Source organism: Oculina patagonica, chromosome 13, assembly GCF_052425735.1.
Source record: "Oculina patagonica isolate OP01 chromosome 13, crgOcupat, whole genome shotgun sequence".
Lineage (NCBI taxonomy): Eukaryota > Metazoa > Cnidaria > Anthozoa > Scleractinia > Oculinidae > Oculina > Oculina patagonica.
Genome location: NC_135770.1, coordinates 6,278,704 through 6,347,785, shown reverse-complemented (window position 1 = coordinate 6,347,785; position 69,082 = coordinate 6,278,704). Strand labels below are relative to the sequence as shown.

General features: G+C 40.3%; 8 protein-coding genes across 10 annotated transcripts; 4 read left to right on the top strand and 4 right to left on the bottom strand.

Moving 5' to 3' along the window:
• Nucleotides 1–633: 633 nt before the first annotated feature.
• On the top strand, nt 634–3,497 carry LOC144635011 (programmed cell death protein 2-like). Its single transcript, XM_078494072.1, has 4 exons — nt 634–1,265; nt 2,115–2,383; nt 2,767–2,880; nt 3,315–3,497. Exons 1-4 carry the CDS (start codon nt 674–676, stop codon nt 3,495–3,497), a joined length of 1,158 nt encoding a protein of 385 aa, XP_078350198.1. The 5' UTR covers nt 634–673.
• An 85-nt stretch (nt 3,498–3,582) lies between these two features.
• On the bottom strand, nt 3,583–9,443 carry LOC144635074 (tRNA 2'-phosphotransferase 1-like). The gene is made up of 8 exons (XM_078494152.1): nt 9,244–9,443; nt 8,631–8,715; nt 7,883–8,049; nt 7,199–7,297; nt 6,985–7,057; nt 5,744–5,800; nt 5,347–5,454; nt 3,583–4,076 (listed from the first exon to the last, which is right to left on the bottom strand). Exons 1-8 carry the CDS (start codon nt 9,292–9,294, stop codon nt 4,048–4,050), a joined length of 669 nt encoding a protein of 222 aa, XP_078350278.1. The 5' UTR covers nt 9,295–9,443; the 3' UTR covers nt 3,583–4,047.
• A 3,526-nt stretch (nt 9,444–12,969) lies between these two features.
• Nucleotides 12,970–33,313, bottom strand: LOC144634916 (pyruvate carboxylase, mitochondrial-like). Its single transcript, XM_078493970.1, has 17 exons — nt 33,202–33,313; nt 32,965–33,022; nt 30,972–31,396; nt 29,367–29,763; nt 28,363–28,666; nt 27,658–27,820; nt 26,642–26,824; nt 25,353–25,577; nt 24,277–24,532; nt 22,984–23,219; nt 21,803–21,964; nt 20,690–20,939; nt 19,714–19,958; nt 19,424–19,603; nt 15,341–15,437; nt 14,527–14,822; nt 12,970–13,999 (listed from the first exon to the last, which is right to left on the bottom strand). Exons 3-17 carry the CDS (start codon nt 31,326–31,328, stop codon nt 13,742–13,744), a joined length of 3,609 nt encoding a protein of 1,202 aa, XP_078350096.1. The 5' UTR covers nt 31,329–31,396; nt 32,965–33,022; nt 33,202–33,313; the 3' UTR covers nt 12,970–13,741.
• Nucleotides 16,479–17,863, top strand: LOC144635394 (octopamine receptor beta-2R-like). The gene has a single exon (XM_078494504.1). The coding sequence runs from the start codon at nt 16,720–16,722 to the stop codon at nt 17,590–17,592; it is 873 nt and encodes a 290-aa protein (XP_078350630.1). The 5' UTR covers nt 16,479–16,719; the 3' UTR covers nt 17,593–17,863.
• Nucleotides 33,314–33,593: 280 nt separating the features above from the next.
• Nucleotides 33,594–44,025, top strand: LOC144634949 (TAF6-like RNA polymerase II p300/CBP-associated factor-associated factor 65 kDa subunit 6L). The gene is made up of 12 exons (XM_078494000.1): nt 33,594–33,860; nt 33,953–34,039; nt 34,572–34,728; nt 36,102–36,161; nt 36,344–36,396; nt 36,769–36,834; nt 37,112–37,189; nt 38,216–38,311; nt 39,734–39,858; nt 40,375–40,507; nt 41,058–41,186; nt 42,294–44,025. The coding sequence occupies exons 1-12, from the start codon at nt 33,717–33,719 to the stop codon at nt 43,086–43,088; spliced, it is 1,923 nt and encodes a 640-aa protein (XP_078350126.1). The 5' UTR covers nt 33,594–33,716; the 3' UTR covers nt 43,089–44,025.
• A 2,006-nt stretch (nt 44,026–46,031) lies between these two features.
• Nucleotides 46,032–50,310, top strand: LOC144635025 (uncharacterized protein y4fB-like). Of its 2 annotated transcripts, XR_013567295.1 has the most exons (4): nt 46,032–46,384; nt 47,126–47,165; nt 47,883–49,679; nt 49,960–50,310. XR_013567295.1 is itself a non-coding variant. In XM_078494093.1 (3 exons), exons 1-3 carry the CDS (start codon nt 46,348–46,350, stop codon nt 48,832–48,834), a joined length of 1,029 nt encoding a protein of 342 aa, XP_078350219.1. In that variant the 5' UTR covers nt 46,032–46,347; the 3' UTR covers nt 48,835–49,743. The 2 variants fall into 2 exon arrangements, 1 of the variants encoding a protein (XP_078350219.1); XM_078494093.1 differs by lacking the exon at nt 49,960–50,310 and having other exon boundaries at nt 47,883–49,743.
• Nucleotides 50,311–50,553: 243 nt separating this feature from the next.
• LOC144635020 (acidic fibroblast growth factor intracellular-binding protein-like) lies at nt 50,554–62,812 on the bottom strand. 2 transcript variants are annotated; one of them, XR_013567294.1, is made up of 12 exons: nt 62,600–62,812; nt 60,136–60,334; nt 59,543–59,669; nt 58,574–58,677; nt 56,574–56,630; nt 55,981–56,069; nt 54,109–54,217; nt 53,862–53,931; nt 53,414–53,500; nt 52,594–52,694; nt 51,882–52,097; nt 50,554–51,464 (listed from the first exon to the last, which is right to left on the bottom strand). XR_013567294.1 is itself a non-coding variant. In XM_078494089.1 (11 exons), exons 1-11 carry the CDS (start codon nt 62,679–62,681, stop codon nt 52,013–52,015), a joined length of 1,110 nt encoding a protein of 369 aa, XP_078350215.1. In that variant the 5' UTR covers nt 62,682–62,812; the 3' UTR covers nt 50,554–52,012. The 2 variants fall into 2 exon arrangements, 1 of the variants encoding a protein (XP_078350215.1); XM_078494089.1 differs by having other exon boundaries at nt 50,554–52,097.
• Nucleotides 62,813–65,175: 2,363 nt separating this feature from the next.
• Nucleotides 65,176–67,686, bottom strand: LOC144635359 (beta-1 adrenergic receptor-like). Its single transcript, XM_078494466.1, has one exon. The coding sequence runs from the start codon at nt 67,448–67,450 to the stop codon at nt 66,266–66,268; it is 1,185 nt and encodes a 394-aa protein (XP_078350592.1). The 5' UTR covers nt 67,451–67,686; the 3' UTR covers nt 65,176–66,265.
• Between the last annotated feature and the right edge of the window lie 1,396 nt (nt 67,687–69,082).

Genomic DNA, 69,082 nt, shown 5'->3' with positions numbered 1-69,082 from the left:
TCTTAAAATCTTGTTTTTAATGTACAAGTTGAGAGCTGAGAATCTTGTTGGATTGAACAATTTCCATTATTTCACTGAAAGAGTAAGTATATTGCCTTTGGAATTCCAGGGGGTCGTTACCATCGGAACTTTACGGTAAAATATCAACATATCCACAAGTGTAAACGTCTACGCCATGTAAACCAAAAAAAAAAACGCTGTATATCAGTGCAAAATTAGTTTAAATTCGTAATCGCTCCCAGATATTTGTTTTTATGCATTATGCCACGCAGTTTATAGCGGCCATACTTTTGGCTCTGATTGCTTTGGTGTGGTAGGATAACTGGGGGGGATGTGCCGAGATTTGAAACGGAATTTCCAGCCTGCCTACAGACGTCTCCTATTAATTTTTCCGCGTGAAGCAAAAAGCAGGAGACGTCTAGTCTGCACACACGGCGGGCTTACAAAATTCATCTTATAACCTGAACCCAAACTTGATATAAACTCCTGTTTCTCCGATCACGTTTCACGAAAAAATAAAATGGCCATTTCATGTTTCACGAAAAACCCCTTTACCACCCTCTTATCGCTTATAGCGATTACTTCCACAATATAGAGTAACCCTGGGAACAAGGTTTCCTTACTGAAATGAGCCTGTAGTTTCTTATCCCAGCGGTAGAGTTCGTGAACCAACATGGCGGCCAAAGAAGTAGAATTAGGTTTTGCTGAAGAAATCGGCGATGATGCAGTCCGAAAACTACAAATGACGAGCGCCTTCTTTCCGAGTAAAATCGGTGGAAAACCAGCGTGGTTAAACTTACAAGATCTGCCTGATTCCAACCGCATGCTCTGCAAGAACTGCCAAAAACCAATGGTGTTTCTGTTGCAAGTGTATGCGCCGTTGTCAGACGATCGAAGTTTTCATCGCACGATTTTCGTACTTTGCTGCAAAGATGGGAAATGCCACTCCGAAAATCGTAGCGATTGCTTTCTCGTCCTAAGAAATCAGTTAACACGCGATAATAAGTTCTACAGTTATCATCCGCCGCCTGATTTGGACGAGATCAACGAGCTTTCGATGGAATCCGTGGCGGAGGAGTTTAAACCCAAAGCTTGGGTGAGCTTGTGTGATGTGTGCGGTTGCAAAGGAGACAAGAAGTGTTCAAAATGCCACGTGGCTCAGTATTGTTGTCGTGAACATCAAACAGTGGATTGGAAGTCTGGACATAAAAACTTGTGTTCTAAATTAGCGTGTGCTGAAGGCGGTCAAGATCAGCCGTTGGAAGGTGATTTGAGAGATTACTTTTTAGAAGTATCAAGGTTATCCTGACCTTACAGTCGTTTACATTTATCTCAAAATTAATCACAAGAAAATAAGCTAGTTAGGTCCAGTCAACTCACAAGGGGCATTCATTTGTGATCCGAACCCCCCCTCCCCCAACTTATTTCTAAGAGTCCTACTCTCTTGTTGTAACCCTTTGAAATTACTTCCCTCTCCACTATAATTATTTTTGTTGGATGTTGTGAAAAAAATATTCCATTGATCCTATCAGATGTGAGTCATAAAGGGGGCGGGGGCATGGAATGGATCAAGGAACAGGGAGAGGTCCCCTGTTGTCAGGGACTTTCCCTGTTCCCTAGGACTTCGCACTTCTCCCAACAAAGGAACTTTGCTTGTAACACTCTGCTTTGTAGAGGCACAAAGGGAGAAAGGCAAAATCCACTGAACAACCAGCTCCATGACTGTCCACTTTTAGCTAGACTGAAAAGAGTTAGTATCACAGGCAGACAATCCTCTGTTTTTGAGGCTGTGTGATGTAAGCGTCACGGTATGTGCTATTTGATCTCATACCTTCACTGAAACGATTGACCTTGGCTTGAGTCAACTGATGTGAGAAATGCTCCATAAAATACTGAATTTTGCATCTTTCGATTGCAAACTTTGATCTACTGTAAGCCAGATAAATAAAGTTTACTGGTACTTAACGTTTATCGTTTGGTGCTCTTTTATGATTTTATGGGGTTTTGAGGCCGTTAATTCCCCGTCTGATGTTACGTTTACCACCAAACAGGTTGAAGATTTTTTAAACAAAAATTTAATGTTACATGTAAATATCGTTGTTTTTATTTCTCAGGTCATTCTTCATGCAAGAACAATAGCAAAGTTCTGTTTCCAGAATACGAGCTAGTGATTGAGACAGAGCCAGATGAGAGTGCTGTGCATGACAAGAGTGAAAAAGAAAGATTAGATGAATACAAACAGTTTGTGAAATCAAATGAGCTTCTCAGTGATGCAGATAGTGACAGAGAACTTGAATCTCTGACTACTCTGGGAAAAGAAGCTTTACTAGCTGACAAACAGTTTAGAAAATTCAAGAAGAGAGTTGCAAGAGAACCAAAACAGGTTTGTGAAACAGTCAAACAATGTGAGAACACAACATTAATTATTTTTCCCCACCTCCAGTAATCAAGTAGCCGACAGAACTCCAGATGGCAGTTGCCCTCTGGTTTCCCCCCCCCCCCCCTTTTTCTTCCTTTTGTTTGTATATTTAATTATTATCTCTAAATATTGATAATAATAAAAAAAATGTCAAAAGATAAAAACATTCCCACACCTGTAGAGAGTTTTAAAATACCCAAAAAGATAATAAAAATAGTTTTGAGAACTGTGTTTTCCTATGAGTTACTTGACTTTTAAAATTCCTTATCCCTATTCTTTAATGGGCCAGTAACCAAAATGTTATTAATAATTTTATGCAACATTAAATTTGTTTTACATTTTGGCAGGTGTTACGCTATCACCAAAATGGAGAGCCTCTGTGGGTTTCTGATGAAGGCAAACCTAATGATGGAGATATTCCACAATGTGAATGTGGGTCTGACAGGGTGTTTGAATTTCAGGTAATGAAAAAAAAAGTACAAATACAAACTCAAAATTGATAATGTGCTGCAATATTACAATCTTTTTAAACCTGAGTTTGGTTTGTTGAGATAGTTTGATCATAAACCGTTGTGAGCTGCATTGCGGCACTAATATGTAAGGCCAAATGAATGGTGAATTGAGATAATTTACCCTTCTTCAGTCTGTGCTTCTAACAACATTTTTTACAGCATTAACATCATGGCTGTGTTTTGCTCAGCCTGTACAAATTGTACGGACAAAATTGTCAGCAATGAATAAAAATGTTTGCCAAAACAATAAGTGCGAACCATCTAATTATTAATAAGTGACTTTTGTTAGCAATAACTTAATTTATTTTTTCTTAAATTTATGATTAATTTTTTTACTCCATGAAGCAGTCAGATAATAATTATATAACTTTTCTCTGGCTTAGGTTATGCCACAGCTGCTTAATCACTTACAAGTGGACAGCCTTGAGGACAGTATCGACTGGGGAACATTAGTTGTTTACACTTGTTCACAGAATTGTGGTGACGGTACTTCATATCTAACTGAGTTTCTTTGGAAACAAAACTTTGCTGACACTGGGATCCCAAGTACTGCCCTGGCAACTTAAGGATTTCAAATTGTATTGACTGTTCTTTTAATTTTGTTGTACTGTTTTGTACTACATAGTATTTAATTTGTCCTATATTTGTCATAATTATGCAAAATGTCTAATAGAGTGCTAAAGATAATTATTTTTCACTCATGAGGATATTATTTTTTGGCAAAAACCAGCCCAAGTGAATTACACTCAAGCAGTAGCCAGAGCTCTACTGAAAGATGCTTGCAATAGAATAAAAAGAAAACAATTGAAAATAATTTTTTATGGCTGCTGTTTCATTGTCAGCTTTGACTGGAGGCACAGTGTTGATCGAAGCACAGTGTGTGTAACAGATGTCCAGTTGGTACCATATCATCAATATTTGGCTTCCATAATATAAATTATTTTAAAGTACTTGCAATAAAATTATTACTAATTACAAGTTTTATTTTATATTGTGGACAAGTGTACCTCTCACTTTTAAATATGTTATAAAAAATCTTAAAATATTATTATTTTAATGAACAATGAAAAAACAACAACAAAATAATTTGGCCACTTGTCACTTCAGTAATTAACATCAGGTGGCAGGAAAAATCAATTCTTTCCCTGAAAATAACAATAAAGAAGTCTTATTGGCTACATTTAGCTTTCGGAATAATTAAAATGTGTTGATTGACGGAATGTGCACAGCAAGGCTGTAGGGTGAAGTAGCATAGCAGAAGTGACATGCGGTAGTTCAGCAGTTCTTGTAGGCTTGTAATTCTACTGGTTCTCTAGTGTAGCTCATGGGAGGCGCTGTGGCCTAATGGTTAGTGCACCAGACTCCGGATTGAGCGGTCCGAGTTCGAGCCCCGGCCAGGGTCGCTTGTGTTGTGTTCTTGGGCAAGACACTTTACTCTCATAGTGCCTCTCTCCACCCAGGTGTATAAATGGGTACCGGCGACATAATGCTGGGGTGGAACCCTGCAATGGACTAGCATCCCATTCAGGGGGGAGTAGAAAATAATACCGTATTTTCTCGATTAAACGCCGGACCCCGATTAAACGCCGGCTTCAAATAAACGCCGGGTTTCTGAGGCCAAGTTTTAAATAAACGCCCCCGGCGATTATTCGGGGTCCCGGCGTTTAATCGAGGTCCCGGCGTTTATTTGAGTCGATCCAATAAGTGAAGATATTCACTAGAAAGGCACTGATATGACACGTACTATATGGTATACGGCTTTTGTTATTTTAATAAATGCTTAACGAATAAGTCTGGCGTAACATTAACTGCGGTTTATGACGTACAACAACACAAAATTGAAAATATAGTAATGTTAGTCAATGTTCCGGCATGCTCTTTTTGTTATGACTGACGCACTCTATTTCTTTTGTTGTAGTGCTCCCTGTCGCTAAAATCGCGAGGATCCCTCCAGCGTTTGTTTATCAGTTGTTTTAGCCTTGTCAAAAATTGTGCTTTCTGGGTGGAAATCGCGCTTCATAAATAAACGCCGGACCCCGATTTAACGCCGGCTTCAAATAAACGCCGGGTCTCTGAGGCCGAGTTTTAAATAAACGCCCCCGGCGTTTATTTGAGAAAATACGGTATTCCTAGCCGCTTAATGCTACGGAAACTGGGATAAGCTCCGGCAGTGTGGGCCGCTTGGCTCATGGCTTCTCCTCTAGTGTAGCTCAGTTGCTACTGCTTTAGGGGCTTAAAGGGACATTGTTGCTGTTTGTTCTATTGTTGTTGACTGCAGTACGCACTCCATTACATGTACAGTATCTACACAGATTACACTGCTAAGCGAGATACAGAAAATGAGTGCTATAATAGTCACATGCAATTAATTAGTTTTTGTAATTAAATATGTCTGTAAGTTGTTGTTATAATTACTGGGTCTTGTCTGTACAACTCTTTCAAAATATTCAGGTGGAAGAAATCCTTGTTCATTTCCAGGACAAAGAATCACATTGTTGGATGATCTGTAAAACTTGAAGCCATCTGTTGTGAAAAGAAAAAGCCAAATAGTTGAAGGACTTAATTCATTTTATAGATTCTACGATTACCTGCATTTTTATAATTCATTACACGTACAGTCACTTTCTTTTGACCAACCAAAAAGTTCACAAACACAAAGCCATATTTTTATTCATTAATAAGAGTTTACCCCTTTAACATGGCCACGCACTGCACGAGAGGTGGATTTTATCTGACAAGTTAAATACAGTTATTGGAGAAAAATTACGCTCTTGTGAATTCATAATATAAATTTAATTTTTAACTGACTTACCACCTAGTGCCTTTCTGAGATTAATAAACACCAGAATTTCACAGCTGGATCTCATGCCTGAATGGAAAACAAAATTAAAGAAATAACATAAACGTTTGCTACAAACATTTGAGAGATTATCGTTTTTATTGGAAATTATCTTCAGTTGTTTTTGCGACACAGTAATTTAATGTGGGAAAAAATGGTGGCCTAGAGTAGTCAGTGCACTGAACTCATGCCTGACTGGGATAACTGCATTGTGTTTATGCATTAGCACAGGTTTGACTATGAATAGCCGCCTCTCTTTTTTCCTTAGTCTACTGAGATTGAAGCAAAATGAAATAAAATAATTTTAAAAGTAAAATAATGATAAGAGGTAGCCAAACAGGCTCCCAAGTGGGGCCGGGTGAAAAAAGAAATCTGCAAGCAAAGCGAGCCAAGTGTGGCCTGGGGGGAAAGGAGCGCCTGCGCAGGAAAGGCCATGCATGGCTTGCTTCGCTATAGTCTCTACAAAACAGACAAATGGGATCAGCTCAGCTCTCACAGTGCCTCTCTTCACCCAGGACTATAAAAAATAATTATTTAATGTGTACCATTGAAATGATGGGGGCAACTGGACAAAATTCTGGTAAACCTGTAATGAACCAGCATCCCAACTAGTCTAGGGGAGTTCTTAGAAACAGTAACCTTATATATTCAATTTATGTCCCGGGGGGGCACTCCCATACATGAGCTATATAGGTATGTGCCGCTGTGAAGGGTATGGTTTTCAAGCAGTTTAGTCTGGGATAGGGTATAGAAATCAGAGAGTTTTGGTCTAGAAAAGGGTAGCATTTGCCGGGAAACCGATCGACGGTATGACAAATATAGTCCAGAAACTCGGAAGAGAGAGAGGCTTTCCTAAACGTAAATAAAATCATCGCGGTATTGTTGTTCACAGATGGTTTTCCATTAAAACACTGATAATGATACAGTTCTAACAAAATGCAAGTCTGGGATAGGGTAGGGATTTTCAGTGTCTAGTCTAGTATAGGGTTGCAAAAATCAGCTGAACATGGTCTGGTATAGGGTAAGGGCTTCCAATTCCCAGTGGCACACCCCCACCCAAAAATATACCGGGTGCCCCCCCCCCCCCCCCCTACCGGGCTCCATGTTACAGAAACTTGAGCACTGGCTCTGATGAGCATGGCACCTTTGATCCCTTGATTTGTAATGGAGGTCTCTGTTCATTTAGTACGTTATTTTTACCAGACAAAACTAACCACTGATGACGCCTTCTTCTCCTGGTTCTCCAGGTGCAAAATGGATGTGGTTTCTGCTCATTCTTGACAAGCCCTGGTGACATGAGCAATTAAGGCATTGTACACTTAAAAAAAATAGCCAGATCTCAGTATTAATTATTTTAAGTTGCATACTTTTTACTATTGAACTGAGTTAGCTTAATCAATATTTAATTATTTTGCTACAAGTACCCACCTGGATTTTTATTGGTTGCCAACAGTCACGATAAGTGCCGTGCACGACAGTGGGTGCTTCAGAGTGGTCTCTAATGGGTTCCAGATCAAGATCGTCTACCTAGTAAATGATTACGAGTAAGAATGTTTTAATGATAATCTTAAGCTATAAGACAGTATCAAATTTTTCAGGTCAAATCTAAAATGGGGTATCTGGTCAGGATTACCCCCAGCATTAAATTTGCCAGTACCTACTAGTTAATTTTAAATACACCTGGGAGGAGAGGTATAGTGGTACAGTGAGTTGCTTGCTCAAGAACACAATCAATGCAATGATCCCTCAACAGGGATCAAACTTAGACAACTTTAGAGTCCCACAAAATGGGCGAGGGGTGCAAGGCAAGGCAGCGCGACATTTGAGGTGAGGCATGAAAGGCATGAATCCTTACTCCAAATGAAAAGGCTAACCACAAGCTAGCTAATTAAGCTTACTGCTAGGCTACCTGGCGTGCTATTCACGCTAACCAGAGTGCCATTTAGGCTAACCAAAGTGCTTAAGGCTAACCAGAATGGATCACACAACTCGCTGCCTGGCACTTTGTGACTGTGACGACCCCCACTTTATCCAGGTCCACCATGCCACCCAAACAACATTTCACATGTGCATGATTTAGTCATGCCCAGTACCATTCACAAGTATACCAACCTCTATCGTGTGACCTTGATTGGCTCTGATTTGCAGTCTGTCTGTTGCTGGATCATTTCTCAGAGCAAACCTTTTCTTATCATTATCAGCTACGACTCTTTTGATGTCATCCTCTGAATATCTTTGAAACTGTCGTAGTTTTAAAAGATCCTCCACAAAGATAAAACCTACGATGAGAACAAGCATGTAGGTCTGTCAACTTATATTACCCATGTCCCAGGGGGGGGGGGGTACTCAGACTTGTAAATGACTGGGATGATCGAAGGATTTTTTGGGGTTTGAAATTTTCGATTCCGGGATTTTTTTGGGTTGGAAAATTTGGCAAGTATTTTTTTGGGTGACTTGATTCAAATAGGGGATTTTTATTAGGTATTAAGAACGAACTAAGGTGCCTTGGCGTATTTATAATATGATGAATAATCAAACTCGAGCGTTTTTGCCCCTCCTGGCAATTTAGGGGTAATTTGACAAGGGATTTTTTTCAGGGTTATTTTTGGTCCAGGGATTTTTTTGGGTAATGTCGGAAGACTTAGGGATTTTTTTGGGTCCTGAGTTTTGCCTCCATTCGATCATCCCCGTCATTTACAAGCCGGAGTACCCCCGTGGGACCTATGTATATATCATGGTAAAATATTTTGGATTTTTGTTTTGCAGCAAAATTATAACACACTTTATAACTGATCCTGCAGCTTAAGTGAAACAGGAAATAAATAAATAAATTTATTTGTTCTTTCCATAACAGTACTACCTTGTGACATCTGCAGTCCCTCTTTAGCTGCACCATGTCGTAGAATATAAGAAAGAGCTTTGGACAGTTGAATATTGTGATTCCTCTAGAAAAAAATTATTACAACTAGTAAATTAGCTCCAGGTGCATCACTCTTACCCCACCCATGCACCCATGCATGTCCCCCCACACCTACAACCCAGTCATCATTTGCACCACCATCACTTGGGTGTCAAAGTGATGATGGGTCCTAATGTAGGACGGGGGGGGGGGCAGGGGGGGGAGGGTGCAAAGATGAAGTTGGTCCCTTTCTTGCTGCAGTAAAAAGAAGGGGCAAGGGGAATTTTTACTTTTCGGCCTTTTTTTCACCAAAGTGGGAGAGTGGGATCTACCAGCAACCTTTCTACTAGCTGTGTAGCTTTGATCAGCAGTGAACTTCCATCGGTCAGTGTCTGACAAGTCCCCGGGTGTCAAGTGCATGACAAATACTACATTTTATAGATCAAGTCAGACTTAATTGAATTTTTCTCTCCACAATGGGCAAATGTGGCTAATGAAGTGTCTAGATGTCCGGCAACCGGACAGGGGTAATAAAATCTAGAAAAAGTGTAAATTAGGAAATTTGTGAGCTTACCTTCGGGTTTCGCGCGCTAGCGCCATCTTGCTGACTTCTTCTATCGCCCATTTCAATTAGAAGAGTATTTAATTTAGAAAACTGAGCTTTATAACAACTAGCCAGCAATGATCGCTGCACTGCTTCCAATTAATGAAAAGATTCAGATAGTACTGATTCTATTGCACCATCAACACGCAACGATCACCGCCGCCATTATATTCGAAGATGAAAACTTGGTACCAGACTCCCAGCTCATTTTATTCGTCACGCAACACCGCGATGCGTTACACTGGCCATAGTTAATTTATTAGATTATCATTGTCAAAAAAGGAAAGAAAAATGATAATAGTTCCAGCCAATCAGGAACAGGCAAAATAAATATTGACTTTGTTTACGCGCATATCAATTTCCATGTTTTGGCTCTGTGCTCTGATGGACTGATGGGCTCGTTGCACGATCTGTTTTTGCTGTGATTGGCCACTTTTGGTTTGAAACTGGTTGAACAGTACTCGTTATAAAACGGCTGTAATCTTCTTAATCTTCTCCTACTAACTATAATGGGGTCTGCACTTCTTCTTCTTCTTCGTAATTGAAAATGGTATTTCTGGCAGCAATGTAGCATCGCGAAACGTTATCCCATCATGTACCAGAGGTCTGAGTGCGCGCCGAGGGGATTATGGGTACCTTCCTACGAATTGAATGTGGAGTCCAGGTCAGCACTTGCTCGCTAGCTACTTAGGTAGAGTTTCAGTAAACAAATTTAGTTCCCTTTCGGACCAAGTAAACTTTCCGTAATAGGAAGTTGTGCGTAATATTGGTGTCACTAAGGAGAGGTTCGTCTGTATTTACTTTAACTAGTTTCCGCGTTTCTCTCTCTCCCGAGTTAAGGCACCGCAGCGACACCGCAGCTAATTTCAGCAGATGGGGGTACAAGTTCCCTTTTTTCACAAGAGGTTTTGGGTTTTCATATCCGGCGGTGTCGTACTTAGTTACTTAAACGAAGTTCGATCTTTTGTATTATAAAGTTTTTTAATAAGCGTACACTTGTAAGTTGATGGCAGTTTTGCCTTCAGGCCCCTGTGAGTGTCTTTCTGGGTATTATAGGAAAAATCAGCTGAATGATATAAGGCGATGTAACCTGAAATCATACCCTACCTCCCTACTACTGCTGCGGGGGAAGGAGGGCATGATACATTTGCTTGTCTAAAGTCATGTAAAAAAACCAGATTCTGGTTTTTTGTCTGATTGGTCGAGAAACAATACTCAATTGAGCGGTGTGGACTGATTGGTTGTCGTATTTCAACGAGACTTCCGGTCGGAAGCTGGTAATGGCAAAGACGAGTCACGTTTACTGCGAGGACGAGTTCTTTTCTACGTTAGCTGAAGCCCTAACAGATTTCAAGTGTAACTCTCTGAAGGCAGAACAAATAGAGTGAGCGACAATGCGTAATAATTTTGGTTCCGTGAAGATGTTTTTGTTGTTCTTCGAAAACAATATTCCAGAGATGTTGGAACGTTTACAAAAGCGACCGATCCTATCTGCCGTAAAATTAAACAGCTCTTTAGGCTCTTGTCGGTGAATTCCTTTTTTTGTGTGTGTAAGCTGAAATAAAGGGACGGCATCCAGTACAACTGATAAATATATGTTCGCAAGCGCCATTTTACCTTGCTACTAAAAGCATTTTTATCTCAACACGGCGAAGTTTAAATACAGGCTGTACATATGTACAATTTTTCTCCAGACGTTTTTCACGCCTTGTGGAAATCCGAGTCTCGAATTTGCCGCCAACTAGAAAGAGTGGTTTGACAGTTCGACGACACATTAGTTTATTTAAATTAGGGGGCGGCTGGCGGCCGGTTAAATAAATGTATCAGGCGTTCTTTTTTCCCTCTCGCTTTCGTAAAAAGAAAAAAGAATGCCTGATCGCAGGTTAAAGGCGATGCAAATATGTGACCCTATTTGGGAAAACCAGGCTTAATGGAAATATCGTTGTACCGTTTTTTCAGTTTAATGCATTTTCTAACATTGAGAATGCATTTGATAACATTTTCATTGCGTTTTCAAACGTTGGCAATGTTTTCCAACAGAAACGAAAAACGTTGAAGACCATTTGAAAATCGTTGAGAAACATTTGCAACGCATTTTCAATCATTGACAACGCATTTCAATGAAACCGCCCAGCAGTGAAAGCATTCAATGAAACGTTGCTATCAGTTCCGATAATCTGTTGAAATGTTAGATCTAGGACAACATAAACCTGTGGAGCTTTTAAATACAGAAGGGAGAGAATCAGTAAGCGAGATGTATGTTTGTGTATACATTAAGTTGTTCGACCATTGAACTGCATTTGGAGGCTCATCTTCCGAATTATCGGGCACAGTTTCTTCATCGCTACTTTCGTCGCCGTCTTCTTCTTCTTCTTTAGCATATAGCTCAACATCGGAATCCGCAATCGCCTCCCCTTTCTTGTGGTTGATTATGAAGGTCGAAAAATTCTTCGATCTGGTCGTCCATGTCGCGAAGCAAATGTTGTTCTTGACGTCTTTGACGATCTTGTCGGATTTGGCCGATTTCTTCAATAGTAAAACCAGCAAAGAGATCTTCATCTTCACCAGATGAAACGGCACTATCGTCAATTATTGAAAACGTTCAGAAGCCATGTCTAAAACTAAGATGTTTATTGAAAAATTCGTGAAAAATCGTACAGTAAACGTAGAAACGCGAGTTTCGTCTCAAATGAAAGCTTAATTTATGCATGTCACGTTTCACTGCATTTCTATGCCCAGGGGAATTTTGTTTCTAAGCTACAGCCAATTAAAACGAGCCATTTCTGACAGGGCGCATGTGGGCGCATTGGAATTTCAGAGGGGTTTTGTTTCCCGGCGCATGAGGGCGCATCGGATGTCAATGGGTTAATTTCAATTCGTCATGGCCCGACCAGAGATCTTGGAGACAATGCAACAGCCAAAGATTTCTTCAATGTTTTCACGAAATCGTGCGATGTACCGTTGCGTATGCTCGCTCAAACGGAGATCGAAACTTGACAACAACTCGAGCGGAATAATATATAAATATAGATCTGTGTCAGTTAGAAATTGTTCAGGCGACTACGAACAGAACTAAAAGAACGTGATGTGTTTAGGCCGTACATAATATATCGGCATTTGTTCCCTGGCTACTGAATGAAGCTCGAAATGTTTCTCCCATTCAAAAACTCAGTTCGCGAAAAACCTGGTTATCGACAGCCCACGTCACAGTACTTCAAGCAAAACATCATGTACAAGAAAGTACGCTAAAACTTTAACTTGCTAAACAGCACATTATCTTTTGCAATGCTGCAGGAATGAAAAATGTAAATACTTTCAAAGTAAAAATAATGTAGATGGCGATGTATAACGTTACATTTGTATGCGCAACAACAACGTAGACACAACAGTTGATCAATGATATTAATTTTTGTAATCTAAATCACGAGTGCCATTGCGTTGAGCTAATATGAAAGCATTTTCTATAATGTTTCATCGAAGCGTTGTGAAAAGTTGCCACACATTGAAAAGCATTACTAAAGCATTCTGGAACATTTTAGATCGTTGTTTGCGTCTAAAGCATTCGTCAAGAAACGTTGAAAATGCGTTGAGGATCATTTGCCAAGCGTTACAATGCATTGACAATGCATTCAATCTTCGTTGAAATGCAACACCACGCTATTTTCGTTAAGCCTGGTTTTCCCAAATAGGGTCACATATTGTGAATATGTTATTTATAAGTAACCAGAGACGTTTCATTACAAATTTTACAACATGTTTACCTCTAAAAAATAAATGATCTTACATTGATATATGTTCTAACAGTATTTGTTAGCTATTCGTTGCTATTTCTACAACTACAACTTTTAAGTGGAAGTTATTTTTTTCAGCAAAGATAACGTAAATATAAGCCCTATAAACTATTTGTTATTTATCGCATTTCTTAACTACTATGCCCCAAAGTTCTTTATTTTAATAAACTATGCGTATTTTAACTCTACTTTGCCTTTTGGCGCGAGATATTCTCCTACGAAACAAACAGCTTTGCATTCTTATCAGAGAGAAGAATTTTAAAATAAAATTGAAGTCGACTTGTGTTTATTTCACGAGTACAGGTTTTGGCAGTACGCACTTAAATAATAATTTATTGTTAACCCAGATTGTTAATCTACTGAATTGTAAATCTACTTTAACAATTGAAATCTCATACTTTTAAGTGAAAACACAAAGAACTTAATACATTTTAAAGTAATTTTTCTCGGTGGCCGACAGGTACTACTCCTTTCTACCAGCTAATTAAAAAACTTCTTCAAGCTCTCTAAATAAATTTCCCTACTCTTTAAATACTACCACGTGAACCTAGTATAAGACTATAATGAATTGAACCGGAGAACGCCGACCTCTCATTCCGACACTACAAACTTCCGAAGATCTCCGAAGATGAGCCGAACAATACCGATCAGCCTGAACGAAGCGATACACCTTGGAATTAACTGAGAGGTTCGATATCCACCAACAGATCTCCTGCTTCTAAGGTCTGGTTAAGTTTGACGGAGATTTTACTGACAGTGCCGTCGATAGGAGCGCTCACGTTGGTCTCCATCTTCATGGCGCTGAGCACGACCAGGGGGGATCCCTTCTTCACGACCTCCTTCTCTTTTACTCGGACGCCGACAACCTTGCCCGGCATGGGAGCTCCCACGGAGCCTTTGATCGACTTGTCGGCTTTGGGATGTCGTACAAGTTTCTGAGGAAAAAAAGAGAGCAAGTTATTGAGGAAATTTGTAACACATGCCGTGCGAGAGAGTAATCCAAAGCCTTAATACCGATACACTTCCGTTCTAGAGCGTTGCCAACGCTTTCGAGATATGTCTTTGTTTTGACCCGAAAAAACGCGGTGGTCTAATGGTTAGTGCCATGGACTCCAGATCGAGCGGTATGGGTTTGAGCACTGGTCGGAGTTACTGCGTTGTGTCTTTTGGCGAGACACTTTACTCTCATAGTGCCTCTCTTCACTTTGGTGTATAAATGGACACCAGCGAAATTAATGCCGGGGGGTAACCCTGCGATGGACTAGCATCTCATCTAGGGTGGAGTAGAAATACTTCTAGTCACTTAATGCTATAGAAACCGCGAGCTCCGACCTAATGGGACACAAGGCTCGAACGCAGACTTACTTTACCTACGAGTCGCGTACGGGTCATACAGTGCCATGAACAGGGTGGACAAAACTTGAAGGGACGTTCGTAAAGAAAATGAACTGGGGAAAAGTACCTTAGTTACAGACTTGTCCTCGACCATAACAGTCCGCAACTGTCCGTTCATCTCACAGAAAACTTCTCTCTGTCCGTTAGGATGCAAGTTGCTGATTGCCAAGATCTTAATGTTCAACACTTTCCCAGGCTCGATCGCCACTTGGAACTCCTCTCCGATCTCGGGGCCAGTGAAGAAGAGTCTAGTCGGTAGCCCATCAACTGGACCGAACTCGTCCCGGAACAGCATGTAATCATTGAACACTTTGGGGTACAAAGCGGCACTTAGGACATCTTCATCTCGGATGGCATTCTCGCCTGTCAATCAAAATAAAGATTAAAGGTTACCGCAACTGTCTGCCGGAAATCTAATTACTCAGTGTTCTTGAGCCATTTGATATACATGTTAAGGTAATAAGTTGGGGGAGGGGTGAGTGCGGCGAACTACCTTTCTATCTATGGGACGGTAGGAGAGGCAATTCTCATTTTAACGGGGTTAGTTTCACGGTTTGAGTGACCGTCTTTTTAGATTAAGGTGATTATGTTATATAAGAACTAGTAATGTCAACTGATAATACAGAGAAAAGGTTGATAGCTGGTTTTTGAAATTTGGTTAAAGCCACCTTTAGATTTTCTTACAAAAACAAGATGAACGGACTCAATCAAATTTCGAAAACAGGACGTAATTCATTTGCAAATTTAGAAGTTTACTACAACTCCCAATTCAAAGCAAAAGGAAAACTACCGGTACATCAAGTCTAGAAGATTGTCCAGTTATGGTCGGAACCAGGTCAAAACACAATGACAAATGTTAAAATAGAAGTTCCCAGTCTTACCAAAATCCTCTTGTAGTTTCGATTTCAGTGCGTCAAAGTCAAGTGGTTCCAAAGACTCTCCTGGTCTGCCATCGATAGTGGGACGACCCTTTAAAATCTGACAGAGAAAAGCACAATAAACACGAATAAAATCCACAGACTCAAGCTTACTTAGTCGCTTTAGAGGTGTTGTGGTATTATTACACTATTCTAAAGACTATGTACAAATTAATTCACATCTTAGGAAATTTTGCGAGGTCTGATAGATAGACTGTGCTTTGAAACCGTCCGTTCGTTCGTTCGTTTGTTTGTTCCCTCGCTCGCTCTTCCGTTCGTGCGTGCGTTTATTCGTTCGTTCGTCCCTTCGTTCGCTCGCTCGATTGCTCGTTCATCTGCAAAGCATGGTTAAACCCCTATAGTCAGAATTTTCCCTATTCAAAGCTCTCGCAAAATCTTAGCTTTTCGCTCGTCGACATCTGATGATAAACATCGGCTTCGAGTGGTCTAATCTTTACGAGGTTAAAAACTTGGGAGAACGGGACGATCCGCGGTACGCGTTCTGGAAAAATAAAATAAAATAAAATATTAGGTTTAAATGACCATCATAGCGGAGAACTGCTGTAATTGTTGTTGACAAAATAACTCGCTGAGTCTGTAAGCACAGCAAACTGGGATAATTTTTCTTGAAAAATACAAAAAAAAAAAAAACTCCTAAGGGTGGTCATTGGAAAATATAATTTCTTTAGTGGCACTTCACATTGCCCGCCAGACGAAAATCAAAATGATTTTAATCAAAAGATATTACTCATTCGACAAACCCTAGTGTCGCAGTGTTTATGAAAAAATAAACTTCATTGCGGCGTTTACTTTTTAACTGCGAAAAGAAGAATTCTTAATGGATGAAATGCCAGCTCCGACACAATTAAAAGCAGGTGGGGCCACGTTCTGGAACAAACTTCTCGCGCTTGTGTAAACAAATTGACATCATGCTCAAAGAGAACAAGTGATCGCGAGTACGAACGAATAAAAAATGTCAGAAGATTGAATGACAGTTGCTTAAAACTCAAGTGGTTGCCGATGTTCAAATCTCTCACAAATCGACATATACTTCGAAATTATTTAAAGTCGAAACGTCGAGAAGAAAGTACTACTATTTTTCCTTTAACAAGACTGGCCAGGGAAACGTCGAGTTTCAAGAAAATTTAAAAACAGGTGTTTCGTGGGATAGAGAAAAATAATACACTGTTATTCAGTAAACGTAAGTGTGCTCGAGGAATTCTTGTCTAAATGCACAAGTTACAAATAACGGAGAATTAGCATTGTCGCTCTGAGGTCATTTAAACTTATTCTTTTAGCCAAGTCAACCGACCGAGAGCAAGGTTAACAGTATAATACACAAAATGCACAAATGGTTTTGGATAATCGGCTGGTTTCCAACTGCATTAGCAGTGGCAGGAAATGCGATTGTGATCTGGCTCATAACTACAAGAAGACGGCTTCGAACCACGGCGAATTGGTTTGTAATGTCGCTTGCCGTAGCCGATCTCTGTATCGGCTTGTTCTTATTTCCAACAATGTTCACGTGTAAAAGTCGGTGGTATTCATGTACAGTTCACCACGAACACATTATTTCGACTTGTCTGAGTTTCTTTCTGCACGCTTCGGTGGCGAATTTATGCGCCATGACAACGGATCGTTACATCGCCATTGCGTTGCCTCTCAAGTATATCACCTACATGACACCGAGGCGATGTACTCAGTTGATCACCGCAGCGTGGATTTTTCCAGCGGTTGTGTGGATCCTATATACCGCTCTAATCGTTCATTTCGCTGCTTCGACCACCGTTGTAGCAGTAAATATCATTATCAAATGCACGCTTCAAATTATACCCGGAGTCTTTTTGACTATAGCCACTCTTCACATGTTGATGATTGTTCGAAGGCATAAGAAAGAGATCTCGACCCTTCTCGCGGACTTACGATATAATCGGCACACTTCCGAAGCCAGCCCGAGCGTGGTCCGACGGAGCCCCGAGACTTCTTCGGCGACGGTAATTGGAGTTGTTGTGTTTGCGTTTGTGCTTTGCTATTGCGTCGAAAACTATTTCGCTTTCTGTCATATCTGTCCGTTGGTTTTGGTAGACGTTGTTTTGCTGTTCCTGTTGATAAATGCCGCCGCTAATCCTCTCGCGTACGCATTTTTAAAGAAAGACATAAGAAGGGAAGTGAAAAGATTAATAAGGTGTAATACTATAATGCAAGCAAACAGCTGATAACAAGTGAGGACTTGCAACTGATGGCGTTCATCATGAAATATACTGTGATGGGTTTCATGAAGAGAACATTATGTACCGATTTCTTAAACCAATACCCACACTTATTCAAGTCTTGACGTGGTCTGGGCGAACTGCGTGCCAATCACGTTATAACATAGTTAATAATTATGGTTGTAATAAATACGATTTAGCCTCGACCTGTTGAACAATTTAAATATTAGCTTCAGATTTCTATTTTAACAATAGAGTGTTTCTGTCGAGGAACTATCGGCTGTTAGCATAACCACACTGAACTACTATTAGTAATCGAGCAATCTGATTGGCTACACAGGTGCCTACTATCGATCCGTAGAAGGCTCTCGGAGCGCGCGCGTAGTCTTCGCTGAATTTTATCAATCAAAACCTTCAATAAATCAATTCTAGCGATATTCTGAGTTTAATAGATCGGTCAGTGGGTTATGCTAACACAATTAGACGGCTCGCTCTCGGTTTCTACCGGCTTTTGATAGTTGGCGAGGGGCGAAGCCTCGAGCTTGCCGTCTAATTGTTAAATAGTTGCCCCGCGGAAATTTGATGTTCTTAAAACAAATATTAGCCCGAGAAGCGAAGCTTCTAGGGCAAATATGCTAGTTTTAAGAACATCAAATTTCCAAGGGGCAACTATCAGACCGATAGTTCCGAGACAGAAACACTCTATTGTCTTTATTGTTCACCACTAAATTTTCTTCCGCGCGCACCTACAAAAACAAGCATTGTGAATTATTTTTACTTTTGGCGATAAAAAACTCAATTGAAAGCCGAAATTTGACAAACGAAACAAAACCAGACGAGAAACCCACTAAATGCAGTGAATTTGGTTGGGTTTTTTGTCTGCAGGCACGCTTGTTTACAAAAAAAAAAGTCACGGGCGGGCACTATCGATCCGGGCATTTTTCTCGGGAGGGCACTATGGGCTGATAGTGCCCTCCGGCGGACGGGCACTATCGCGTCACGTGTTCAATTTAAACCAATCAGAATCGGATAAAATTTAGTGGTGAACTATAATTTAACAATAGTGTTTCTGTCGAGGAACTATCGGCTGATAGTTGCCCCGCGGAAATTTGATGTTCATAAAACAAATGCTAGTTTTAAGAACATCAAATTTCCAAGGGGCAACTATCAGACCGATAGTTCCGAGACAGAAACACTCTATTGTCTTTATTGTTCACCACTAAATTTTCTTCCGCGCGCACATACAAAAACAAGCATCGTGAATTATTTTAATTTTGAGGATAAAAAAACTCAATTGAAAGCCGAAATTTGACAAACGAAACAAAACCAGACGAGAAACCCACTAAATGCCGTGAATTTGGTTGGGTTTTTTCTCTGCAGGCAGCTTGTTTACAAAAAACAGTCACGGGCGGGCACTATCGATCCGGGCATTTTTTTTCACGGGAGGGCACTATGGGCTGATAGTGCCCTCCGACGGACGGGCACTATCGCGTCACGTGTTCAATTTAAACCAATCAGAATCGGAGAAAATTTAGTGGTGAACTATAACGGTAGATAGTATACGATTAGCTCAGCCAATCGGATTGTCGCATTTGCATTAGTATACTAGTAGAACTCTACTAATTGTTGTTAAAGCGTTAAAACTTCTATCTCTGAGCAGTTTTTAATTGACTATCGAAATATATTTTTCGCCCGATTGTTTCGGCTTCACTCTTGACGAGCGCTGCAGTAATCGGTCATAAGTAAATAAAAATAAAAATGGAAAACCTTACACAACATGTCTCTAACTTTGATTCCCCCAAATAATTTTACTCTACGTCCGATTTACTTTACTGACCTTAGTTCTAAGTGGCTCTGGGAAGCCGCCGTGGGGTTGTCCCAAATAACCTTGCATGAACTCTACGACAGAGGAAGGGAAGTCGAGTTCCTCGGCTTTTGCAAGCACATCACGATCATCCAACTTGTTCTGTACCATAAACTGCGCCAAGTCACCTACCACCTTAGAGGTTGGCGTCACCTGACAAATGAACAGAGACTTTGTAAGTTCCTGAATACGGGTCATATGTCATATGGGGAGGGGAGGGGAGAGAACGGAGGGCGTGGAGGGATGGGAGGGTACATTCTTACCTTAACTACATCACCCAGTAGTTCATTGGCCATAGCATACTTCTTCTTGACCTCAGAAAACTGATCAGCCAGCCCAAGCGAGTAGGCTTGGAAGTGCAGGTTGGTATACTGTCCGCCTGGGATCTCGTTGTCGTATACGTCTGCATTTCCTGTCTTCATTGTCACTGTGCTCTCGAATGGAGCGTACAGCTGCCTGGCTCGTTCCCAGTACTCGCTGTACTCATGGACGCGTTCGATTGGAATTCCTAAACGAAAACAAAAGTTTTTCAAACATTGATCACGTGATTAAGAGTTTTTTGGCTTCCTTTCTTGTAGCCTGCGTAGCTGGCGGGATTCACGACCGAGTACGAGTGCTTTGTTTATGGCAAACGGAAGGGACGGAACCGCGGAGCCGCGAAGGAATTGGAGCGGCGCCTGCGTTTTTTCTCGCCCAGCGCGTTCATCTCATCCCGCGCTAATCCCGCAGCTACGCAGGCTAGGTGAATAGGGGTACGCAAATTTGCCGATCCGTGCTATTTTTTTGGCCAAGTAAATTATCCGCCACTATTTCGTTCAAATCCGAATCCACAGAACTTGAAAACTTTGTGTAGTAGTTTTACTGCAACGGGCAGTAGATGTTGATTATAATGCTAACTTTTTAAGAAGTTTCGTTTTATTGCTTGTTTTTGGGACAATTTCGCCAACACACCGATGAAGACGGACCGAAGTGATCCAAACTTCGTTTTAGTATCCACGATCAGAGCTTCCTGACATGAAGAGTTCGGAATTCGCGCCAAAATTCTCAGCTAAACCGCGATCTGCTGTATATATATGTTTTAAGTCGGAGAATCCCTAGATGTATCGAGGGCGCGTTTTAAGGTCAAATCCATCGATCCACGAACCTATTCATCACCCCCCCCCCCCCCCCCTCTCTCTCTCTTTCTTGTGAATTTATTGACACCTGATCGCTTCCAAAATAATAATTTTTTTCTCAAACCTGTTTCTTTCTCGTAGTTTTGCAGAGCTGCCACAACAGCTCCCATACTGGGCTGTGAAGTCATGCCAGACAGCGAGTCGACAGCAACGTCCACCACGTCTGCCCCAGCCTCCGCCGCGGCCAGCATAGAGGCTACACCTGCTCCAGCGGTATCATGGGTATGCACGTGAATGGGCAGCTTGGGGAACTGGGCTCGAAGAGAACCAATCAACAGTGAAGCGGCACTGGGTTTCAGCACACCAGCCATGTCCTGTAAAAAGTCAAGACGAGTGAAGGTTATTATTCTTAACTCTTTATCCAAAGTCTGCGTCGGACCAAGTGTTCCAAACCACCAGAGTTTATCCCGGTTAGCAACTAAGAGTACTTTTATTCCCCCACCCAGGATAGGACGCTAGTTCATCGCAGGGTTACCTCCAAGAATTAAGTTTGTATAGAGCGGTTTTCACTTGAGTGTCGAAAGTAAATTGCGTTTGCTTTGGTTTTGCATTACTACGCTTAGTGATTGGCTAAAAAATTTCGCGCCACTTTCTTAGCCAATCAGGAGTAAAACCAAAACCAATCGTGACTTGCTCGCGCACGTTTTCCCGCGCTTCGTGCCAGCTACATGTATTTGCTTCGAGTTTTGATTGGTTCACTGAATTGTCTGTGTCCTTTGTGATTAGCCAGGGTAATTACTTTGGTTTGGGTTTTACGACACTCAATTGAAAACTGCTCTAACTGAGTGGAGAGAGGCACTGTGAGAGCCCAAGAACACAACACAATGACCCCGGCCAGGGCTCGAACCCAGTTCGCTCGTACCGGAGTCCGGTACAATAAATTTACCATTTAATAGGCCCTCTCCTCCCCTATAACAAAAAAAAACTGCAAGCGCATTGCTGGGTAAACCTAGGTCAAACTGTGATGTACTGGCATTCCATCCAGGGGAAATCCAGGGGGGGGGGGGAGTGTCGGGGGAAGTAGCAATACTTCTAGTCGCTTCATGCTACTGAAACATGGAGTAATTTTTTAATGTACATTCCAAGAGTTTTCGTTTCACCACATCTCTCGCGAGTTGCATGATACAATACAAGCGACTCTACTCATTGCCATAAATACATCATTTTCTTGACTTACCTTGATACAGAGCACGTGAATGCCGGCCCTCGCTAGTTCTGATGCAAGATTCATGTAGTAATCAATGTTGTATTTGGTCTTGTATGGATTAGACACGTCACCAGTGTAGGAAATGGCGGCTTCGACAACTCCACCAGCTTGGCCAGCGGCTTCAATACCCAGCTAACGACATGAAACAAGAAGGCGGTTAGAACTTGTCAGGCGCGGAACCTTTCGATGATATATTTTAACTAAAATTAGCGATATGGTTGTGCCAAAGTTGCGAATCAATGTTAAAAGGGTTCCGTACTCTTTGGAGCTTTTGAAATTCTAGGACTTTTCATAGCCTTTTCCATGACTTTTCAAAGTTTTCCATGACCTAAATTTAACCATTTTTCTTGTAAACTTTCAAAAATTATCTTAATTTTGGGTATGTTTTTACCCTTTTCTTCACTAACAATAACCTGCGTAATTCATTTTGCATGACTTTCCATGACCCACACTTAAATCCCATGACTTTCAAGGCCTTGACGACGAAATTCTAAAATTCCATGGCTTTCCAGGTTTTCCATGACCCGTACAAACCCTGGTTTAGATAATAGATTTTTTGACCGAATTACTAGGTGATCTCGACTGACGTTGCTGAGTTCGGTAAATTAAGTTATCGCTGAAAATATGAAGTTTTGCGTTCGTTTGACAAGAGACCTTTCCGTGGTAAAATCCGCCATATCATGATGGAAAATGTGGCAAATATAGCGCGAAATAGAAAGTTTGAAGGGAACTTCACAGCTGTCACTGAATAACTTTCACAAAATAAAATTTTTGCATAATTTGCGAGCTATAAACTTAAGATGTCAGGTAAAAGATTCAACCACTGAGAGACGTAACCACGATGGGAGACCTGTGATTGCATTTTTAGTTTTCATACATTCGTCTGCAATACGGTGCCGGCGCCTATTCCAAGGGGAAAATTTACAGACAAATGTATGAAAGATATGAAATCCCCACTTTACATTCCGCAGCACGGTCATTCCTTAAATTTCATCTGTAAAATCATTTACAATGCAGAAATTCAATTTTATGAAACTTTCCGGAAAACCCCCCACAAAATCTTCATTTCACGCTATATTTGACCCTATTTTCAATACGGCGGCGATAAGCACCAAAAGGTGTATTGATGTCAACGCACTGTATTACAGTACCTGTAAATTTGGGAGATAATTCAGAGAGTCAAACACCCTGAAAATATCCATGCCATTCTTCTGAGCCTTCTCACAAAATTTGAACACCACATTATCCGGGTAACTGGTGTAGCCAACTGCGTTAGCGCCTCTGAGAAGCATTTGAAATGGAATGTTTGGAACAGCTTCGCGTAGCTGGGCTAATCGTTCCCATGGGCACTCGTATAGGAAACGGAGAGCCACGTCAAATGTCGCACCTGAAAGAAAAATGATTTACTGGTTATTTCATGGTTTTACATGAAATGCAAGCCTATATTCGAAGAGAAATTGATTGATTTTGGCAGGAGCCATAATGGAATGCGCGGCAGTTACTCGCGACTCACGTGACACTGATCACGCAACTCCAGCAACACCCACGAACGCAAATTTGCGTGCATCCATGTTTTCTATGAAGACACGGGTGGCAAAATTGTCTCCTATCATAGGTCTGCGTGGATCCCACGCTTTCGGTCTACGATTGTTGCTCCTGATTTAGGATTATATATGTTTCTGAAAATTTTCCGATTTCTAGTTTTTCCGAAAAAAATACCAAAGTTTGCAGATGGTCTTTGGCTGTTTTAGTGTAACAAAGCCCCAGACAAATGCTCGTTTCAGAATGACAAGCTGCACGAACTGATTCCTGACTGATTCCTTCCGCGAAATTTGGTTCAAAACACTTAAATTTATTTTATTAAGTGAGATGGATGGGCCCACATATTGTACAAGTTATAACTAATCAAAAGAGGCGTCCCTCCCCCTCCCCAAAAAGTTTCGAACCTCCGAAACTAGCGATAGGAAAAGGCTGCTAAATCAGAATTAACGCAGATCTCTCGAATCAGGCTGGTTTTTCTTTCGACAGAGTCGAAGTCGGAATCGTAAGAGAGAGGGTACGAACTAGTGAAAATCGAAAATCGAAGTTGTATAAGCTCGACTTGATCGGAGTAGGAAGAATCAGAATGTTACCATTCTCTTCCAATTCCGCTTATGACTTCGTCGCTTATGATCCAGTGAAAACTAGATTAACAGAGTCGCAAGCAGAAGCGGAAGAACAAACTAATCACATGCTAGTTCTCAGGCCCCCTGAGTGCTTCCTTTCTGCTTGCAACTAGACCACAAGTGACAGAGTCATAAGCGGAATCAAAACTCTGCCTACGACTCCGTCGGTTTGATTTTCACTTGTTCGTAACACTCTGCTCTTCTGATTACGACTCCGACTCCGACTTCGCTAGCGAAAACCAGCCTTTATTTCAGTATCTTTACGGTATCTCAACTCACCTCCCCAACACTCCAAACTGTACGCATTAGCGAAATAATGCGACACAAAAGGCGCCACCTTGAGCATGTCATGCGTCCGCACTCGGGTGGCCAGCAGTGACTGATGGGCATCTCTGAATGTCGTATCTGTCAACAGAAGTCTGTCGCTCTTTCGGACGCAGCTGGCAAAGCCTTCAGGTCCCTGCTGCAGTAACACGTCTCGCAGGCCACTCGGTCTCATATAGCCACACGAGCCTGAATTGGATGCTTTGGGGATCTGGAAAAGAAGGTGTTACGGAAATGTTTAGTTGTCTTCCCCTTTCCAACAGAAGAGACTTATGCCCCCTATCGCGCTCTGTCGCAGCTGCCAGCAACAATTATGTCAAATACTGTAATTTAACCTTTTAGAAAGCCAGGGGTTGGTATCCTGGTCGGAATAAAAAATTCAGTCGAGTTGACCTTCCAAAAATAATTATGATTCAAATTATTATCAACAGTGGAATCCCGTTTTGCCGAACCACCAACGGGAACGAAAATTTGTTTGAGAAATGGACGAGTTCGTCAAATCGTAAAAGCCGACGCACACAAGCCTGGGGGAAAAAGTCAAAGCAACAAATCCCTTGAAGAGCTTATTGGGGGGACTAGTCGCATGGACTTGTCCCCTCATGTGTGCTGACCTTAGGAAATTTAGTTTGAGAAACAAGTCCCGGGAACTTGTCTCTTTAATTCAAACCAGTTTGAATTCGTTGGTCAAGTCGCAAGGACCACATTTTGGTCACTGCGACTTGGGGTAGTTCACCGAAAGGGACTTGTTCCCGATGCTTGTTGCAGGGAATAGTCCTCTCGTGTACGACTTTTAGTTCGAGTTATTGGGAGGCTCGAGAAAATTGAGGGACTTCGTAAGGTTCAAGAAACTGGGTTTCCAACGTAAGTGCAGATATACGAAAATGTAGTCCAGAACATTTTAGAGCGCTAAGATGAATTGGGGATGATACCATACTTCGCATATCCTTAATACTGGCTTAGATTAATCCTGTTCTGCACTAACGCGGCGACATTTTTCAATCAAAACAACTCTTGTCTAACCGAACACTCACCTCAGGGGGTTCAGGGGCATCTTTAGAAGGCTTCAGTCCAGTCGCCAAAGGTGTACAGGGTCCATTAACCATCACATTTCCAAGATATTGAAGTAGTTTTTGTGCGCGGTTTTGGCCTCGTTCCACCTTCAGTAACTCTGGTTTGTTGAGAATGAAATCGGTGGTGACAGCCCCTCCAAGGAAATCTTCTTGTTTGAGACAATTCATTAAGAAAGGAATATTGGTCTGCAAAAAAAAAAAACAAAGAATGATTTATCTTTCTTTAAAAATTATTTCAACAATGGTTGACCATGCGGCAATTACAGGAAAATTATTTAATCTATCAGGGTTAGGAATCTCGGGTTGCACACAGCCAGTGCAACTGAGAAGAAGGCGTTAAAAAAGTAAAGACTTTTAAGCCCAACTAGCTCACAGTTCATTCCGCTGTAGCATGAAGCAACTACAGAATACAGTACCGCTCCAAAGTAAGTAATTTACTACCGTCTCGCGAGACGCGTCTTGTTTCTCTGGAGACGAATCTCGTTTCTCTGGAGACGAATCTCGTTTCGCTCGAGACGTGTCTCGGTTCGCTCGAGACGTGTCTCGTTTCTCTCGAGACGAATCTCGTTTCTCTCGAGACGAATCTCGTTTCGCTCGAGACGTGTCTCGTTTCGCTCGAGACGCGACTCGTTTCTCTCGAGACGAATCTCGTTTCTCTCGAGACGAGTCCCGTTTCTCTCGAGTGCACTAGCAGTACAGCGCTGAAGTCTCAAGCTGGTGATATTCAAAATAGTTTCGCTTATGGATGGATTGTTTTGCGTATCGTATCGAGAGTTGATTTCACGTTTCTCATTGGGCTGTATAAAATGTTCGACACAGGAGACACCATTTTCATAAAATTAGCATGTGTGTGCCAGAGCGATATTTTTATATAAGCTCGTGTTATGTTGGTTTTTTTTCTCACAATGGCATGCCCGTATAAAACGAATTTTTTGTAGTTGTAATTAGTGAAGGGAGTTAATTCATTGACATGTATTCGATTTAATACAAGATGAAGCTTTGCGATTAAGTTTTGAATCTGAGGCCGTAAGTAAAGGGCAATGTGACAAAATGCTGAGGGTAACCTGGCATTGGACTAACAACCCATCCAGGGAGAGAAACAATTCTGCTATAGTCACCAAGCCTGCATGATGCAAAAATTAATTTAAGTGTGGACCATTTTGAAGACACAGATACATGATTGTAACCGTTCACATGATAATTGATATTAATTTTTAAAAGCAAAAATATAGATTGAGAGGATTTCATACCTTGACACCTCTAATTCTGAACTCACGCAGTGCCCTGAGCAGCTTGGTTGCGGCATCTCTGTGATTTGCACCGTGACTGATAACTTTAGTCAAGAGTGAGTCGTAGTGAGGAGAGACCACAGCACCTGGGAACATGGAACTTCCATCCAGACGAATTCCCATTCCTTCTCCAGTGCGGAAAACCTACATCGTGAAGATAACAAAGCCGAACATGAGATTGCAGTAGACTGGGAAAAGTTTGATCCAGTTTTCGATTTTGTTCACCATGAGACAAGACTTATGGTGTTATTTGTTTTTAATAATTTTATGATCAGTGGACAAGCTTTCACTGATAACAAAAAATGAAATCCTCAGTCTCTATACAGTACAAAAAGGTAAATTATGTTCCAAATTATTGACTGTTATTATTATTAAACTCTTTAACCCCTAAGAGTGTCAATTGGCACATAGTGTCAATATTTGTCCAATTTATTTGAATTTTTGACACCAAACCTGTCTTCCAAAGAACTGCATTTTGAAAGCATAAAGTTGTTGATTGACCAGCCCTATAACTTTTAAAACTTTTTTACCTGGCCGCATAGGTGATATGCAACATTACTGAAATTAACTAGTTAACTGACAACTAGGACAACTGGGAGAGAAACGAACTTTTTAATCTTTTTCTTTTAAACGTTTTAACCCATTTCTTTCAAAACTATTACTTCCTTCTCATTGATTCAAGTGTTTTATGAAACATACTGATCAACACCTTTCATATGATGTATCATATATGATAGCAGGTTTATAGTTTTTAATTTACGAACAAAGACCATTCGCCTTAGGGGATAAAGGGTTGAGCACCCCTGGCCGAGAACAATTAATACTCCATAAGACCTCAGTACATGTAGGTAGAATACCTTATATCTGATCTCACCAAAAAGCCACATCAGAGATGTCAAGCAGATAATACCCTTGACAATTGGCTTTTTAGTTTAATCAAAAAGCATTTTCGACAATACTTTTACAGTTACATGTACCTCAATCCTTCCTGTATCTGGTGTGAAGTCATTAGCGGGATCTTCTGTTGTGATACGAGCTTGAAGAGCTGATCCAGTAACTCTGATATCCTCTTGGCGCAGTCCTATTTCTTCCAAAGTTTTTCCCTCAGCAACACCAATTTGCGCTCTCACCAGGTCGACACTGCAAGTCGACAATTGAAAGTAAAGCCATTTTTGAGCCCCAGTGGATCCTAGCTCTTACATGTACATGTACAGTGGGTGGCATGAATTAAGGGCTTAAAGTTTGGAAGGCTATCTCTCAACATTCTATCTGGCTGGCCCAACGATTCATCAGTACCCAAGTTAATAGTGGGGTGCACCCTCTACACAATCCCCCTAGATCTGCCCCTGAACTCTGAATTAACCTCTTTACCTTTGTTTGTTTGTTGTCTCATTAATTTGTAGACCATGTGGTGTTACATTGAGTATATTTCTTTCAAATTTAAATAAATTCACATGAATTCAAAATGAATAAATAATTTCCAGATAGACAAAGGAACAATTCTCTTGAGAGCATCAAATGATCTGAAATGGGTAATTTATATACATAACTAAAGAGGTCTTGGCTATTACAGTTTACGCCATGTAACCTCACTTTAAACATTCAAATCCAAAAGAACGCCAAGTGACAACAGTACATTATTTTCTACTCAACAATATTACAGTCAGGAGTAACAGACTCACCCTGTTATCTCTTCCGTCACAGTGTGTTCCACTTGTAGTCGTGCATTAACTTCCATGAAGTAATGATTTCCTTCTGGATCCAACAGGAACTCGACTGTCCCTGCATTCTCGTAACCCACTGCCTTACACAAAGTAATGGCATCCCTTGTCATTCTGTCTCTGATTTCAGGAGCTAAGTCTGGAGCTGGTGCAATCTCTAGGATCTTCTGGTGACGTCTCTGGACAGAGCAATCCCTTTCGTAAAGGTGCACCACATTCTTGTAAGCATCGCCCATCACTTGGACCTCAATGTGTCTTGGTTTTTCTGAAAAAGTTAAAAAGGTTAAAGTCAGCATAAGGCTGAAGTGTCCCATAGGCACCAGACCTTATCCCAGTTACTGCGGAGCACAGTCTGTGTTTGGGCCTAATGGCCCTAATGAGAGCTAATTCCGGTTTCAGCAGCATGAAGCCACTATAAGTATTTCTACTCCCCCTTGAATAGGATGGGTCATGCTCCATATAACAAGTCCTAAGTGACGTCACTGGGTACAGTTGTTATATATTAATTACTTCTTGACATCACGCACACCAAATAATCAGATAATGAGGACAGTTGGACCAGCCGGGACTGTTAGGACACTTGGCACAACTGAGTAAAAATAAGAAAGCTGGGACAACCGGGACAGCTGGGAAAACCGGGACAGCTGGGACAACTGGGACAATTGGGACAACCAGGGCAACCGGGGCAACCGGGACAACTGTGACAACAAGGGCAACTGGGACATCTGGGACAACTGGGATAACTGGGACAACTGTGATAACTGGGATAACCGGGACAGCTAAAACAACTGGGACAACTGGAATAACCGGGACAGCTGGGAGAACCGGAACAACCAGGACAGCTGGGACAACCAGGACTATCATAACAGCAATTCCAGCTGGATTATCTACCTTTGTTTGTACCCAGGTCATGTATATTTAAATTATTGGACCAGTCACTCAAAATATTAAATAATAACACTCACCAACAAACTTTTCAATAAACATTGAACCATCACCAAAAGCAGCATATGCTTCATTGCTGGCTAAATTGAAAAACTCTTCAACATCTTCCATTCTATGGATCACTCTCATACCACGCCCTCCTCCTCCATACGCCGCCTTAGTAATGACTGGCAGCCCATGCTCCTCACAGAAGGCTTTGGCCTCTTCCGCTGTTCGGATTGGGTTCTCTGTGCCAGGAACCACTGGGACACCAGCTTCTACTGCTACTCTTCGCGCTTCTACTTTGTCCCCCATCATTTTAACTATTGCTGGCGATGGACCAATGAAAATGAGGCCATTCTTGACACAGGCCTCGGCAAAGTTGGCTCTTTCAGAGAGGAACCCATAGCCTGGATGGACGGCATCAGCTCCAGTTTCCTAGATAATTGAATAATGTTGAATCAACAACAACACAAAAACTCTTGAGAACAGCAGACACATAAAGATTTTATGAAAAACGAAAAAATTTTTAAGTTTGAAAGACATGTTTCGACAGAGCATCTGTCATCTTCAGTTGAATGGTTTACAAAGCACAGAGAGTTGAATACAAAAGTAGACAAAAAATCCTTATTAAGACAAGTAGTAACAACAGAATGCGAAATGTCTAATTAAGCGCTATTGTAATGATTTAGATATCAAACTAGTTTTTTCTTCTTTTAAGATCGGTAATCTTTTTGGGGTGAAAGACCCTATCCCTGGCGGTCTCCGTTCGCATGTGGTTTATAAGTTTGCATGTGCGAGCTGTTATGCCTGTTATGTTGGCGAAACCACCAGACATTTTGCCACACACGTGCGTGAGCACTTAGCCAGTGATAAGGCCTCTCACATTTTCAAACACCTTCAGAATTCTGAACGTTGTCACTCCTTGTGTTCAATAGATGGCTTTCATACTTTAGATTACGCCTCTACCAGCTTTCAACTTAAGATAAAGGAGGCTATCCATATTCAAAAGGAACTATACCTTGCCTCAATCAGCAATTACACCATGTACCGGTAAATCTAAAATTATCCTTCTAATTCACACATTTTCACGTTCTGTTGTTAATACTTCAGTCTTAATTAGCATTTTTTGACTACTTATTATTCAACTCTCTGTGCTTTGTAAACCATTCAACTGAAGATGACAGACGCTCTGTCGAAACACGACTTTCAAACTTAAAAAAATTGTTGTTTTTCTTAAAAACACAAAAACTACATGTGTATATTTTTTTTGGTTCTTACAAATACTTGTAAGTGGAGCTCAGCGACCTTAAACATTACATTGTAGGTTTTAAAAAGTGTGTGGATTTAACTCTGGCCAGGGTCAGCTCTTTCAAGAATCATTTTTAATACAAACTGCTTTCAAGACTGACTTTAATTTATTCAAGGTAATGGCAGAATAACTGAATGTCACTAGTTTGCTTGCAGTTAGCTTCACCATAGTTAGCTTGTGGTAAGCTTTTACTCCGGTTTGCTTGCCATTTTTTAGCTTTCTGACCAGTTTACTTGCAGTTAACTTTTATTTGTTGGTTAGGGCAATAATATCACCATTCCGTCATTCCGCCAAATGGGGTAATCCATATTGCTTTCTTTATTCACTCACTTACCTTTGCTATTTTTATGATCTCTGGAATATTTAAATAAGCTGCAACTGGGGGCATTCCCTTGCCGATGAGGTATGCCTCATCGGCCTTTTGTCTGTGCATCTGATTAGCATCCTGTTCTGAGTAAATGGCAACAGTCCTGATCCCAGCCTCAGCAGAGGCTCGGAAAACTCTAATAGCAATTTCACCACGATTCGCAACCAGGAGCTTCTTTATTTCAGTCCTTCGTGGCTCAGGTTTTTGACCCTGGTCAAACTTTTTTCCTGCATGGATGTAACGGCAGGTGGACCATATTCCACTGCTTGAAGTAAACTGCTGTTGTATGATTTTCTTGAAACGTGGAGCGTGAACTCGTAACATTTTACTGACAGCACTTCAGTCAATTTCTTGACCCTTGTATGTGTATCTAACAATTTATGAGGAATAACCTGAAAAATATAGAAAAATAAAAAAATGGTGTTGGTTACACATGGTTGCCACAGACATCCATTTTCAAAATTCCCTGACTTTTCCCTGATATAAATCAAATTTCCCTGACCAAAAAATGCAAAATGTCATATATATAGTTGCAGCCTCCAGCCTCCATTTCCAAAAGAAAAAATGATTCACTGAGATCACACTGACCTGAAAATTTCTTACAGCCTTCAATAGTATTACAACATGTATTCAGGGGTGATTTTCCCATATGACAATTTCCCTGATTCAAAATAAAGTTCCTTGATGTTTTCCTGACCTTGACAAAGTTTTTTTCCTGACCATTTCCTGACCTGTGGCAACTCTATCACAACTACAGAGTACCTTAATATATACCAGGTTTACATTGTATACAGAAGTGTGTGCTACTGAATTCAAGGGTGGCGAATGGGTGGCAAAAATAGGCATCTTGCAAAGTTTTAATTATCAAAATTAAAATTTTGTGTGTCACTGTCTTGTCATCAGCAATGTTTTTGAACATCTCCGACTTTTTTTTGCAAGCCTGCCATTTTGCAAAGTTCCCAATCATTACCCCTCACTAGCAAACCCCTCTTTTGACGTCCAAAAACTTGAGCATTTCTAAGCGAAAACTACACAACTATCAAGATCTGAACACTGAACATTTTCTCCTTTTATACCGTACTTTGTCAGACTATGTACACTTTCAACATACACTACAGACTGTATACATGTACATGTGTACAGCTTTTGGTGTATGATAAATTTCTAAACAAGAAATCAGGCTAAATCTTGTAAGCATGAGGTCTGTATATATCGATCTTTAGGCCAAAACAATATCATGTTTCCATGATCCTCATGGACTTCTCAGAAATCACTTAATATTATATGCATATACCTGCAACCATGCATTTGGGACACAATATCTGTTCTATTCACCCCAACATTTTGCAAAACTTTCCAGACACGACCATGCTTTTAACAGCATTTTTTACAAGCAAAAAGAAATCTTGTTTATTTTTACTACAATTTAAATTTTGACTTGTTATTAATTATTTAATACTGGCTTCTTCTTTTCTATCAATAATATTATTACCTCACGACTAGTCAGTCTGATCAATGTTACAGAGATAAAACCAACCGAAGCGCAGTTTTATTAAACGACAAGCGAATTGTAAATCCCTAAGTTATTTCCCAATAATCTACAGTGTTTCAGTCTAGACATACCTTTTCTTGGCACCCCTCTTACAAAGAAGAATGAACCAATTCGAAATTCACTTATTTTCCAACACTATTTGCCACGAACGAAAACAATTATGTCATGATTGTTTTCACGTCTATTAAAAATACATCTAAACTATGCAGTTTAAAAGTCAAAACAAAACGGATGCGATTTGCAATACGTATTACCGGTTCAGAGCGCGTGATCGTTGAAAAGCGTTTATACAGTGTAGCAAAAATATATTTATATGCCAAGGGCACTAGGGGTCAATAAGGGTAATGATAAAACTCATTCATTCGATCGGATGTATTTCAGTGAAATAAACATTGAATATAAACTTACCTGGATCGAAGAGAACGTCTGCTAGTAAAAGATAGTTTGATCAAAGGGAGATCATGCCCTGTTGGAAAGAAAAAAATTGAAAAATAATTAGAAAAGCATTTGCCTTTTTCTGATTCAAATAAACAAAACATTCAATGACCTGCCCATGGGCACGCACAAGTACAAAGTTCACTTTCTAAGCACCGCTTCTAAAACGGATAACATAAAACGGAGAATTTAGAAATATAGATCAGTTACCACTAGAGTAGAGCTTCAGGGAACAGCCAGACCCGAGTCTATGTGTGAAATATGATGTGAGACAGAGAACAATGTCAGCTCCCGTGAGATGTGAAACAACTCACGAGCGCAGACACATGCGCCCGCAATCCAAGATGCCACATTCACAGGTACCCCAATCTAATTTCTGTCAAACCATTCAGGAAAAAGAGCACGAGAATTTGTTTGAAACTTACGCTTTGATAAACGTTTAATCGTGCTTAGTTTTATCTTCTAATAATAAATCTGAATTTTGAAGTAATTTTTCAAGACAAATTTTGATGTTTTTTGACCATTTTGTCACTGAGTAAATTTGTTGGCAATCTGGTATTCCTATGCTTTCCCCCAGTCTCCGTGGGCCAATGTAACCAACATGGCGCTCTCAGGTGGAGGTCTCTTTTCGTAATTCTTGTCAAACTGATTTCACAATATTTCATCGATTAGGCCACACTTTTGGGGTGACATTTCGCAGATAGAAGAGAATCAAATTCTACGCCATGGCTGACGACTCCAAATTTGCAATAGTCTCCCCCAAGTCGGTAAAATTGTACGCCGAAATTTTCGGCGTGCAAAGTTTGACGGACGACCTGGCAAGTTCTCTTGCGGAAGATGTAACTTACAGGCTTCGCGAGACGCTTCAGGTACAGTTAGGCGCCCTAATTCTATCGGATTACTGGTCAACTTTTGTTATTTGATGTAGCTTCCGTTTGATTATTTGAAATGATTTACACAGAGTGCATCGCAGTTCATGAAGCATTCCAAGAGAAGGCGGCTCACATGTGAAGATTTCAACAAAGCGTTAGAAACGAGTAGCACAGAGGTGATACCAAAGCTTCATGTCTTTTTATTTTTTGGTATAATGATGAGGTCGTCATAATTTTGTATAGTCGTACGTACCCAAACCGGGACAGTTGGTGAAGGGAGGGGGGGGGGGGGAGATCACTGTCCAGATTGTTTTGTTTTAAGCCCCTCCCCCCTCTCCCCTTTCTCTAGAAAGCTCCACTCTACCCCTCTAACTCTTTCACCCCTCTCCACTTTCCAATGCCACTGTCAGGATTTAAAACATTAGTTTCCAGTTACAACTTCATTTGTACTTTTTAAAGTTATTTTGCCCACCACACAACGTTTTGGTTCCTTCTTTGTGGAGATGTTTTATGGAAAACATAAAACATTAAAAGGTCTCTTACAACAGTCTTTATTAGTTTGCCCTATACTGGCTTATGAATTGAATAAGCTCCTCTCTCTTCCCCATTTCTCTTCAATGAACCCCTTTATGGCTTTGTCATGTTACATGTACAATGTATTTTTTGTCACTGGAAACAACTTCATTGTTTGTTTTGAATTTTTCGCAGCCCATTTATGGTTATGGGTCATTGGAGGACATGTTGTTTCGCAGCACCACTACTAAAGATGGTGATATATTCTATGTTGAAGACAAGGAGATTGGTCTGCGAGAGCTGGCAATGAATGTGGCAATACCCACTGATCCTGGACAGAGAACAGTCAAAGGTGATAAGCATTCTTGTCCCCAGAGCTGCTTGTCCCTCTTAGCCGGCAGAGCCTGTGCACAAGAAACAGTGCCTCTGGGGACCATGATTTGATTGGCTAGATTTTGACAAAGGAAGTTTCAAATCACGCTAATCAAATTAACTGTTTTAAACTCTCAAATGACAAAGGGAATTTTCAAGAAATAAAATGCAAACAAAGGGATTTTAAAATAGTTTAAATCCAGCCAATCAAATCATGTGTCCCCAGAGGGACAAACCGCTCTGAGGTCGAGAATTCATGAGGTGATATGTTAATAATTGATTTTGAAAGAACAATTCAGTGGAGGGGCTTGGGGGAATCCAGTCTCCCTCATTTTACCTAAAAAAAAATCCAAGACAGGAAGGTCTTAGGGAAATTCCCCCTTCCATTATAATAATTGGAGCAAGGAAAGGCTTACATGTATCTACAGTGCACTTTCAATCCCTCCTTTCCTTTTGCAAGTAAGAAAATGCAGTATAAAGATCCAAGTAGTTAATCAGAACTGAGCTCTAGAGGAGTTGAGTGGTTGACTTACACTTAAGTCTTAACAAGTTTCAGTCCAAATCAGGTTTATGTTTGAGGCTGTGGACCAAGTCATTGTTTTTTGGACTGTGAATGATTAAAATTCAAGACTGGATCAGTGGGTTGCTGTATAGATCACATGCACCATATAAAAGAGGCCCTGTTAGGGGGGTCTTCATGTCCCCCGTCTGAATTTTAAACCCTTTGATGTCGCAATTTCGAAAGGTCCGCATGTCGCTGTCGGAAATGGTTGAGTCCGGAGTGCATAACCTAAAATAATGCGTTCTCGTAGTTCTGTCGCCCAAATATTCCCTATTCTTGGATATCTCAATTAGATCTGTTGGCACAGATGAAGGAGACACCTTCCTAGGGGGGTCGGGGGGCATGCTCCCCCAGAAAATTTTGAAAAACTGAAGTAGCTTAGACCTGTTTTCCTTTATTCTGAGCAGGTACAAAGAGAACATGGAGTGAATTATTTTCAGAATGATGGATCATTATGTAGTTACTTAACTTAAGCAGCCTAAAAATGAACTAAGATTGCAGTAAGATTGCAGTCGTTCAATGCACGAGAATGGTCTTTACAAGGTCAGGCTATTTTGCCTACATCAGTACAAGCCACTTTAAAAAGCGCCAATGTCGCTGTCGATTTTGCTTTTTTCTTTGTCGCAGTCGTTATTTCACGGGAGCATCTCGTCGTTCGTCGTCATTTCAGCTCCTTCATGTCGCCGTTTCAGAGCCATATGGCCTGTCGGAATTTACCCTTAACAGGTCCTCATAAGAGCACAAAAACAACTGACAGTGTCTAAAACCCCAACCCTCTGTTATTTCTGCAGCTTATTGGCTTCCGACTGAGGGTTCCCCGGCTGCAGGAGGTCATGCTCAGCAAAATGGTGGTAAGTTGATACTGATGACTAAGTTCTTTACCAGATGAAGAAAAATTCTGCCTAATGCCATGAATTTCTGAGATTAGAGAAGCTGGCTGGCAAACACCATGAGCTGGTGAATTGTGTACATTTAATTTCATTTTCGCCTTATATATTTTGTTGTGTTTTTATTCTCTTTTCTGTGAAACTAGGTCGAGTTAACAATGTCAGTGAAGCTGGAGTTGTGCAGCATACCCTCTCAGAGGTGAGTTGGTGTAATAGTTTTGTTTTCTTTGGTTATAAGGAGTGGCTTGAACCAAGGAGCAGGCATTTGGTAGTTTTATTGTCAAGTGTGATTGTTGTGCTGAGGGTACTACTGAAAAGGAATGTTGTTGGGTCAACTGGAGCAGACTCTAATGATGACTTTCACTCAAGTCATTGAATTAGTCAGAACTTTGCAATCATAACAACAGTCTATTTTAGGGCTACCCTCAACTGGATGATCACACTTCTAGATGAGCTATTTTCTTGCATGTAACATCCCAAGCCAGCTATATAATATATTTTGCTCTCTGACATATTTTATTGTTGTTGTTGTTGTTGTATTTAAACCATCAATTGTTTCTACTCATTGTAGGCCTGTTTGAGTTACTATGAACAGATAACAAAAGCTGTTTTAGGTGATGAGGAGCAATGCAGCAAGGTAGGAATTTTCCAGTTATAAACTGCAAAGAGATATTTATTTTGTTAATTAATCATCACCATCTATGGTAACCTACATGATTGTACTTTTAAATGGCATGGTAGCTTTACCACAGTGACATACCCATGCGCAAGAAGAATGATATTTGACATGTTTACATCCTGAAGTGAAGGAGGAGGGGGGAGTCTTTTCAAGACCTTTTAAAAGTGGTGCCTTAAAAGAGAAGGGGCCTAAGAGAAAATGTAAGAATAATTGCTCGGCTTCCTCTTTTTCACAGGTGGCTCTAAGGGATCTGAAAACCAATCCAAAGATTTCTTCTCTACTGGCCTATTTTGTGAACTTTATTGCATCAGGGGTAAGTGGAGAAAACTGTATTTTCCAAATGTAGCAGTGCCAATTGGCCATGTTCAAAACGAGCAGGGGACTGGGTATGAAGTTTTTAATATCGATTAGACTGGAAAACTGGGCCCGTCATCTGAAAGAGCATCCAAAAATTAGTAACTCAACCAAATTTGAGAGTTATTGGTATAAACGCATAGGACCCCTGGTATGGTTCACTTTTAGAAATTGCTAAAATAAGAGAGCTTAGTATGGATTGGAGGGACAGCTGTCCATCCAGCCATACAAAGCTCTCTTATTTTAACGATTTTTAAAAGAGTTCCATGCCTTTGCATTTAAACCAATAACTCTCAAATTTGGCTGAGTTACTAATTTTTGGATGCTCTTTCAGATGACGGGCCCAGTTTTTCAGTGAAAACGATATTGAATATTCGTACCCAGTCCCCTGCTCGTTTTGAACATGGCTAATTTATTGACAGTGTGCTTTTGGCAACAATCAGTCACAGGGTACAAAATCTACCATGCTGGGTGACGTCAGAATGTGACAGCCTTCAAACTGACACAATTTCAACTAGTCAAGCTTGACATTTCTTCATTTTGGATGTCCCAGTGAATACATGTTGCTTGCCCACTAGCATGGTGCATTTTGTACCATTCTTGTTTGTTACAGAAAACCATCGTGTGGTTGTATTTTAAGCAGAGTGTTTATATTTTGTATCGCAATTTAACTTTATTATCATGAGGCCTTCCAAGGGGTAAAAGCGACAAGCAACATGACCCTGAATACTGACGACACAGGAACATTTTAACAACAACAAGCGACGTCATTATGGCACTCAGTCGGACAGCGACACAATGGGACAGCAACACAATAGTGGGAAAAAATGACAGCAACATTTACAGCTGTTGGCTAGGTGGCATGGCAGCTCAGAAACATGCAACATTGTGACACAGCTACCCCCCTTGGAAGGCATCTATTATGATAGTGATGTGTATTTAATTTATTGTTTCCAGAAATCATGTTTTGTCTACTTTATTTCAGGTTAAGACTTACAGCCACGACTTGACTCAGCTAAGCAAGCTTCTGAGTATGGTCAGATCCCTAATCGATAATCTGTCACTGTTCCTTGAACCATATGTAAGCAATTAAAATTAAATATTACCAAGGGTGCGTTTCTTTGGGAAAAATCCAAATCCGGATTCTTGATCCAAAAACGGATTTTGCGTTTCTTTACCTATATCCGAAAATGGATTAATCTTGGATCAATGATCTGAAGAATCCACACTTCGAGTGGATACATCGGATCATATCTGAATCCGGATTTTTAGGATTCATGATCCGTGCGTTTCTTTGGGAAAGGATTCGAAAAAAGTACTTTGGCCCAGCGGTCTTTGCTGTGAAAATACAGGTTCGCTCACTGCCATACAGAAAGTTTAAGGCGGTTATTTCGATCAAAATACAAAAATATTTCACGATAAAAGGAAACGGTAGCTTCAGATAGGTATGTAGTATCATTTTAAACGGGATACAGATTTTGTAGAACAGCCACTGTGTGCCTACGGAAGTTGTATCCTTTTGAAATTGTCACTAGTGAAATTTGCACTGATCCTTTCGCAATCATTTTCGCTCTCAGATGCTTTCTCTTGCCACATTGTGCTTAACGCTAAAGAGATCTACTTCGAAGTGTGGTTTTTGTAAAGATTTTGTATGCTTAAATTATTTTAGCTAGGATGCATTCGACGAAAAATAAATTTGTGCTGATATTTTATGTTCTGTGCGAAATGTGTTTACGGGGTTGTCATGGCAAAAAATCCGTTTTCGGATTCTTCGTTTCTTTGGGAGCAAAGTATCCGTGTGATCTGCGATCAATGATCCAATTTTGGATTTTCCCAAAGAAACGCACCCCAAGTCATATTTTTAATTTGTTATTTACAGTACTTATAAAAGTAATTTAAATGTAAATAACATTGCAGCTTTTGTTCATCCCCCCCCCCCCCCCCTTTACGTTTGTGTGAGACATGTTGATCTGGAGATTACTGGGTTAGACTTCAGATTGAGTAGGTCAAAACTTACAATATTCATTATTCTCTTGTCAAAAGCCAGTTATTGTCTGAGAAACTTGACTCTTGCCCAGACAATTTTGGCCTACATTCTTATATTGACCCTCTTTCAGAAGGCTAGCTAGAAGCATGCCTCCTACATAGCATGTGAATTAAGTCAGTGACTTACAGTTATTTCATACTGGCAGTGGATTGAAGTCAGTCTTGCTCTCCAGGTCTTAACACAAAAAAGCACTTACCGGTACATTGTACTGTCTTTAATCAAAACAAAACAAAACAAAATGGAAAAAAGTTTTTGCTGTACGCTCTGTAAGCCTATTGTCAAGGCTAGTGGCCCAACAGGACCAGAGCTCATGATCCCGGTTTATGTAGCATTAAGCAGCTAGAAGAATTTCTATTCATTATCATGGTGGTTAATTTAACTTTTTCAACTTCAATGATCAATCAGTTTTTATCACGTACACGTTTTCTTACTTATGACTCAGTGTTTGTTTAACAGGTAATCCAGCTTGTTACAGCTGTCATGTATTGTCTGCTTGAGTCTCTTGCTGCTTCGTTAAATCCACAAAACGATCACTGGCGACTGAGGGACGAGGCAGCATACATTCTGGCTCGCATTAGTAGGTAAGATCCTCAGGATGGCTCTGTTTATCAAATTCACATTGTCAAGTTCAGAGGGTAAAATGCGCTGCCTGCTAGCAGCTTTAACAAGACTATGGTCCATGTCAAAATTCAAACTCCTTCTGTGGCAAAAAGCTTCATAAAAACTTGTTGCTCCTTGGCAAACCTTTACAGTTTTCGAGTCTACTATATTCAAGCAATTCTTAGAAAGTGCATTCCCAAGGAAGCTTATTTTGGACAAATGAATTTCCTCCCACTTATTCAAATTAGCTCTTCAATCTAAATTAGATGGGGAGCTACGAGTGCAAAAGATTATTGCGTAAAAAGTATTTCATGAATGGAACTTATCGAAAAAGCGACGCTTTATAAAGAAATGCATCATTAAATCCGAGCCTTTTTTGAGAAGGAGGGAGCACATTCCGTGAGGAGGACTCTCACTTCAGCATGATGACATTAATGCTTAGCAATAGTTGGAATTCTGACCAATCAGTTGACCGATTGGTTTTTGAATTTTTTTAGGAAATGTAGCAACCCGGTCAACTACTTGAGACAACAGCTGCTCATGACGCTACAAGAAGTGTTGTTAGATGATGGTCGCCCTTTCTGTTCGCATTATGGAGCTGTTGTAGGACTGACTGAACTGGGACCAGAGGTACAATATTACAAATACACTCAGTTTACCAAGCAAAGCTTGTTGCATGTTATAGGCCACTACTAAAAGAAAACTAAATGTCTGTTTAAGTCTGGGTATCTTTTTTTGACAAAGTGAAATTATTGTATCAAAACTGTGGGCTTGATGGAGGAGGGGAGGGTAGCGCTTACATCCACCGTATTTTCTTGATTAAACGCCAGGTCTCAGTCGAAAAAACGTTGTCTCCAAGGTGGAAATGTAAATTACCCCTTTAAACATTTATTGGAAGTATAAAAACCATTGCTTTGTAAACACATGGCTCACATAAACTGCAGAAGTCGAATAAACGCTGAGTCAACCAGGGCAAGTTTTAAATAAACGCGTTTAATCGAGAAAATACGGTACTAAAACGTGGTCACACAGCTGTCTGCTTTCGAGAATGCCAACTGTTCAGTAAAGGGCAGACATCTACTGAAGCCATGCCCTGGGTTATTCGGTTAGCAAATAGCACAGCTTGACAAAGACAAAGGTTATTGGAGGTGTAAATGATTTGTTTCCTTGTTCATTTCAGGCCTTAGAACAATACGTGATGCCTCATCTGCGGACCTATTGGAACCAATTACAGCAAGTGTTGGATGATAACAGCCAATCAAATGCTCCTCTTCAAGAGGAAGCTTACCAAGTTTATGGAGCTCTTCTGGTATGATGCATGGGTTTCATTGATAATTATTGTGAATGTTTAACAGGAATATAACTAGAGAAAACAGGCTGACGCGTTGTCTGTCTTAAACCTTAGAGGTTTCTTAGCCTAAAACCTTGATTGCTTGATAAAATCAATCCATAATACATCGCTCTCATCGTTTATGTTTTCAGTATTGTCCTTCTGTCTTTGGAAGTGAGCCACATTCTTGTCCCCAGAGTGGCTTGTCCCTCTCAATCCGGCTGAGACTGTGCACAAGAAACAGGACTGGCTATGGGGACAAATGATTTGATTGGCTGGATGTTAACAAAAATCTAGCCAGCAAAATCAACCATTTCAAACTCCAATACAAACAAAGGGATTTTAAAACGGCTCAATTCACTGGCTGTTTCTTTTGTTAAAATCCAGCCAATCAAATCATGTGCCCCCAGGCCCCAGAGCCACTCAAGTTGTTTTTGTCCTGCTAGGCTCAGCCAGCAAAGAGGAACAAGCAGCCCTAGGGACGAGAATGGAGATAGCCTGTTCCATGCTCTCGCGTTTTTCCCTGCTTGCCCCAAACAACATTGTACCAAACAATGCTTCATGGTTATTACCCCTAAGAGTGCGAGTTGGCATGTGTGCCATAACTTGGTCAATATTTGTCTAATTTATTTAAATTTTTGTCACCACACTTGTCTTCAAAAGATCTGCATGTTAAAAGCATAAAATTGTACCTCCCCCCTATTTGTGACATGATTAACCACCCATATAACTTTTGCAACTTTTTTGCCTGACACATAAGTGACATACAACATTACTAAAATAAACCAGTAAACTGAGATCTGCACAATAAGCTGTAGTTTAGGGGTATGCCTACTATATACGGAGAGAAACAATTTTTTTAAATCTTTTTCTTTTTTACGTTTTAACCCATTTCTTTCAAAACTGTAACTTCCTTCTCATTTGTTCAAGTGTTTTATGAAATTTTCTGATCAAGAACTTTCAAATGGTGTATCATATACGGATATCAGGTTTATATATATTTTTTAATTTACGAATAAAAAAAAGACCATTCGCTTTAGGGGTAAAGGTTTAATCATCAACTGTACACCTCTTTTTTCCCTACAGCAAGCCGCTGGATGCCTTTTGAAGTCGAAACAACATGGCGTTCCCATGACCACTCTTGGCTTTCAAGTCAACAACTCACACCCAGTCCTGCGCAGCAATCTGTCTCCGTGGGCTGGGGCGAGTGTAATTCAGCGCCCAGCCCCCGTGGCCTCGTCCCGATCCCGGTCAAGCTCAACCAGTCACGCGTCCAATCCTCTACAGCTCTACCAGCAGCTCTACGAGGTATTCGGCGATAGCCTGGGGCCGAGGATTGCGCATAACAACTGGCAGGATGCGGCTGTCACTAAGACCAATCAGCTGCGGATGCAGCCATTTGCCCATGCGTACTTTCCGTTACGGCCTCTCCCGCGCGATGCTAATATCATCAAAGAGTTAATATGCAAAGCTAAAGAGAAATTAAAGCCATCGAGTTCACAATCAAGTACGCTTAGTACTAAAAGAAAACGAACCATTGACGAGAAAACATCAGAAACTCAAAAAGACAGGCCAAAAAGTAAAAGAATCTGTTTGACCGTAAGGCCCGTGCAGATGAAGGTCTCAAGCATACCTATGGATTTAGACCCTGAAGAGCCTAGCCCTTCGCGAACCAGAGCTATAGCTACAGGGGTCTCAAGAAGAAGCAGTCAAAAGGAGCCTGCAAAGGCTTTAAGACATGTACAACAAACAGCAAAGATCAATCAAAAGCGTTTGAAATGTGCGGTAGAAACCGGACGCATTCGTAGAAAGTTTAGAAAACAAAATCTTTCGCTAAATAACAGAGCTAAGTATGACTATCATATTGGGGTTACATTGTAACGATATGGCGGTCAATACTTATACCTAATCGTACCTTTTTGGTACGCTTCGGTAGCATATCAGGCGAGTTTGGTCGAGCCATGGTTCGTATTTTGGCGAGACGCAGTCGAGCCAAAATACCCATGGCGAGACCAAACGAGCCTGATATGCAGCCGAAGCGTACCAAAAAGGTACGATTAGGTATTTACCGTACCCAAATTCAGCCAAAAATCCGGTTATATTTATCGCTCTGTTGAAGCCATGCCTGCAAGGTACAAACTGCAAATTTTGTTGACTTGGTCTTCAACACTTTTACCAAGTTCTTCTTCTGCCCTTTTTTCCCCTCGTTTGTTTAGAGTTTTATTCCCTAATTTTCAAAATCAAAATTAAGCGAAAAATTTGGAAATTCCGACTCCATTTTTTCAGTCTGAATGTCTCAGTGCTCGTCGGCAAACATCGCGCAATTGGCGAGCGCGCTCAAGTTTGGTTCTGGCGGGAAAGTTTTTCTCTTTTTTACGACCGCTAAACACCGCTAAAGTTCTGTTTTATTGGTAAAACCCCTTTTCAATTCTTCGTACAGTAATACTACTTTCAGTTCAAAGTGACCGTGATATGGTGGCATATCAGGTCAGTGACTTGATATCGTAGGATATCAGGACAGTAGATCGCGCTTCTGATTGGCTACTTGCGAATTTGGGTACGGTAATGTAACAATATTGCGGTCAACTCTTTGCCTTTATGTATAAATGTAGAAATCTCGATAGTTATATATTCAAGAAGTACAGTGGGCGCTTAACCCCCAGTACATTTCTATTGGAATAAAGCTTTGTCTAAAACGTGTGTTACCAAGTTGCAATATGCATAAATCAGTTAATGTGATCCCGTTGACATATCGAAGAAAGCCTCATTTAATCCTCCTTAATCCAAATTTAAATGCCGTGCAAACTTGGCTTCAAAAAAAAAAAAACTCACCACCCTAACTGCATACAACTTTATAAATGAGCAAAAAAGCCTTACATGATGATTTGGATAAAATATTGTACTCGTTAATTCCAACGAGTCTCGGTCACCTTCATCTTCGGAGTCCCAGGGGCAGCTAGTCGGGACGACGGGATTTTCGGGCTTGTTGTAAACTTTCGCCCGAAAATCCCGTTGTCCCGACTAGCTGCCCCTGGCACTCCGAGGATGAGTCACCTTTGTTTCATTGGTCGTTTCTTCGTTCAAAGCACAGTCTAGGTGTTAGTAAGGAACTAATCAAAGCGCGCGTTTGCCCATATCCAAGGGTTAGCCCATATATAACAAAGGGCTACTGAGTTGCACTCCAAAGATTTAGGAGTTAGCGTTTCATACATCTGATATTCGACCCAAAAAATTCCATACTGCCGGGATGATGTAACTCCGTGTACAGCCTCTTAGTAGTTGTTATAGCCTGCGAATACAGCCGCCTCTCATTCGCGTCCCGCAACGAAGAGCAAAAACACGGTTTCGCTCTTCGTTGCGGGACGCGAATGAGAGGCGGCTGTATTCGCAGGCTATAGTTGTTATCGTTCCGCATTCATCGGCTTTCTGGCCTGTTCCAGGCGTTCGATTCGGTTTGTTGGGGAGCATTGCGAAGAACGGCTAGCCTGTGTAATAATAATGATAATAATAATAAAGTTTTTTGGGCGCATTTTGTACAGCCGTCCCCCTCCCCTCAAAAAAATCAGGGAAATGAACGTCTGTGTTGCGCCGTCGTTTATCGTGTTCCAGTATCCTTTGCCCGATGATTTTGAGGAGAAGGGGACGGCTGTACACAGGCTATAAAGAACGGCGAGTAAAACAAAAGACGCTCGCCATTTTTTTTTTTTTTTTTTCGCTCGCCGTTCTTCTTGCTAATCTCGATTTTTGGGCTGCTCCCCAACCAACCGTATCGGCTCCGGGACCCTGGGTCATATGTGAGGGGGCCTGGTGGTGCTTTAAAACATGTTCCAATCCTTGTGGTGTAAGTCGTGGAAATGCGAGGACGGTACAATATTCTTTTTGTCTTGTAATTTAACTTTCAGTTGTGACATGGGCCTAATATAAAGAGCTGTGTTTTGATTACTAAGTCATGCTGACCAGCCTGGGTCTGTTTGATGATTGCCATAGACAAATACTGGGGACTTTTCTAGAGAAACGTCTCCCACAGTTGGGGAAATATGGAAACTTTGAAAAAGACAATTAGGAAAGTTCCCACATGCATCAGTCTGGGAACCCCGTTCCGCGGGGAAGCCGATGACAGATGCATACTAATTGAAGACCTGAAGGAGTTTAGATGTCAACTAACATTGAAACAAGAAATAACATTAAATGAATTATCGAGAGTGAAAGCTTATTCGCATATGTCGTTACCAAGACTGTTAACAACTGTGACTGGAAGGTGTTTCTAGATCGAGAATGAGACTTCTATAGGTGCACGCTTTGAAAAGAAAATGAAAATACAAGTGACATATCTTGCGCGGATTCTTGGAAACCGGGGCTTTCCCGAATAACAAGTACCGGTGAAACAGTAAATCCCAGCAAGAGCCGAAAGATCCAGAGGAGTTTTAAATTAATAAGAGACTTACCAATCAAATCTTATAGTCAGTTTTTTTTTTCTTTTTTAGCCATTTCGAACCCACAAATCAACTTTGGCAAATTTAATACAGACCTGCGACAGAATACAGGCAGAAACTGAACAAGAACGACCAAATGCACAAATTACCACTAAAATACCGAGAACGAAAATTAAACAGTCCGATTCCCTAGGTATAGGAAATACTGAACCAAATTGAGTTTGAAGTTCTGTTATGATCAATTGCTGGATCAGGTGTTGTTTCAGATTATTCGATATCACTTCCGCCTCGAAATGGGGACTTAAGAGTTCCAGATAGTTACGTGATCAAACTAGTCAGTCACGCGAGGGTGTAACAAAGGAACAAAGATTGCAAACTATAAAATAATTGCAAAGATACGCACTGTTTTAACGGAGAAACTGCATTTCGCATACAAAGAATCATTTCCGGAAATTATTGCCAAGAACAACGGGAACTTCAGACCGTTTATATCACGGCTATTCTTGGAAAACTGGGGCTTCCCCCGAAATCGGGGCTTCCCCGAAAAATTCCCGCATACAATCGGGTCATTGATAAAATAATTGTTATAAGAGACGACGGCGTAGAAGCGTATTGCATATCTCCAGTCTTTGAATCTTTCGCCGATTGATACGTAAATTCCAAGATACAGCTGAAGAGAGACTGTACTTACACAGTTGGCTGTTACAATGCCGAATCCCAACGAGTCTTCAAAAGCAAACCAAGGTAATTTTTATTCATATTTCATTCAAAAGTCTACAAACGTAATCTCTGTACACATCAAAAGTTGTTTAACGACATGTTTTCAAGGGCTTGAGTTTCGCTTCAAGCTTCATTTTAGACTGTTTTAGCGCCATTTATACTATTAATATAAACGGCTATACGTACACAAGACATTTGTTGTTTTGAATGTACACACTGAAGTCTTTGATCCTGTTGATCGTCAATTCAAGAAATCAATTTGGAAGGGTCGCGCATCTCGGAATTTAAGAATATAAAATGCTGCTTTTAAAAGCAATCTTTCAAATCTCAAATCGATTAAAAAGCATCAAAAAGCAGAACATAATCGACTTTGTCGATCTCGCGTTCAAAAAAGATATTTAGATGATTTATGTCGAGCAGTCGATTGTCCTTCTCGTATTGCTGCATTCTCGTCCAAAATGTGGTCAAAAACGAGTAATTACCTTCCCAAAAGTTTACGGTTTACGTAAATACGTACACAGCGTTTAAGTTGAAATCAAGTTTCATACGAGGTAAGAACGGCGGAAGGATATTAACCTTCGCGTGATTAAGTTCGGTTGCGTGATGAGTTGTTTTTTGGGAAGTAACGCGATTCGGCGTGGTCTGGTGACGTCATCGAATTCAAGGTCAATGCCTGCTATTTTTAAATCAAAGACGTTCTAAAGAAACTTAAGTTTCTCCATATAACCTTTTTAATTTTCATCATCATAAATACATTTTGTCTAGGAGCTCACACTGATCAGGATCAAATTGATGCGATTTTAAGGTAAGTTACGCCGTGTTCAAACATGTTCATCATTGAGCTGAAAAATTAATTAACCGTCGGACCGCGGCACAAGCGCGGGGGGTGGGGTGGGGGGATGAGGGAGGTGGAGGTTAGGGTTTCTCCATATAAAGAGGCCCTACTGTAAGTAAAGTGTCTTTTATGGGAGGTGAGCTTGACTGTAATACGTTTTAAAAGGGAAGTATCACAAGGATTTCTATTATTTTTTTCTTCTTAATTACCTTAACTTGTTTTCAAATTTTGAATTTCTTGAAAAAGGTAGCCTGCGTAGAACGTGCCTGTGTAGTTATTTTTAGTAGTTTTTGGGAATTTGAAAGGCGCGAGATTGTTTCTAGCGCATTTTGAAAACTAGCCCGTGTAGCAGGCGTCTGTGTACCTTTTTTTAGCGCGTTTAAAAGAGTGCGCGATTTTTATCCTCGCGTGGCCCCCTCGCGCCTTTCGCGTTTCCCATACGCGCGCTCGAAACTACGGCGCCTGCTACGCAGGCTCAGTTGAAAACAAGAATGCGAGCACTTGAAAATGTCGGAGTGACTTTTTTAAGTTGTAATTCATTTCGACCCATTCCATCTATGGCCAGAGACACTCGTCGACAGTTTTAGTACACTGGGTGGTATTAAATTTATAAAAAAAAATCTGGGCCATTATTTTAAGGTTTCTGATACTTCCCCTTTAAAAACAACTTTCTTGTTCTACTTTTAGGCACAAAAAATCGAGCGAACATCGTTTCCACGAAGCACACGAGGGAATTTTCAGTGGACTGTGGGATTGGATCACGGAATGTAAGCAAGACGTGCTGAAAGAAGAAGCCCTGTTCAGTGGAGAGCTGCAGAGCAACCGCTTCCTGTATGACGGGTTTAAAACCAGTAGGTTCATCGGGAAAATCCACCTGCAGAATGGCGGACAAGGGACGGGCACCATGGTCTCCAAACGGCTCCTTCTCACTGCCTTACACGTTTTTAAGACTTGTAAGAGGGGCAAGGTGATATTTGAAAGAGTCAATCCTAGCAGTAGCGTGTACCATATGACAGAGGAAATCTTCAAGCTTGAACCAGAGAGGTTCTTCCTAGCTCATCCAGATGACACTCTCGACATCGCTTTGATCGCTGTATCTGAGAGATCCATTGACGGAAATTCCAGCCTAAGTGACATCGGTTACTGCGAAAGGGTGATCACCTCAGAAAAACCAGGCACGCACGTGAACATAATCCAGTTCCCTCAGGACAAAAAACAAATGGTGGTTCTACGCGAAAATCAAATCCTGCACGCAGACGATAGCTACCTGAAGCTCTTCGACAAATCCTTTATTGAGCATCACCGCTACAAAGCACATCGTTCGGTTGCTAAAAAGCGAGGTTTGTTCTCATCGCTGAAGAAGAACAATTGTGAATATAATCTTCCGTTCCTGCGCTACACTGCAGATACCGACGATGGGTCATCCGGGGGTCCCTGTTTTGACGACATGTGGAACTTAATAGGCATCCATCAGTGCGCTCTTTCTGTCCATGACAAACGCAAGTCCAAAGGGTTCAAGTACATTGCTAATGAGGGTCTCAAGATTGGTGTTGTTATCGACTGGGTAAAAACTGAGCTTGCGAAAAACGACTCCTACGACCAAGAAGAACTTGGAGAATTATTTGGAGGAAACATGTGATTTTACTCTGTAATTTTGTTTGATATACAACCATATCGCTTAGTGATTGGTTTTAATAAATCTCGCGTCATTTTTTTAACCAATCAGAAGTGAAACCAAAACCAACTGCGGATTGCTCACACTCGTTTTCCCGCGCTTCGCGTGGGCAGCATGTACATACGTCCAGTTTTGATTGGTTCACTGGATTGTCTGTCTCGGCTTGTGATTGGCCAGAACGATTACTTTGGTTTTGGTTTTAATTTACGACACTCAATTGAAAACCACTTTTACACGACCGTGATTCTCCCTAATAAGATTCCTCAAATCGAGAACACTTGAAATCATAGAAAGACTTTAGGAAACAATTTTTTTTTGTAAAACTACATATCCTCCTTTGAGATGCTTTTTTTTAGCATAGAACGCATGCAGTCTCGCTGTTTTGAATTAAGATATCCGATTGCTAGTGTTGTGCTCAGAATTGTGTTGTCGACGTCAAATTCTGTTATTCGACATCTGAACAAACAGCGAGATTACTGCGAAGGTTTGGTAACTAGTGTTTACTACGCATGTTTGTTTGTACAAAATCAAAACCGCTGGCACCTAAGATAATCCTGAAAGTGGCGTGTTTGTCGGTGACTGCCACCCAGACTAAAACACAAGGCTTGTCGTTATTAAACTGAATGTCGCGTTTGTTATCGACAACAAAATAGTTTTAGTTTTTTAACTTTTGAAAAGAAAAATCTTTTTTTGTTGTTTGTCGATAACTAATTTTTTTAACATTACATAGCGATTACTTTCTAAGCTGGGTATTTTGTTATCAATGCGTTTTTATGATCGGCAATTTTCCTAGCCTTTTGAGGTCCTAAGTCAGCAATTTTAAACTTAGCGCTATTTCACTGGAAATGCAGAATTATAGTACAGCCCGTTTGAACTACCTTATTGTTACTTATTTTCGCGGGACTTAAATTTCGCGATTTTCAAAAAATCGCGAAATTAAAGACCCGCGAAAATTAATTCTAAACGAGTTCTATTGTATTTTTTATGCTAATTACGTATTTTTGGCCAAATCGCGAAAATTAAGTCTCGCGAAATATTCCTGTTCCATTTTCGCGAAATTAAGTGCCCGCGAAAATAAGTAACAATAAGGTACAGGCTTTTTTTAATCTTAAACTAAAAGTTGACTGAGTTAGATTTAAAGACGTCAAGAACGAATACTGTAAAAAATTGTTATATTGTATTATTATTAAACTATTAATTAACGCAACAAACAGCTGTATTGTTCTTTTTTGTGCGTGTTTGGCCTTACAGACCACATTTGAATAATTATAAGCTTTTCAGATCAATCTTCTATTCTTTCAACATCATCATTACAAAGAGTTGTGAGAGGCACTCAGTGCTTCATATAATACAGGCACATTCAGTCCTGTTAAAAACATATACCTTAGTACATGGACATCAATTCTCGTACAGCAGTGTAACGCCGTTTGTGGTCAAGGAGTATAGGCATCCCCACATAGTTATGGCTTTGTTTTCCAGATAGTTCAGTCATGTCTATATGACAATTACATATTCACAATCCACAGGACCTATTAAAGTCCTTTGCAGAATTCACGTGCCCATAACATTAATCACTACAAAATGGTCGTGGAAAAACTAAATTTCGGAAATTAAAAGAGCGTGATGAAAGACCTTTGATGTTTTTCAAAGTTTGAAAACATTTAAAGATTTGCATGCTGGATATTGATGACAGAACTTTCTTCCCAGCAACTTTATTCCATATGTACAATTTACATTTGGGCATGATCAATGGTCATAAAATTGTCAATCCTACTAATTTAATCACGCTCTTTCCATTTCTGGCTAACCATTTCGAACCATGACTCTATTTTCTGCTAAGCAAGGTCACGTTAGAGGTTTCTGCAAGGCGCCTAGTAGGCAATCTTAGCTTCGCGAGATTAGAGCGGTTTTCACTTGAGTGTCGAAAGTAAATTGCGTTTGCTTTGGTTTTGCATTGCTACGCTTAGTGATTGGCTTAAAAATCTCGCGCCACTTTCTCAGCCAATCAGAACTAAAACCAAAACCAATCGTGACTCGCTCGTGCACGTTTTCCCGCGCTTCGTGCCGGCTACATGTATTTGCTTCGAGTTTTGATTGGTTCACTGGATTGTCCGTGTCTTTTGTGATTGGCCAAAGTAATTACATTGGTTTTGGTTTTACGACACTCAATTGAAAACTGCTCTATCGGACAGACCTGTTCCTAAAGCACGAAACGGCTAGGAATACATGGAATATTATTCTAGTGCAAGTTCACCCTTTACAAGTCCATTCACCCCTCATTGAGAGAAGAGGAACTTCAATCCTGTTCTTCCAAGCAGGCCTTTCTTTGGTCAGTAGTAGCTTCTCCCTCTTTCCACGACTCAGTTCCTAGCCTCATTTCCCTTCTTCACCCTTATTGCAATTCATCCAAAGCACCGAATAACCTGCATTAATAGACCTTTCCCGCATTCCTCTTTACTTAGCGCGTACGAACAATGGTCAACAATAGCACCAGAACGAGGTTGGAGTGGGCATTTTCATACATTTCTTGTATTTTGGCCAGCCTAGCCTCGACTCGGCAACAGTGTTCGTTGGAACGCGGGAAAGGTCTACAGCTAATTCGAGAAACGTTGTCGAAAAAAAGCACGAAAGTGCACGCGACAAGACCGAAAAGTGGTCTGGGTATTTTCTTAAATTTTGCATATTGGCCTAGAGGAAATGTACAAGTTTGTATTTTTGCACGTGAAGATTTTGTTCTTTCCTCTCAGGAAGCCTTTTTCTGTAGCTTTACTTTTACTATCGCATGTCTTTGAGTTTTGAAAATTCTTCTAAAATTCAGCGTGGCTAAAAGTACCTTGTTTCCACTTGTCTGGTGGGAAGAAAACGTGCAAATTCGCGTTTGTCATGTCGCCATCTTATTAGTATTCAGCACGTGCAGTAGCTCTCTACCTCTACCCATACTTCCTTTCGGTCTTGTCGCGTGCACTTTTGTGCTTTTTTCCGACAACCTTTCTCGACTAGTAGCTGTATACATCGGGCGTGAGAGGCACTGTGTTAACAGTGAAGAGCCTTGCAGAGGTGAGAACACGACACAAGTTGCTAGGCAAGGCCCTCTCTCTTGGCTTCACGATAGAAAGTCATTGAATTCCTTTCACTTTGTCACTCAATCATGGTACATTCTCACTATGCACTTCTGTGAGACGGTCATGTAACGCGAATACACAGGAATCAAGCGTTCTAGATTGCTTCTGTGAAGTTAAAAAAAAAAACGGCCATAAGATTAAAGGAACTGTGTCGCGGCTGAGTAAAGTTTGAAACTTACTTTTTGAAAAGAAATTACTTCTCTGGATCTAAATGACAAAACTATAGCTCCATTGCAATCAAATTTGTCTCCCGGGCATTTTAATTTAAAGTTACAAACAAACGAGATTAACTTTGAAACTGTTCTGCCCAACAACATTTCAAAAACCATATCGCAATCCGTTTCAATCTTCGTCACTTTTTGCCATCCGTACCTTCTTTTGTATTTGCTGTGTTATTGAAATGTTCCTTCACTGTTTTAAGAGGTTATTTTTCTATTAATTTTCGTGGAATTCGATGCTCATTTCCCATGCCTAAATTTGGCTAAAATCCGTGACACAGTCCCTTTAAAGTGAGAACAATAATTTTGCAGGAAACAAATGAGAGCCGTATTAGAAATGAGTACAACTAGAAATTCCTGTCCAAGTAATAGTACCAGCATACCTGTGCAAGGAATCCAATTTGCCACATGTGTCCACTAAAGAACCAAGAAATATCTCCGTCTCTTTGGAATCCCAGTCAAGCTGCTTGCAGGGCTCGATGAACTGTTGCAAAACAATAATAAAAAACAATCTAAGTAAGGATTAAACAAAGATAACGTCAGGATGGTAACACGTGAACTCCCTTTAATGTCTGAGTTTTACTCACATTGGAGTTCCTGCAAGTTTTCGAATAAAATGGTCTTCTTCTTTTTTTTTTCTATTTTTTTATACAAAGAATGTAATGTAAATGTTGTTTATTATTATTTCTGCTGTCATTGTTATATGGTTACGATATGGAGAGCGACACTCCGGTGAAGCCATAGGTGACACAGAGTGTCACCGGCGGAGCGGGAGGTTTTTTTCTTTGGGAAACAAAGTGGTCAACAGCAAACGCACAAGATACAAAAACAGGGTAAGTACGCCTGAACACAAAATAAACGCTCCGCTGGAAGATGATGCACCAAACACCGATCGCTAAGGGAGGAAGGGCGGGGCGCGACATTTGAACTGTAATTTTGGTGTTTTACTGTTGAAAGACCTAAAAGGTGGCGTGCCTTGAAGGTAACGGTTAATATTGCACCGCTACACCAATGGGAGAGAGTTATGGGGTTAATTAGCCATTTCCACCGGACTTATGACTTGCATGCATAATAAAGTATATGCAAATGACTTTAGAGAATAACAGTATGCAATTCTAAAAACCCCGATATACAATGGCAGTTAACTGATCTGCCTGGAGATAAGACTAGTTAGCTTGAAACAATATGCTGATTGAAGAATACCTTTTCCACAAAGTCACTCAAAACATCCTTTACTTCTTTACTATGAATTAGACCAGCAGCAATATTAAGTAGAGCTCTGCATAGATTCTAGAGATAACCAAATAAAAGGAAAAATTACAATAAATTACCATGGACATTGCATTTAATCATACTACAATGATCATAATCAATTATTGTACCTGACTGACACAACAGGGCTACTGTAATGCATAAGCTCAGAAACTGCATGACAATTTTATGAACCTGATTTCAGTAATCCTCAGAAATCAGGGAAACAAACATTTGTTTCTGAAAGCTGGAATTCAAAGATAGCCCATAGGGAATTACTGTGAACAAATCCAAGAGGAACAGGTTTCAGCTTAAGAGGGCAAAGGATTTGAGACAGTTAAACCAGTGCTTAAGGTACAATAACATAGCAGATTCTACTTTGTCATTTGATTCACTGTACCTTAAAATTTGATTCCACAGACTTTGCAAGCTTTTTGGTAAACCGTTTGGCAATATCACTGCAAACCAAACTGAAAAAACATATAACATAAAATTAACATATGTCAATGAAATTAATTTCTCAATTACTTAGGCGTGTCTCATTATTATGCCTCTCCTGTCCAATTGGGAAATTGGTTATAGTACATCGCGAAGCACAATATATAAGAATTCATGTCTGTGATTTTAGATAACAAAACTATATAAACCTTTTGTGTTCCTCCACGATCTCTCTGTCATTAACAAACACCTTCAGATCTCTCAGCTCTTGAAGGAAAACCCTGTCAAATTCAGCACCAGTATCTCCTACATCTGCAGCTACAAAACAAATTAAAAAAACAAAACAAAATAAGAACTTTGGACGTCAAACAACCAAGTTTCATCCTAAAAGATAGCTCCCTGGAATTGACAGTGAGGCTCCCCACAGGGTTTCAGGGAACAAGGAAAAACGACTAATTAAAATAATTGGGAACAAAAGGAAAATAAGGGAACACGGATGATAAAAATCAACAAAATACTTAAAGGGAGCAAAGGAACACGAGGGACATTTTTGGGGGGAACTTGGGAACATGGTCCCCTCCTCCCTACCTCCGCCCCTTGCAAGGCCCTCTACAGTAGACGACACCTCCTGCAGTGCCTCTAATGAAATAGCATTTCATCCAGGGGAAAAGGTAATACTTTTAGCTAGGACATGCCAATAGGTGATGCCATTCAGCCAATAGGTTCTGATTTTACCTTACCTGGCCTTGACCCATGTTGTCTTAAGATCAGGTTATTTTTTTAAGTCTTCAAGCAGCTAGTAATTTATAATCTTAATTTACAGTTAACTGTTGTATTAAAGTTTTGGTATTTGTCAGCAATAAAATGCTGGTAATAAAAGTTGAGCCTGGTTTTGAATCATGGCTTGTCTTTCTTCTGATGCAGCATTTTGTCCTGACCAGTGGTAGCCTCCTACGCAGACGTTCTTTGGGCTCGTCACGCGTTGGGGAGAAATGCGTGACAAGCCCAAAGGACGTCTGCGTAGGAGGCTAGGCCAGTGGACTTTTCAAAGACCTTTTTCCTTTGGTAAACTTGTTGAGCATTGCCAGGATGAAATGCTGTGTAAGACTGGCATGATTCATGATTTATACCCAGTAATATTTTTAAATTTTGTACAGAGAGTTTTACAAAATAATTATCAGTAAAGTGACATGAATACTTTTTCCGTTCCTCTGTGGAATTTTAAACTGTTTAACAATTATGTCACTTTGGTAGGAACTGAATTCCAAAAGGTGTGTTTTTAAGCAGTAAGCAGAAAAGAAAATTTGTCAATAAGAATTGTTAATTATTACTCTTTAAAAAATGATGCTTACAGATGATGAACTTGTGAAAGGATTGTGGACGAGAAGCTGTGAAAGGTTAGTGAAAGGTTATAGGTTAGTTAAAGACATCATTAGAGGTCATAGAAGGGGTACATTTTATAGAGAGGTTACATTGCACACAGTTAAAAACAAACAGTTATAATTATTTAATAACTAGTTAGAGTTAAACTTGTCAGTTAAGAGAAGAATCATTGAAAGAGGTTATTAAAGAATAAAGATTTTAAGAAAATATTTAATTATATGTCATTTCATAATACATGTACAGGCCATAAGTTCAAATTCTATTCTTTAATATACTTTAAAATTTATTGGTCATCAAGTATTAAGAAATAGATTACCGGGACCTATCATTTTTTTTTTCTGAGTCTAGCAATCACCTTCTTTCTGTAAAATGAATATGAACAAATTTCCATTGCAGAAATTATAAAATAATAAACGAAAATGTGAACTTAGCCAATACTCGTAATAATATATGGTGATAGTTTAATTAAATTTGCTGATATTGTAAGGAATTATAGGGTATATTTAAGGTCCTCCTACTCCTAAACGATTACCAGGACCCCACGTTTTTATTTCAACAACCAATTTGCAAAGTTTGAGCATGAAAATGCAAGTCACACAACCCTAAGTTGATTAATTATTCTTAACACCTGTCTGTAAGACAAAGTAATGATGATTGTAAGGAGAAATTTGAAGGTGATCAGCAGAGATGCAACTAACCACTAGAGCCTTCAACTGATCCTACAGTCCAGTGGTCTAACATCTGCTCTGCGCAGAACACAAGGTCATCAAATGTCAGGTAGGACAACCTATCGGATAACAAAATAAAGGGGGAAAGTCACACAATTTATCACTAATTTGAAAAGTGTGAAGAAGAAAAAAACATATTAATTAATGTGCCAATAGAAATGCAAACATATAGCTCAAGTTTTGTTTAAAATAAAAATTAATTTTTACTATTTTACGGAAACTAAAAAGAAGCTTGACAAATGTGTAGTCAGTAGACCTTTATCTGTGCATGTCTTGGAAAAATCATGCAAATCCAATCTTATTCGCTCTTGTTCTCTCTGTGAAAAATCACTAGCTAGTTTTATCTCAAAAACCAGGCCAACAACAATGTTTAAACTGTATATGCTGGTCTTTGTGTTACCAAATATTATAATGGAACTCCTCAGTGGAACTTCAAAGTTAACAACTGACATCTCTTCTCTCGTTACCAAAATTGAAGCTTCCAAATTAATATAAAATTAGGGGTGTTGTTGGGTGCAACCTGTTCAGAGCAAATACATATACAGTGTTGTGTTAACACTTACCTTTTCTTTCCTGTTTCAATCTTATTGATAGCCATGAAACATATACAGGCGTATTGTCTGTCAAAGAAAACAATGCAATTTTTTTATTATAATTTTATGTTCCAGCCTTTTCAAGTATTGTTAGGTGAACCAGTAGGATCTCATCAATCTGATTCCTTGAACTATCTGATTTACTAGCCTGCCAATATCAGTGGCAATTCCAGACCTTCAGATGAGTTGGGAACCCAATCATTCAGGCCCTGGAATAAAGGGTACCACTCTTGAAAATAATTTTTCTTGGTCTTACGGCCTTCATTTGGCCAAAATTAAGGTGGAGTTCCCTACCCCACAGGCCCCTCGCCTAGATCTGCCACTGAATATACATTACTTTTTTTGCAGTCTCATTTGGATCAGTCAGGGCAACAGGATTATTTTCAATGACCCATGGATTATGAATCTTAATTGATTGCCAGCACTACTAGCAACTTGGTTTGTAGACCTACATGTACTAACCCATATTTACCAACTGATGTTGGGTATACATGTATGTCGATCTCTATGACTCAGTAAGTCTGAATCAATATCCCGGTATATCCACTAAGAGACTCTTCCACTGGCTGTCTTTGTTACCAGGACGCGTTTTGTCCTCTGTTCATATGAAAAATTTCAGCCCAGTTGACTGGGATGAACTTCAAGACACAAACCAAAATAGCAACACATAAAGTTGCATCATTTGTGACTATAGTAGCCTTATCAACACTTGCAACTTCAGTTAATAAAGCAAATTTGTATACTTTTAAAGTGGAAATACATACAAGGCAAAATTATCCCTTTTTGACCGCCCAGCTGCAATTTAAGCGGTGCTATTTTCTCAAAAAAAAGGTTCATAACAGGCACTGGGCTGGAGTGTTCATATGGGAAAATTTCCATCCCGGTTGCAAAGATCTCAGTTTCTACAACCAAGATCTCGGTAACCGAGCTGGCCAGCCTTCTCATATGAACTGAACACATCAAAAATTTTACTAAGGAAATAGGAGTGAAGTTTGATCTCGAAAACTGGGCCAGCCCGGTCAATGAGGCTCATATAAAGAGACACTTAGTAAACATGACTAATATTTGAAGGAGCTAGAGCAAAAACAACACATCAAATTTCGGCTAAATTTAAAATTGTCACAAACAGCTCCAGATTTCGCATGCAAGTTTGTTTACAAACGATAAACAAAGGAAACCTTTTGTCCCTCAAAACAAAGTCAGCTATTTTTTTAGGGTTACAGTCCTAGCCCTAATGCAAAAGGTAACCCGAAGGCCGTAGGGTCGGGGTTAGAGTTTCAGATTAGGGTTACAGACTTAGCACTAACGCAAAAGCCTAGCCCTAACGCAAAAAAAAAAGCTTAACCCTAACCCCAAGGGATTAGGGTTAAGGTTTCAAGTTAAGTTTAGGATCAGAGTCAGCCTTGACACTTAGATCACGTTTTTAGTGCAGTAAGCTTTCACGCCAGTTTGCTTGCGGCTAGCTTTCACTGCAGTCTGCTTGCGGTTAGCTAATTTTTGTTGTTTTGGGCAAGACTATTTTAATCTGTTACTGTTAGCTCTAATTTGAGGTATAAATGAAAAAAAGATTGATTGTTGTGATAGACTGATTAATTGAATATGTTTGCTGGTAGTGTTGCCACTTTATACTAGTGGCATGGCTCTGAAACATTTTTCAACCTCCCCAGACAGTTAAATTATGCTAGAAGGAAAGATTTACTCACAAAGTGTCGAAAAACTCATACTGCTGGCTGACTGTGGAGAACGTAAGCTTTGCATAACGCCTTTGTTCTTTGCATACGTAATTTCTAAGCAATGAAGCTAGATCCAGCAAATTTGAATACAGATCAATGTTTAGCACACGTAAACGAACTTGCGTGCGAAATCTGGAGCTGTTTGTGACAATTTTAAATTTAGCCGAAATTCAATGTGTTGTTTTTGCTCTAGCTCCTTCATTTATTCTTTTTAACATACATGTACATGTAAATTACCTTGCCAAAGTATCTGGTAGCAGAAAGAGCTTCTTTACAGTGTCAGCAAGCCCTCCTCCCTCATTCTCTTCTATTGTTCTCAGCACATTTTTCACATTGTCAAACTAATAACAGTAGATTGAAATAAAAGAGCAAATGCTAAGAAAACTGCCGGATGACAATAGATAATTTGGTGTATATCAAGGGCAAGTCTTGGAAAGAATTGACGTACCCAGGAACAATTTAATCCACTCTTTATTTTTTCCATTTACACGTGTATGGAGACTTGTTGCAGTGGTGAAACATACTACTAACAAAAGGTTAAGTCTGTATGATGCCAACGTTACCAACAGGCACCAGGGCTTATCCTGGTTTCTGTAGCAAATTATACCGGTAAGTAACTATGCTAGTCCATTGTAGGGTTACCTGGCCCCAGCATTAAATTTGCTGGTGTGTCCAAGGTCATACCACAATGACTCTGGCCAGAGCACACACCAAGACTACTCAATCTAGATCTGGAGTTCAATAGTGCTGAAACAATTGTATGGTAAACTTAAAGACAATTGAGCCTAAAGTGGTCGCAGTAGTAGTGCAGCAGCTTTCGTAAGCTTGTAATTCTAATGATCCTCAAGTGTAGCAGTTGCTATATTTCTTTTTTGTATTGGGAGGTACGGAATCGATTGTTCCTGTTGTTTGTTCTATTTTCTTTCGAAGGGTAGTGAGTCATTCATGTAAGACCTTGCAAGATTTTCTACCAGTTCCCAAAGTGGCCTACACTTTCCAATTTAAACCTCTTGCCCAAGAACTCACCACAACAACCCTGGCCAGGGCTTGCTTGAATCCAAATCATTTCAACCATTAAACAACAATATTATTATGACCAGTGCCAGAATTAGAGGAGGAGCCTTGGCTTACCCCCCCCCCCCCCATCTCCCTTGTTGTTGAACCCTCTCTTTTGAACATTAAGTAAATCTGACTCTAACAACGCACTTGTCTGCGACAACTCTTGAGGGGAATATTTGTCTTCTCACTGATGTCATCCAAGTCTTTCCTCAAACGTCCAGTCAGCTTTTTACCTAAAAGTTCCCGCACTACCTCCTTGTCAAACTGATAATACCTAAGGACAAGGCAAGAAAAAGATATCATAACGACATAGTTCTAGAAAATATCCATATTCCCCCCACAGAAGGGATTGGAAATTTCCTGGGGGGTGGGGGGTCTCAAAGACCAAAAATTTTAAAGAAATGTATGAAATTTAACTGGAATTTCCAGAGGGGTGGGGGGTTCTTTTTCCAAAAAACCCCTTCCATGGTGGAGGTATGGATATTTTATGCAACTAAACATTCTTAAAAGCAGAACAAACCATATTAAAAAAGCAATACCTGTATTCTACTTCGTACTAAACAAAAAACTATTTACTTTTTTCTCTTTAGCAGGGCAAGACATCTGATAGGACAATCCTTATTTGCTTTATATTGTAGTACAAGCAGAAACATAATACTTAACTTAGTTGATCAGCTGACTTTTGCCGAATTTTGTACAAATCATATGAGACCCAGTAAACAATATTATTTAGCCCTTACTTTTCAATAAGCAAATCTTGAACATCTGGTGAAATCTGCAACAGCATTTGTTTGGCAAGCATTGGTGGAGATTGCAGGAAGCGCTCCAGCATGTAGAACAAGCGAAACTGGTCATGAGTATCACTGGTAATGATAGCATGAGATGCACCATGGTTTTTGAATACCTCGTCACAATCTCGTCTCTGAGTTGCTTCATTTTCTGGTAGATTTAAAAAATTTAAATTGTCCACAATTACTTCCTGTTTTTTTTTTTTTAAAATTAGAGATACCAAAATCCTGCACAAAACTGTTCAAACCTGAACTGGCCTTCCACACCACATTTGATATCAAAGCTCAACTTGCAATTTCCCTCTCATCACTGTGTCTGACATTTGCAGACTGCAGACTAAAGGCCTGGCAAAACCAGGAAACATTTCCATAAAAACTCATTGTGCACGCTTGTTTCCCAAATGTTTGCCAGTTTTAACCCAAAGGAAGCATTGTTTCCAGCATCAACTTTTGTTTACAAGAAGCAAAATTTTCTTCTGCCCTAGCCTGAGTATCAGGCTTTTCTAAGGGGTAGGGGGAAAAGGAAGGAGCGCGGACGGAAAGAAAAGCCTGACACAGAGGCTTTAATTCCAGTCTTCCACCCCTCACGGCGTGATAAGCGTCAACCAATCAAATTCATTTCCGGTTGTCACTTACGAGGCCGGACCAAGATATAACTGATAAGACACAATACATCTTGCAACAATATTTATAATGCCGATCCCGGCATCAATAAAATGCAAGTAATCAACGTTTTCACGGAACATATATCTTGTCCTTACACGGCGAAAATTTCGAGAGTTTAAAGTATATCTTACAAATAGAATTGAGCAAAAACAAGCTAGCAAAACATGTGGCAAAGAAGTGTGAAACAAACAGGAAACCACGCAGCGCAGACAATTATGCAATGACCACTAGACACTTCCTTGGCCACAATCTTACGGCTCTATTTAATACATAATGCCTCTAAATAAAACAGTGCCCCTCAGAAAGAAGTGAAAAGCAAATTACGTCGAAAAACCGAATTTAACACAGAACGGCAAGGGTACAAATGTCACAAACGTAGGCCCGTCACCTTTATTTTGCTAAAACTCCGAGGACGTCGACTTTCCGTTTCACAAGCAGCTTTCGAGGCATAATTACTGTCCTCTATTACGTCTAATTCCAGGAAAAACTGTAGAGCGCCTTTACGAGCCGTTTTGAATTCGTCGCCTTCCATAAATACACTGAAATAACGCTGAATAACGTCGAGCGAAGTTTTCGCTCACTGTTCGTTCGCGTGGACATCAGTTCATTGAAGACGCCGTTATGAAATTTTTATTTCCGGTGGTGTGACGTCAGGGCCCATTGTGAATTACCCAATCAGCGCCACATCCAGAATCTGGATGTTTGACATGACCCAATCAATGCGTTTGTGTCAGGCCTTCCTCTCCTCTTTCCTTCCCTACCCTCCCCCTCCCCTTAGGAAGGCCTGATACTCAGGTTACTTCTGCCCCACAGCAGAAACATTTGTTGTTTCTGAACTATGGCAAGATGAAGAAACAATTATGGAAACATGTACCTTGTTATGCCGGGCGTTAGAGCGGTTTTCACTTGAGTGTCGAAAGTAAATTGCATTTGCTTTGGTTTTGCATTACTACGCTTAGTGATTGGTTTAAAAATCTCGCGCCACTTTCTCAGCCAATCACAAGTAAAATCAAAACCAATCGTGACTCGCTCGCGCACGTTTTCCCGCGCTTCGTGCTAGCTACATGTATTTGCTTCGAGTTTTTATTGGTTCACTGGATTGTCTGTGTCCTTTGTGATTAACCAGAGTAATTACTTTGGTTTTGGTTTTACGACACTCAATTGAAAACTACTCTAAGAGTAATATCAGTTAATACCATGTTACCATTACCATTTTTGAGAGCTAACCACAAACAGGCTACTGAACCGGAGTGTTAGTCAGGCTAACTGGAGTAAAAGTTCGCAAACCTGCAGTCTGCTGTCTGCAAATGTAAGATACCTGGAAAAATGTTATTTTATCTTTTGTCTTGTCTCAACTTGTTTTGCCCAGGATTGTAGACTTGAACCCAAAAGCAATTTTTGTTCTACAGTAAACTACCATTATCCCTACCTCGAGGATATTTTGGCATGTTATTTTTTAAAAGCTGAAAGTCTTCTAGTGGTTTCAATGCCTGATAAATTTAAAAGATTTAAGCCTACATGGAGAAAGTAAAGTATAAAGCTAATATGTGAAATATCAAGAAAGTTATTGGATATAAGAGATTAAACTCTGATAAACGGTAAAACGACTCTGATTCAAAAGTAAAACGACCGTTTTTAAAGTAAAACGCGATCTGGATACAACGAGAAAGGCCGTCAGCGAAGGAAATTAATTAAACTATAGACTAACGCCGTGATTACAAAAATATATAATGCGAAGCCATAAACTCACCGGAGAAACCTTGCAACCACAAGGTGTAAACTTGCAGGTCGATGAAGGTCGGGTCCATGAAAAATACATCTATGTCCTCCATTTTTTATTTCAATAGCAGCTGATGAGTGTTATGCAGCTTCCAACATTAGCATACTGGACTGAAAAGTGTGTTATTCTCGACCAAAATGTTCCCCTTCAACACCTGTTTTCCGTTTCCTTTCCGCCATGTTTTATTTTATGTGGGCGACTTAGGTCAGCGGTCCTATTTTTCGAGTATCATACGTTGTGTATGGAGCACCACTTATACTGTCAAGTTTTGGTTTCGACGGCCCACAGGCACACCACCCTATGTGTTCGTGGTTAATTATTGTTGTTGACATGAGACGAACAAAAGAAATTTTGAAATCGATAAGGGCTACTGAAATAAAGCTTTAGAAATAAAATATCTAAACTACATTTCGCTCTAAATATCTCAATAAAGTTTAATGAAATGTTTATCGACTTATGTGTCGTATTGAGATATTTAGAGCGAAATGTAGTTTAGATATTTTATTTCTAAAGCTTTATTTCAGTAGCCCTTATCGATTTCAAAATTTCTTTTGTTCGTCTCATGTCAACAACAATAATTAACTACGAACACATAGGGTGGTCTGCCTGTGGACGGCCGAGCCGCAATCGCGAGCGACGAAGACGCGAGGAGAACGAGGAGTACCTACATAATAGTCAAGTTGAGAACTCGAATTTTCCCTCCGCGGCTTCTCTGCTTGATTCGCCGTCGCCAAAATGACAGTTTTCTCTACCCTTTTCTGCAACTCGTGAAATCTCTACCCTTTCGTAAACCTCTAGCCTGAAAAGAAACCTCTTTTGAATTTTTTTTTTTCGTTTGGAACACTTTATTGTATATATAACTCATTGATCAATTTACATCAATATGCTGGGGGATAAGGAAACCCTTTCGGGCTTTTACAAGAACCCCGAGTCTAATTAATATGGTATTATCTATTTACAATCAGGTTTGTATGGTAGTGTATTATGTATAAACTAATTTAGCATCCTATGTTAAAGAAATCTCATATGTCGTTACGGCTAGAGTTTAAATTATTGCCTAATATTTAAGAGATATTGCTTAACCTTTTTCCTAAAACTATGAGGTGAATTAACACTTTTTAAATCATCAGGGATCAAATTCCATAAATTTGGCATTTATAACGGAGACCAACGGAGTGACCATTTTTCATGGTCACTGGTTATTTCCTGGGATTCGCTCCCAGCTTATATAGATTATCCTTGAAATATCAGTAACAGTTTAGCTAGTTCATATTTATTTATTGTTAATTATGTTGATGAATGAGATATCCAAAAATTATGCATAGCATCAGGAGCCCATTACCCGGAGCAAACAACTTCCATACTGCGACTGCAAAACGGCATTTTCACAAGTAAAGTTATTTTTAGATGTGATTTTCCTGCGAATTGGTTTGGGATAGCCAATCTTAAGCGATTTCGTAATATTATTGGTGCGTAATAGCAGTACCTCGTCCACATGGGAAGTTAACATGGTGCACACATGCGAAGAATCTTCTTTGGAGTGTTCTGACAGTATTTCGAGGGATGGTTTCAGTATTTTCTCGCAAAGCAGCAGCTGACTTACAATTTTCGCGGGAAAAGCTTGGCTAAAAATAACTTGTGAGAATGCCGTTGCACAAATATATGGAAGCTGCACGCTCCAGGTAATGGGCTCCTGATCATGCATTGTATTTCATTTGCAAAACATGATGATGCTAGGACGTTTTTAAACTAAGTATTCAAGTTCAGGCCCGTAGCCAGACGTTTCTGATAACCGAAGCAATTGCAAAGCGCCGAAGCTAGGCCAGGGGGTCAAATTAAGATGTCTAGAACCCAGGAAATGCAATTTTTAAGGTGTAACAAGAAAAGAAACACCTTTTTTCATATCAACTTCTTACAGGAACATGAAAAAATTATTTATTTCATGATTTTGACCGAGACAAGTGCCTGACGGTTCGCCTGTTACGGCCTTGAATACTCTTCTGAATACTTCTTTACCGGTATATGTTGGTCACTTAGTTTTTTTATTCTATGTCGATCGGTTGCAGGCGAAGGGGTGAGGGGACAAAAATTCCCTAGCTACTGACATGGGGAGGAGCTAGAAAAGTTTACTTGAGCTTATAGGGGGAGGCGTAAAAAGTTTTTGATGTTTAATTCTCCCATTCACCAGCCCCCACCCATTAAATGATGACCACTCGCTTCTCCCTTATTGGCAGTCCCCCCCCCCCCCCCCCCCCGTATAGTCCCCTGTAGGAAATATCCGCCCTCCAACTCTATGTAGTTTTGTTTGTCTGTTTGTTTGTTTGTTTGTGTTTGCTGAACAGAAATCCAGTTTATATAATTAGCGGCTCAGTTCAATCATCTCTTAATATGTTTCATTTTTGACCATCTGTACTCAGCCGCCTAATTTTTTTTGGAATGTGTTTATCATTAAAGTGTTTGGAAGCCATAAAAGAATTACCCATTAAGTCTACTGATGCCTTTAATTGAATTGACAAGAAATGATAATAAATTGTTATAACAACAAATATAACCCAAATGGCAATGGCTTTATTAATGTAGGAGTGTAGGTCGATTACAACCCTTAAATCCTTTGACTATTGTACTGAGTCGTATACTTACAATAATAAGCAATTATTGGATGAGGTTGAGCATGATATCGTGAATTATCAAAACCGAGGTCTGTGTTATCTGCCGAAGCCGGAGGCTGAGGCAGATAATACAGACACGAGGTTTTGATAATTCACGATATCATGCGAAAACCGAATTCAATAATTGTTTTATTATACGTTTTTTAACAATTTGCCATCTCTTTTTCTAGCGCCGGCGTAAAACTTCGTCAGAATATTGGCCAAAGCGGTTTTATCTTGTGGTTCCTCCAGGTTCTTCCCTCTCAAATAATCATTCAGAATTTTTTTTTCCCTATTCGGAATCGGAGGCGAATCGCTCAGCCATATTTTCGAAAGTTTGACAACACTACACGGACGAGGGGCTTGGAAACTAGGCGGACTTTGAACTCGACATGATAACCCAATATCTGCTGCAGATGTTGGGTTATCATGTCAAGTTCACATGCTACTGTATATTGACTGAATGCGCTCGACCAATCACAAGTTTCAAAGTAATTCTAATGTATAATAATGAATGATATACTGCGTGAGTATATACATCCTCAAAAAATTTGAGGTTCTTTAAAACTAACCCTTGTTTTTGTAGAAGTGTTTCTTGCAGCTGAGAACAATTCAGTGCCAAATTTTCATGACGAGCCCCATTGGTCGAAACGGCTAAGAACCTGCGTAGCCTTCTTTACAATAATGCCGAGACAGTGTAAATTACTGAATTACTAGGATAACGGATGCAAACTTTTTTGGCATTAATTAATTTGTATAATTAATTAAGTTAAGACATATCGTAATAAATTCACGAACTTTGCAAAGTAATATCAAGTCTTCTTGCATTTTCTTGTTGATTAAAAAAATACCGGACATTCAGTTCCTGATCTTATCAACTCTGTTTGCGTCGCATACGAATAAGGACCTTTTTAGAAATTCATTTCGATTTGATATAATAAAAGTAGATCTAAGAGTCTGCATGAAATAAATCCATGAAATGGTTCAGTTATTCTGCAGAGCTCAGTTCTCTAAGAGATTCATGTAAACTTGCTGGTCTTGACTCCACGTCTCCGCCTCTATTAACAAACGCAACAACCGTTGTAGCTGTACTATTACTTGGAGTGCTTCGTCTTTCGAACAGGCTCGGCACAGCTAACATTGTTCCGGGCACGAAGGCCTGCATTCCAACACGGTTTAACCTGGCTTGCAACCCAGATGGCCTCCTCTTGAACATGGCGAGGAGCGGACAGCACGCGAACGCTACACTATGCATAGTTTTCCTCATTTCAGGGTTACGGTAGCCGTACAAGATCGGGTTTAGTGCCGAGTTTGTATAGTGCAGTGCTTTCACGAACGCTATTAAGCGGAAGAGACCAGGAGGCTCGGGTAAGCGTTCCAAATCGTACGTAGCCACCACCGTTACGACAAAGAACGGGAACCACGCGATCATGAAGAGGCCGGTAACAAGGGCTACTGTACCCGCAATGCGAATTTCCCTGTGGATCGTAGCAGCGGCTAGCTCGGGGTATACCCTTGTCCGCGAACGACCGGCTGTTTCGTAGATCAGTAGGTACACTGCAAACATGACGATAAAGGGCCCAACAAAGCACATTGTAAATATGAACACCGTGTAGCCTTCTTCCCAATGCTTGAGTTGTATCGGGTACAGTCCTGCCACAAGAGCCGAGCAACTCCACGCGATTAATATCATGGCGTGGAAGACGCCTTCGTGGATTCCGCGATGCCTGATCGGCCAAACTACGGCTATGCATCGCTCAATGCTAATAGCAGTGAGTTGAAAAATAGACGCGCATCCTATGAAGACATCGAGCGTTATGTACAGTTCGTAACCAACAGGATGAAGTGTAGTGTCGAAATAATGGCAGCTATACACGTAAAACCAGCAGGGAATTGAAACGAAACCCACCATTAAATCTGCTACAGCCAAGCCCAGTATAAAAGTGTTTGTAGTTGTTTGAAGTCGCCAGTTTTTCTGGTAGGCTGAAATAACTAGTGCATTTCCGACAAAAATTGTGAAAACCACACAAGTGTAGTACAAGGTGCTTATAGCGACTTCACTAGTTGTAAGATACTTGACATCCTGTAGGAATGGCGTTGGAGTTGTGGTTAGTCTTTGGAGTGGCTCCGTTGAAATGTTTGTAAATAAGACGGTGCGTAAAGTTGAAGACATAGTTATGGAATCTGAAGACAGCTTTGCATGTCCGTCGACGAACTCAGTAGACTATAACGGTCGTAACTTGTTTTCCAAGCCAGAACGTTTTTCAAATTTCATGAAACAAACTGGCGCTTCTTGCAAGTACTAAAACACTGTAAATTGAACTTATGTGGTCGCTAGTTGCATGAAACTATTCCATGCCTGGCGAAAACAACCTTGTGCCTCTTTCTTAAGGTTGTTAATTAATTACATGAAACGTGACGAATGTTTCTCCTTCAGCTAACCCAAACAAAACAAGCCATTTCTCTATGGCTAAGTTTGACAGATATTTATCACTTTTTCTGACTTGCTTCACCAGCCTTTGTCTATCTTATAAGGGAAAACAATGAATTTGGCAGTCAACAATAAACGCCTTTGTAACTTGTTTTCAATGTCCCAGTGAGAATCTTTCCCAGTCCTTTCGCTTCTCGGATCAAACGCTCTGGCTACGTAATGACTCTGCACAAAAATGGCAAAAGAAAGCTCCCATGCTTTATAAATTTAATGACCTATATCTATACTTCTTCAAACACAAAGAGTTAACTTGGAAATGTTTGATCGCGAAATCGGCTTGGCGCACGCAATCAAGGTTAAGTCGAAGGCGCCCCGTTTGTCGGTTCTCTGTCAAGGTCGACAGATATTTATCGCATTTAAGGCATCATTAGGCATCTTCGTAAGCTTTTGACTTGATTATATAGGCAAACAATAAACCCGCCCCGTGTTGCTCTTTAGCAAAAAGGTTTTTACACAATAGGCGCTCAAGCAGTTTAGCTTCGGGCTGTTTTGATTACTTGAGTTGTTTGTATTCATTGGAATTTTTGATTTATATTCTGTGGTTAAGAAAAAAGCTTATAAACGAGATCAAAAAGATACATTTAGTTAAATTTTGACCCCGATAATATGTAGCCTACGAAACAGTCACTTTTTTGTGTAAGTTCACTTGTGCACCCGGCGGAAGCAAGCGTCTAGGGTGTGTGCATGTACGGCGGGCCTCGCGAACCGTGTGAGTGTCACTCGAGAATATCAACGCGCGCGCTTGTCCCGCTCGCTTCCCGCTTCCCGCATCCCGCTCTCTTCCCGCAACCTGCCTGCTTTCCGCCTCCCGCTATATTCCCTGTAGACTTTTTTTAGTGAAAGGAAAGATCATTTCGCACCGCTGAGAAGAATCGCCAACAACTGGGACTCTAGAAAATAAGTTTGAATGATTTTAAAATTACATGTTCCAGGACCTCTTTCTCCAATACCCACCCCTTACCGACAAAATGCAATGGCGCTTGGGAAAGAAGCTGCGTATTCAAAAACAATAAAAAACAAGCAAACAAACAAAACAAACTGATTTATTAGGTGGAGAGCGTTATCCACCCTTTGAACAACTGGGTCAGCTATTAAAGCTATTTAATAAATAAACCCCATCAGGCGGCTGGTATATTGGAGGATAATACCCGAGGCTGAAAGATTGTAAAAAGAATTAAATTACTATAACGAAAGAGCGGATTTCGATTGATTGTTGTTAAACCAAAACCAATGTTATCAAAGCCTCTGGCCAATCACAAAGTCGCAGACAATCCAATGAACCAATCAAAAGTTGAAGAAAATACTTGTAACCGA

Coding starts and splice junctions, on each gene's coding strand:
- LOC144634916 (XM_078493970.1), bottom strand. CDS start 31,328: ATGTTACGAGTTCACGCTCCACGTTTCAAGAAAATCATACAACAGCAG. Junction 29,764..30,971: donor AGATCATAAAAATAGCAAAG/GTAAGTGAGTGA, acceptor TCAATTATCTAG/GAAACTGGAGCTGATGCCGT. Junction 14,000..14,526: donor AGGACAAGTCTGTAACTAAG/GTACTTTTCCCC, acceptor TTTTTTCCTCAG/AAACTTGTACGACATCCCAA.
- LOC144635025 (XM_078494093.1), top strand. CDS start 46,348: ATGCCGAATCCCAACGAGTCTTCAAAAGCAAACCAAG. Junction 46,385..47,125: donor GTCTTCAAAAGCAAACCAAG/GTAATTTTTATT, acceptor CATTTTGTCTAG/GAGCTCACACTGATCAGGAT. Junction 47,166..47,882: donor CAAATTGATGCGATTTTAAG/GTAAGTTACGCC, acceptor TTCTACTTTTAG/GCACAAAAAATCGAGCGAAC.
- LOC144635011 (XM_078494072.1), top strand. CDS start 674: ATGGCGGCCAAAGAAGTAGAATTAGGTTTTGCTGAAGAAATCGGCGAT. Junction 1,266..2,114: donor TCAAGATCAGCCGTTGGAAG/GTGATTTGAGAG, acceptor TTTATTTCTCAG/GTCATTCTTCATGCAAGAAC. Junction 2,881..3,314: donor ACAGGGTGTTTGAATTTCAG/GTAATGAAAAAA, acceptor TCTCTGGCTTAG/GTTATGCCACAGCTGCTTAA.
- LOC144635359 (XM_078494466.1), bottom strand. CDS start 67,450: ATGTCTTCAACTTTACGCACCGTCTTATTTACAAACATTTCAACGGAG.
- LOC144635020 (XM_078494089.1), bottom strand. CDS start 62,681: ATGGAGGACATAGATGTATTTTTCATGGACCCGACCTTCATCGACCTG. Junction 54,218..55,980: donor ATCAGTTGAAGGCTCTAGTG/GTTAGTTGCATC, acceptor TTTGTTTTGTAG/CTGCAGATGTAGGAGATACT. Junction 52,695..53,413: donor TGAGTGACTTTGTGGAAAAG/GTATTCTTCAAT, acceptor GTTTTGCAACAG/TTCATCGAGCCCTGCAAGCA.
- LOC144635074 (XM_078494152.1), bottom strand. CDS start 9,294: ATGGGCGATAGAAGAAGTCAGCAAGATGGCGCTAGCGCGCGAAACCCG. Junction 8,050..8,630: donor GGGACTGCAGATGTCACAAG/GTAGTACTGTTA, acceptor TTCTCATCGTAG/GTTTTATCTTTGTGGAGGAT. Junction 7,058..7,198: donor GGCAACCAATAAAAATCCAG/GTGGGTACTTGT, acceptor TCATGTCACCAG/GGCTTGTCAAGAATGAGCAG.
- LOC144635394 (XM_078494504.1), top strand. CDS start 16,720: ATGCACAAATGGTTTTGGATAATCGGCTGGTTTCCAACTGCATTAGCA.
- LOC144634949 (XM_078494000.1), top strand. CDS start 33,717: ATGGCTGACGACTCCAAATTTGCAATAGTCTCCCCCAAGTCGGTAAAA. Junction 36,835..37,111: donor ATGAGGAGCAATGCAGCAAG/GTAGGAATTTTC, acceptor TCTTTTTCACAG/GTGGCTCTAAGGGATCTGAA. Junction 40,508..41,057: donor TGACTGAACTGGGACCAGAG/GTACAATATTAC, acceptor TGTTCATTTCAG/GCCTTAGAACAATACGTGAT.